This window comes from Nicotiana tabacum, chromosome 11, assembly GCF_000715075.1.
Source record: "Nicotiana tabacum cultivar K326 chromosome 11, ASM71507v2, whole genome shotgun sequence".
Lineage (NCBI taxonomy): Eukaryota > Viridiplantae > Streptophyta > Magnoliopsida > Solanales > Solanaceae > Nicotiana > Nicotiana tabacum.
In genome coordinates, this window is record NC_134090.1 from 78,089,269 (window position 1) to 78,161,357 (window position 72,089).

The window sequence follows — 72,089 nt, forward strand, 5'->3', positions numbered from 1 at the left end:
AGTGAATTGCTACATATCACTTATGTTGCATTTGCTTTTTTAGTTTTATTGGGTTTTAGTTCAAAAATAGTGTGGATGAAAATTGGAGGGAAACATAAAATTTTGAATTTCCTCTATTATAAAAGAACATTGTACTATATTGGAGGAGGAAAAGATATTTGGAGGATTTATACATAATTGTACTTCTTTTAGCTCTTAAAAAGTTGAGAAGAAGGCAAGTCTCGCGTCGTCGCTCAACTTCGGATATGATTGATTGATTAATTTTTTGGATCAAATTTATTTATTAATATTAATATTTTATTAACATTTAATGACCATTTTCATAACGGTAATTTAATGGTGCCTCTGATTTTATTTTCTTATTTATTTTTGCAAAAATAGTCGTTTACGTAATAGCCATTTTCGTGAAAGGTCAACTGAAAGGCTACAAATTTTGAGTTGTACCTCTTCAATCAACTCAAATATTTTGCTATAAATATTTGTCCATTCTCTCAGATTTTCCGTACAAAAAATTCTGAAGTTCTTTCTCTCTCTCTCTCTCTCTCTCCCTCCCTCCCTCTTTCTGTATTAATTTCTATATTAAATAGTAAGTTCTTTAAAGTTTGAAACTACTAAATTTGAGTTCGTTGGTCATTGAGGTTTGAAGTATTGCTACACTAGTGAGGTTATCTTATTTTATCCTAGGAGAAAATAATCTTAAACCTTGGGTACCAGGAAGGAATTGAGTTCCTTAAGGAAATATTGTGAATTCAGTGAGTTCGAATATAATTCTGTTTCCTCTCCATTTTTATTCTTTCATTGTTTAAGTTTTCAGAATTATGGTTTACAAATACAGAAAGATAACAAGCTTAACGAACTTAATTTTTATATTTTGTATTGTTTGACTCAAAAAATATTAAAACCTTCTGGAACAAATCAATCAAAGATGAAGGGGTAAATCTTAGCCAAATATAATTAATCCCGGATCGAAATGTTAAAGATAATGATTGCATATGAGACGAAAGAGGCATGATTGGTCTTATTAAGACGCACCTTTGTCTTTTTCATCAATTGATGAGAAAGTAAGTTTACATGTATTCTTCGAGGTCATTTTCCCGTTTTCTAGGATACAAAAAAGGAGTTTTTTGTCTTCTTTTTCTTGAAAGAATGGAGAAACCCCCCTATCGAGAGCTCTTTCTGGCTATATATAGTCGAGGCCCCTTTACCCTTTGCTTGACTCGACGCTTTCTTGTCACTAATGTGTCCTGGTCGTGTTTTTAGGCGTTACTCTTTCGATTCGTCGGATGTCACAGAGGAGAAATGGAGTGGACTCTATTGACTTTTACTGCCCAGTTACTGAGGCGGGGTGTTGGGAAACCTGGTCGTGGTGGTCAGATTTTGACCAATACAATTAGTCCCTCCGTCTGTCGAGGTCGTCCTATGTCGGACTCGACAGACGGATCATGCTCGTTACGCAGTCGAGAGAAATATGGCCTATAACTTTCCGTTCCTTAGTCGCATTCTATGGGTTTTTAGCGGAAAGGGGTGTTCTCTCAATCCTCGTGGACCGTTGCGGCTGTTTCGGAATCGAAATGTCGGTTGGCACTGAAGCGCTGGTTCGTGGTTAACACCATTATGACACACGTTTCTGGGAGACTGAAACGTTTCGTGCCCTATCAGATTCGAATGGTGACTCTTGGGTTTTGTGCTCGGGGAATTTATGTCTCTTATAAATAGAGGAGACTTGTCATTTTATTGATTCTCTTCATCTTTCGCGTGAGGGAGTTCTTCAGATATAGCTTTTTCTGATACCTCGAATTTGTGCTTATCTTCTTGTTCACTGAAATCTTTCATCTCTTCTTCTTATTGCTTCTTTGGCTTGTTTTCTGCTAAAAATGGCTGGTGATTCTTCTCGCGACAATCTTCCTGCCGCTAATTCGGTACCGGAGAGTTCTGTCCAGGTCATTGGATGGGCAGATGCGGCGGAGGATGAGGAGATTCCCTCAGTGGTTGAGATCTTGCCTCGTCCAGGGAGAGAGGCGACTGACTTCAGTTTTAGCGGCGGGGCGGAACTGGAACCCGTCGCCTCCGTCATGAGAGAAAGGGGGATTGTAGAGTTGAAGAAAAGGTGGGGAATCCCCAGTTATGTCGATATGTGGCAGGTGGAGGGGAACGACAGAGTTCACTTCGACCGTCCCGGGTACTGCGTCTATGCCTACCCCTTCATTGTAGGGTACACACGTCCTCTTCCCATGTTAGTGGTAGATTTTTGCCATTTCTATAACGTGTGCCCCGCCTAGATTTCGCCTTATCTGTACAAGTTATTCCTTATGCTTCTCAAGTATGCGGAACTTGCCGGTCGTGAGGTCACTTTGGACCATATGCTCAGCATCTTTGCTCCTCAACTGATCCGCGGTTCGATGATCCACATGCATCCTCGGGGGTCGAGGAGTCTGGTGGTGAAGATGGATGACAGGACCAACCATTGTTTCTACGAGAGCTACTTTTATATGCGGACCGAATACATTGTGGCGGACCCAATGGGATTCCCCGAGAGATGGAACTTTGCGCGCAAGTTTGCATCTTTAGTTAGTGAAATGTTCGACCGTTTTTCTGCGAGTACTAAACTGTTCCTCATCTTTGCAGTTGAGAGATTGCCTCTTCTACCTGTCTAAGGGATTTGTGAGTGGGTGGAGGCCATACTTCCCCATATAGTGGGAATTTGCACATGGTCGACCTTTCATGAGAGGTTCGGATGCAGGCCCCTTACAGGTGAGAAGACGCCTTTATCTACTATGTTCTTTTTTTTGTTTAGCCTCTTATGCATCGTTCATCGTTGCCAGGGAGGGTGCGAAGAGTAATGGACCCTCAGCTAAATTTTCGTCAGTCGGTCGTATCTGCTCGCCCTATCGTAGTATCCACTGCACGACCTTCGTCGAGGGCTGCTTCAGTTGAATTTGCGGCCTTGATTACTCCAGCGAGGGCTACTTCCCAGGATGAGGTTCCGACCAACGTCGTTCGCCCAACGGACGAGTCACCATCTACTAGAGAGGAAGAGGGGTCATCGAAGAGACGGAGAGTAGAATTTGAGACGGCGTTCCAAACAGTAATTCATCTGGACGACTCTCCCCCGACGGGCTCCGGGGGGATGTTACTGCAGCTCCCCCCACAAGGGCAGAGCAAACCATTGAAGTTGTTGGTGCCCGCGATCATCAATCAGAAACTCTTGCCGCTATCTCGGCTCAATCAGAAGTCCCTGCCGTTGTTGATGATCAACACCTTGTCGTGGTAGAGAACCAGACCTCCGGGGTCGTTGTTGTGACTTCAGACGTGCCCTCATCTTCTTCCGCGGGTCGTGCTTCCTCTTCAGCAGCAGAAAGGGGAAAAGGCATGGTGGTTGATGACTATGAGTCTGAGTCAGAACTGGACCCCCACGATGTTAGGATGTTTGAGGAAGGTCTCACTCATTCGGTGGTTAATGCGGGGGGGCTCGGCCCGTATCCTTTAGATCCTTTCCGGCGTTAATCTCTTGGTGGAGGGGGAAGATCTGGTACCGCAATTTAGCCTGTCATGCTCTAAAGCTGAGAAAGAGTCCTTTCGATATGTCCCCGATGCTGAGTTGAGGGACGAGGTGGCCGTCATGGGCTTGAGGGTACGTTACATTTTGTTTTCGTTTTATGCTTCGCCCTTTTCGAAAGTACTAGTTTAACCTCGTCTTTTTGTTTTCCAAACATACATGGTGGAAGTGGAAATCATTCGCAGGGCCAACATCCAGGCAAGGGTTTTCTTGAAGATGCTGGAGAAATACCACTGTTACCGTGATAGATGTCGCGAGATGCACGAGCGGCTGAGGACGGATCCCCGTAATCAGGCTCTTGGTGAGGAGTTGGAGAAAAGGGACCAGGAGTTGATGCAGACCATTCGCAGCAAGAGCGAACTCGAGGAGCAGCTTTGCATTAAGGACGATGAGCTCGAGTTGGGTAAGGGGGTCGTAACGGAGTGTGAGCATTTGCAGGGTAGGTTGAGGTCGATGTAGTCGGAGATGGACTAGAACTTGGTCAAGGTCGAGGCAATGAGCATGGAGTGGATGAGAAAACTGACTGTGATGGAGAGCAAAGTCGCTAGATTGGAGAACATTGAGAGAGCATGGTCTGAGGCTTTGGCAAGGGCGACGGCTCTGGAGAACACCATCCACGTACTCCAGTCTGAACATGAGTTGGAGAGAGAGACAACTACCCTGAGGGAGGCGAGGCTCGAGGAGCGCATTGGCGTGATTGATCAGGAGGCGTCAGTTCTGGGAGATCGGGTTGCGGCCCTGGAGGCAAAAAATAAGCTATTACAGCCTTAGGTTGAGCCATCTTCCGATGTCGTTCCTCGCCAAATGCATGAGCTCTGGGTTTATGCTGAAGCCTAGTGGGACATATATAAGAGTTTGTGGGAGGCAGGCACCGTGTCTGAGGCTGCTTATGAAGAAGCGCGGGCGAAAGCTCGTGAGGCTCGCATTAACTGTGGATACGACGCAGCGACGCCCGAAACTAATTGGGATGCGGATGATGGTAATGGAGAACCTCTCAGAGACGGTGATGATAGTGGTGATGATGACGGCAGTGATGACCTCGAATGAAGAATGTTATCCATTGTTTTTATTTTCGTTTTGTTTGTCAACTGTCGTTTGTTCGTTTTTTTTCTTTGGTTGGCTTAGGCCATATGTAAGCGGCAGTAGCCCGCACTGTGACCTTGTATAAATAAAAGTTCTTTCTTCGCTATTTGCCTTGTACTTCACTTTTTATTTCAACTGTTCACGGTTTTGGTGCAAGATAGAGGCTCGTCTGACGAGTCCCGATTTTTCTTTTCTTCCGGTGGTTGTTGACCTTTAGGGACATCGTTTCAAATTTGTTGAAATGTCGGCCTATCATTGTTCGATCGAGGTCAAACCCGTCTTTTTCTTTTTGGCGAAGGCCGTTGGCCTTGGAGGGTGTTGTTTCGAATCTTATCGAAATAACAGTCCATCGTCATTCGATCGAGGTCGAACTCTTCTTTTCATTTGGCGAAGGCCCTTAGCCTTAATGGGTGTTATTTTGAACTTATCGAAATAACAGCCCGTCATCGTTCGATCAAGGTCGAACTCTTCTTTTCGTTTGGCGAAGACCCTTAGCCTTAAAGGATGTTATTTTGAACTTATCGAAATAACAGCCCGTCGTCGTTCGATAGAGGTCGAACTCCTCTTTTTGTTTGGCGAAGGCCCTTAGCCTTATCGGTGTTATTTCGAACTCATCGAAATAACAGCCCATTGTCGTTCAATCGAGGTCAAACTCTTCTTTTCATTTGGTGAAGGCCCTTAGCCTTAAAGGGTGTTATTTTGAACTTATCGAAATAACAACCTGTCGTTCGATCAAGGTCGAACTCCTCTTTTCGTTTGGCGAAGGCCCTTAGCCTTAAAGGGTGTTATTTTGAACTTATCGAAATAACAGCCCATCATCGTTCGATCGAGGTCGAACTCCTCTTTTTGTTTGGTGAGGCCTTTAGCCTTAAAGGGTGTTATTTTGAACTTATCGAAATAAAAGCATGTCATTGTTCGATCGAGGTCGAACTCTTCTTTTCGTTTGGCGAAGGCCCTTAGCCTTAAAGGGTGTTATTTCGAACTTATCGAAATAACAGCCCGTCGTCGTTCGATCGAGGTCGAACTCTTCTTTTCGTTTGGCGAAGGCCCTTAGCTTTAAAGGGTGTTAAATTGAACTTATCGAAATAACAGCCCGTTGTCAGTCCTGGTTTCTCGAGAGTTGGACAACTTTCGTGGGAGTCCCAATTTGTTTGGTATTGCTTGCACTAGATGGTGTGACGTTGGTGAATACGAGGTATTGATGTTTCATTTAGGTTCGTGTTGTGTACGACTTATGGTTTTCTTGTCTGATTCCTGCCGTTCAGCTCGGAGATATTGCCGGCAGGAGATATTTCAGCTGTGTTGAAGCAACTTTTGTCCTTCAATCGAGATGTTCCTGTGTACGTTCATCCACGCGAGTCTTATGTGCTTGCCTGGATAAAGAGTGGGAGGTGAGGACAAGTTTTCTTCGCTCCCGCCCAGTGGTCCAATGTGGCAATGTAGGTCGGTAACATCGTTCGATTTGTTTAGTATATCGACGATTGATGGGGTGGGGATTTTCGAGCCCGGGGATCTTGCTTGGCTCTTCTTCCTCTTCTGTGCTGCTCTCATGTCTTGCATGGGTTGGGTTTTTCTTCTGCGCTCCTTTTGATGAGTGACTGTGCTTCTTGGTTTCGATCTGGGAGAAACTAGGAAATTCTCACTAAGAAATCCCCACAGACGGCGCCAAATTGTTTGACTCAAAAGATATGAAAACCTTCATGTACAAATCAACCAAAGATGAAGGAGTAAATCTTAGCCAAATATAATTAATTCCGGATCGAAACGTTAAAGATAATGATTGCATATGAGATGAAAGAGGCATGATTGGTCTTATTAAGACTCAGCTTTGTCTTTTTCATCATTGATGAGAAAGTAAATTTACATGTATTCTTCGAGGTTATTTCCCCGTTTTCTAGGATACAAGAAAGGAGCTTTTTGTCTTCTTTTTCTTGAAAGAATGAAGAATCCCCCCTATCGAGAGCTCTTTCTGGCTATATATAGTCGAAACCCCTTTACCCTTTGCTTGACTCGACGCTTTCTTGTCGCTAATGTGTCATGGTCGTGTTTTTAGGTGTTACTCTTTTCGATTCGTCGGATGTCACAAAAGAGAAATGGAGTGGGCTCTATTGACTTTCACTGCCCAGTTACTGAGGCGGGGTGTTGGGCAACCTGGTCGTGGTGGTCATATTTTGACCAATACATGTATTTCTATTTTATATATTGTTCTGGAGACTAAAACCTTTGTGGTTTTCTACTGTTTGGAGACTAAAACCTATATGATTTTCTACTCCGAGTTTTGGAAATTAAAACCTTCATAATTTTATACTTTGTCTTTTAAGTTTTAATGTTATTCTGTTTTGTCTATTATCTTTTCTTTGAAGATTAAAATTCTAATAATTTTTTACTCCGTGGGAGACTAAAATCTACGTAATTTTCTATTCCAATTTCATTCAACTTGAAAATATAAAAACTTCACCATATATTAAATTCGTTTACGTTAGTTTGTTTTACAGAAATGACAAATGAGAACAACAATCAATATATTCCTATGGTGACTGCCAATGCATCGACAAGCCGAACAACACCTATACTGGCGTTGGCACCAGTACAAAAGCCCAAAAAAATATTCGGCATTGATTTTAAGTGCTGGCAGCGAAAGATATTTTTCTATTTGACTACCCTAATCCTAAAGAGGTTTATTAAGAAAGACGTCATAATTTTGCTAGAAAGAAGACACAATAATAAACGTCTACTTGTAACTGATGCTTGGAAGCACTCTGATCTTTTATGCATGAATTATATTCTTAGGACATGGAAGATGATTTGTATAACATCTATAGTAATGTGGAGACGTCAAGAGAACTGTGAACTGCGCTTGAAAAGAAATATAAAACTGAAGATGTTGGGTTGAAGAAGTTTGTAGCCGCAAATTTTTGGACTATAAAATGGTATATAGCAAGTCTTTTATTATCCAAGTGCAAAAATTACAAGTGATTATCCGTGATCTCCTTGCTGAAGGTATAACCTAAACTAATACTTTTATTGAAAGTATTAATTATATTATTGCTAATATATTTTTTATTTAAGGTTTGGTCATAAAAGAAGAGTTTCAAGTTGAGGCATTGATTGAGAAGTTCCCTCGTTTATCGAAGGACTTCAAAAATTACTTAAAACACAAATGCAAGAAGATGTTGCTCGAAGATCTCATTGTTCGATAGTGGATTGAAGAGGACAACAAGGCTGTAGAGAAGAAGATTCGTGAAAACTCAACAATTATGGGAGCAAATATTGTTGAAGATGCTTCACAAGATAATAAAAAAAGGAAGAAGCCTTCTGGAGCAAAAAAACAACCCAAACAAGAAGAGGTTCAAAGAAAATTGCTACAACTGCGGGAAAGCTGGATACAAGTTTGTAGATTGTTGTGCTCCCAAGAAGAACAAAAAAAGGATCAAGCAAATATGGTTGAAAAGAACAAGGAGATTGATGACTTGTATGCTATGCTTTTTGAATATGGTAGGAAATCCCAAGGAATGGTGGATTGATGGAGCCACTCATATGTTTGTGCTATTATAGAAGTGTTTGCTTCCTATGGTATCGTTGCACCCGAAAAGACGCTTTTTGTGGAAAATTCTACAACGGCCAAGACTGAAGGAAGTGGAATTTTTTTTTAAAGATGATTTCTAGCAAGGTAGTGACTCTGATCACTGTTCTTTATGATCTTGAAATGAAGAAGAATTTGGTCTCTAACGCACTTCTTGTCAAAAACAGGTTTAAATATATTTTTGTATTTGACAAAGTTGTTATAAGTAAGAATGAGATGTTTATAGGAAAAGATTAGCTTACTGAGAGCATTTTCAAACTAAGTGTAATGGTCATTGACAATAATAATTTTTTTGCTTTTTCTTACTTACTTGAGTCAAATGATATGTGCCATATACATTTGGGACATGTTAGTTATAAAATTTTGTGCATAATGATTAATTTGAAAGTATTGCCTAAGTTTGAATGCAATAAAAAATATCAAATATATGTAGAATCTAAGTACGCTAAACATTCTTACAAGTCAATTGAAGGGAATTCTGAACTTCTACACTTAATAAATACATATATTTGTGATATGAAGTCAATACCATCTCACGGAGGAAAGACGTATTGCATTAATTTTATTGATGATAACACTTGATATAGCTATGATTACTTACTTAGTAGCAAAGATGAAGCATAGATGCATTCAAGCAATACAAAAATGAAATTGAAACGCAATTTAAAAAGAAAATTAAAATGATATGAAGCAATAGGGGCGGTGAATACGAATCTTCTTTTGAACAAACATATTTAGAATATGGCATTATTCTTCAACAAAAACTTCCCTTACACGCCCCGATCCAATGAAATTGCAGAAAGAAAGAATTGAGTATTCAAGAAAATGATGAATGTTTTGTTGAGAAGTTCGGTTTACCCCAGAAGCTGTGGGGGAAAGCTATCCTTACATCTAATCGAATATTATATCAAATCTCTCATAGTAAAACTCACTTTATTCTATATGAGAAATGGAAAGGAAGAAATCCCAAGTCGAGTTACTTCAAAGTGTGGGGCAAAAGAGCAGATTCCTAAACCCAAATAGGTGAAAATAAGACAAAAGATAATTGAATGTATGCTAAAAATCGCAAGGCACATCGACTTCTTATAAAGCATAAATTCCTCGCATTCATGTTAATAGGGTAATGGAATCAAATAGTATTGAATTTTTTAAAAATATATATCCGCATGAAAGAGAATGTGAGTCAAATGGTGTAAGATCTAAACGGCATCGGGAAAGAATGAAAGAAGGTTTGGACTTCTATAAATTGAGAATCTTTCCTTCTCATTTAGTAGTTTGAACTTGTATAAATTGAGGATTATTCTTTTGAACTTGTATAAATTGAGGATTATTCTTTCTCATTTAGTAGTATCTATAATGTAGCCGTAAAAGGTTTGAGAGCTTATTTAGGTGGAGAATTTGAACGCATGTGTTAGCCTACCACTTGTGTGTGCCTCTTTCTAAGGATATTCTCTATTATTTGCAGAAACTACACATCGTAAATTTAATTGATATTATGTATATTAAATGTATAAAAATATATCATAAATGTATAAATTATATATACTGTGTTAGAAAATTAATTTGATAGCCCAAAAGAAATATTCAAATTGATGTCTAGGTTCATTCTTTTGATATTATGTTAATGAGCCTTTATTATAGTAATTATTTTAAATATATTTGTAATTGAAAATTAGTTTAATTTTGTGATGACCTAAAACTAACCTTAAATGGCTATCATTATGGCTATCAAAAATACTTTGACTTTTGATGATAAGAAATTTGTTGTTTGATAACGTTTTTAGCTTAATGCATTTAAAGTCATGTAACGTATGTTTCTTAACTTTGAAAACGTTTTTGTCATTAACTTCAATATGCAATATTTTATTCTTGAAAATCAGATATCCATTAGTTTTTGGACTATATATAGTTTTGTGTTTTCATATTCTAAGGTAGTGAAAAAACAAAGTAAAACTTTTCTATTATCTTGTTGGGTTATCTTTGTTAAATTTTGTTGTTTCTGCTCCTAGTTTATATTAGAAGAGCTTGTTGAATCCTGGGGGATACGCCTAATTTTATTTATCACGGTATAGACGAAATATCCTTAAGGACAGTGTCCTTGACACGCCTCAAGCTAAACTTTTATTCTCCATAACCATCTAATATTTTCCAACAAAAGATATGCTTTATTAGTTTTCGCATGACACCTGATTATTTCGTTCCTAACAAGATTAATGTAATGCCCCGCACGAATCTAACTCTTGGGTCCAAGAGAGGGGTAGACGAAAAGGTTGTGGAGTCTAAATCAACTTGTTACTCATGCTAACATAAAGCTGAAATATCTTTCAAATATATATTTTCTTTTCTTTCTTCTCTTTTCTTATAAAGCATTTTTCTATTTCTTAATTTAATGTTTTACTTCTTCTTTTCTATTTTTCGAAATCATTTCTTTTTCTTTTTGTTTTTATTTTTTGAGTTGCGAAGAGGTAAGCTTGTGAACTTTATTTGACCGTTAGGCATCAGTAAGTCATTCATAACCAAGAGAAGAGGTTGGGTGAGCTAAGAATGCAGAAGTTGATACAAACCTCTTTACCTTCATTAATCAAGCTAATAGGTTCCTGATACTATATATATGACTAAACAAAAAATATATATACATAGATAACCATTCAGTCAGTACATGCAAATGAATAGGAAACAAGATGGATTTGGTATTGTGGTCAAATGTTGGGTAAAGATAGGACTCTGGGTAGGGGGCATTACTGTAAACATATCATTCATACATCATTGTCCAATCCATTGTTGTTATATCTGAAAGATGGATTTGAAACAAAAAACGTGGTGATCATATTTTCAAAGAATGGTTTGTTCCAACAGTCTAGACAAAAGCACAATGTTTAATAAGATGGTGTTGTCACACAATTTTATTCTCCTGAAGACCTTTTTCCTTCACCCTTCAATTTTCCTGCTTTGCTTATTGGACGATGAAGGTCAAGGGGAAGAGGTCCAGGTTTTCGTGTTTTTCGGTTAAATCCTCTCAGACATACATATCCTGCAACACTAAGAAAACTCAGTGAAATATATATATATATCTTTTTAGGTTGTATGAAGGAACATAACATTGATTTACATAGATTTTACACACGATCATGTTTAGATACATAGGTACCATTAGTTCTGACCTTGTTCGTGTACGAATGTTGAATAATGAAAAAGACATTGTTTATTTATGAAAGAAATCACTTCATACCTCTCCAAAAGCAATTTTGTACTTGTTCTGTTGACATCCCTGATTTCACATAAGACATTTTGTAAGACTAAGTTTCCAATGTATGGATGCCATTTTTTACGATTTAACAGCTCTTGTGTCTCTACCTCTAAATATTGCTCTAATGGAGGTGCCGCAATATAGGGTCCTTCTCCGCAAATTCCATATCCATGCCCTCGGAACATCAATTGGCTCTTTAGTGGATTCTTCATCTGCAAAAACCTGCGCCAATCACTTTATTATTTCACGATGAAATCAACTTAAATGTGACATGTATGGTAGTGGTTGCATGAATGAGCATATTATTTACCACAATATGACTCTATATTATCATGAGATTAAGAAGGAGAGGGGGAAAGTTCACCTCATTTACTTGGAAGTATGTCCCGTTGAGCGGAAATCTTCCTCTGTTTGCTGTTCGACACGGAATCTGAAGATGGTCTTATGAGTTACGTTTTAATAGATAAATAAATGCCAAACCGTGGGGATAGTAATAATTAAGTGCTAAGTTTATCTCACCAGAAGTGTCCCACGAACTGTCTCGATATTGTCTCCTGGTTCGTTATTTAACACAGCGACCTTGTTTTGAGTTTCAGTGGAATTGCAGGATCCACACTTCTCGACTTTGTTTAGAGTTTCATTGGAATTACAGGATTCACACTTCTCTTTTGGAGGTTCTGCAGAAGCGGCATTTCCTGTACCAAAGTAGATCACGTGCTATTAACTATAGGGTTCTTGAATTATAAGTGTGAGGTCAATGTGCTTTTCCTGCATAGACCTCATTTCTTACAATTTTATGGAAACTTAGTTCATTCACGTAATCCCCAATATCATAACTTTTCAGGAAGCAATGACCTGGTATCCTTATTGCTAGTAGATATGGGCAGGGGTCTTCTGGTTCTCGTTTCTCTAGCTGCATTTAAATGCTGAATTTAGTCAAAACTTAACCAAATCACAAGGCATGCTTACAATCGTTCTTTCGTGTCGGTAACTTAACTTACCCCTTCTAAAAGTGGATGTGAATCTGGAAGCTCATAGCTGCAGCACATAGAAAAAAAAGTTAACGAGAATCTTAGTTAAACACTTCAGCATTTGCGTAGAATTCTGGAAACCACATCCTCTTCATTACATATTTTGCTTACAGTGTCACATAGCTTTCCCAAGTAAGGTAAATCAAATGGCGAAAATTAATGAAAACTTATTACATACTTACACTTGGTGCTCCGTCCTTAACCGACTTGTATTCTTCCATTTAGGCAAAGGGATAGATGCAGCTTCTTGAGAGGCAATGACCAAAGCCTTAGACAAATCAGTGTCCCTTATCGAGAGATCAGTCTCATCTATGTAACGTGATATATTTTCCATGAATGCCTTGCCATCAAATGTAATTCTAGGTATGTCATCGGTGTATTGATCTTCAATTTCTGTTTCTCCAATACATTCAAGTGCTGGATAGGTAATAAGCTCATTCCCGTGATCTCCAATCAAATGTTCTGAACTTGAGGCTTCCCCTAACAAAGGAACAACTGCTGTTTGATTGAGAACAGAAGTACCGTCGGCCACACTTTCTACAGGTGCTAAAGCAGTATCTGTATTCTCAAAGCTCCTTTCCCCTGGTTCCGGCAGGCAGACTCTTGCACTGCAATTTTGTCTGAAAAATATTTAGAAGCATCAATGATAGGGAGATATAATGTATGGTTAATAATCAAGGCAATGCGGAAAGAGCAAACCTTGTAAAAGCACTTGCAAAGTGTTTACACTCTGCTTTCATCGGACATGCATTACAATTTGGGCTTGATTTTGTACAGAATACCTGTAAGGAGCCAGATTACAGTCCCAAAGTCCTATACGTTAAAGAAAATAGAAAACCATAATTTAAGATTAATGACAGTTAACCTTTCCGAAGGTAATCATCTGATGATGAAATTCATACCTGCAAGCAATCACAAAGGAATACAGAATGATTTTCACTAATATTTCTGCTGGAATAAATCAGCCATTTTATATTTTTATGTCTAAAGATGAGCTTTTTGCATGTCGATCCTTACAATGTTAAATAATCAAGTGTGCATAACCGTGGCCAGAGATACTTGTGAACATCTTTCACATTCGGGTACCTAAAGCATGACATATCAGGAACAAGGAGAAAAACTTACAATATGAAACTTTGACAGCTCCAATTGCTAAATCCAAATTCTTACATTTTTAAAAGATGCATCTCTTGTCCTCTTGGAAGTGGTTGAATAGGTACCCAACCCAGCCGCACGAGTACTCGTCCTACATTCGTATCAACCTTATCAAATAATAAAGGGGGTTAATGATAAAAAGCTTTCAGACCCACATTAACAGGTGTTTGCACACATTTATAATATAAACTTACAGGGAAGGCTTGGTGCTGGAGAGCGAGCAATCTTATGCATTCTACACTTTTCAGTCCCAAACCATAAATGCTCAGAAAGTATTCTCTGTAACAAACAGAGCTCTATCATCAACTTCTTGAAGTACACTTTCAAAGCTCAATAAACTTCTGCATTGCCCAGAGGCCGGGCTAGGATTTTGAGTTTATGGGTTCTAGATTTCAGAAACGGCAGTTTACTGGATTCTGGATAAATTATTTATAAATATTAAATGAATTTTTTAACCAAAAATACAGACTCTGAGCCAAAGCTAGTGGTTCTGCCGAACCCGTATACAGGCTTGTGGCTCCGCCCTGGCATTGCCTATCTAGGTTTTGTCGATTTCATATAAAAGAAGGTGCAGAAATTACTTTGCCTTTTCTGATTGAACTTCACGTAGCCATTCTAGGTCTACTTTCCCTTGTTCCAGCATCAGGCGGTTGATAAAATTCTGTATGAAGTGAGCATTTTAGTTTCATGCCTTAAAAGAAGTGCATGCTGACTGTTTACAACATTGTTTTACCTTAATTCTTAGTGCAAGTTTTTTGTCCATTCCCCTCAGCATGATAGCTCTCGATATCTCATCCACTGTTGCTGCACGAACTGCATGCCAATCTACCGTATCTAAGGTGTTATCACTTCTCTCTTTGGGATTAACAAAGGCAGATGACTTCAGTATGTTATCCCATTTAATGGCTACACTTTTCAAGTCTTCATTTTTCCTTCTTAAAACTGGTTCAGCTTGTTGATCTCCTATCTCCTCTTTTTTCCTCTTCCACCGATTCAATATTTTTATCCGGTTTAGCCACTGTCTCAAAGTATTAGCACTTCCTTTTGATGATTTCTCCAGCTTGATCTTTGCTTTTGCATTATGGGATTGACATGATAAAATATTTTCAGTAGCTTTTTCTGACATCAGTCCACTTTCTACTTTCGTTGTAACATTTTCAGCAGAGGTTGAATTATAAGGATATTCAGCAGCAAGGGACATGAAAGCAGAGCTGCAAATGCATCAGCACAGACAATTAAAGAGAATACTATTCAGATTTTCTCTCCTTTTTTTTTGTGGAAAAATGGACACAATAAGAATTCATTGTGGAAAGTTCATTGTGAACTACAAAATTAATTTACCTTGACAAGTTGTCGGCCACATTTTGAGCCAGAAATACCCCAGCCACAGAATCTACAATTGAACCTTTCCACTGTGAGAATTGTCTATCACCTGTAAAATATATAAGCTGCACCCAGTTATGTCTTCCTGTACCTAATTTTGACACCGACTACACATTCTCTTTATATGATGATGAGAGAGAAGTGGAAAACCTTCTTTAGGATAATATGAAATACTCCAGTTGTGAATACCATTTTTTAACATCTAAAAGTTTCCATTTCCCATGTTCTTATCATGTTTTCTTTATAGGTTAACACTAGAAGTCAGAAAAGATTACAATCAAAGCCATAGTGTGACTCTCGCCAACAGAAATTACCCTGTAACATGGGCGGAGCTAGGGGGCATAAGGAGGTTCATCCACACCCTTAAGGTTAAAGATAATTGTTATGTATAAATAGTATATTTTGAATCCCATTAGTGAAAATTCTGGTTCCGCCGCTGCCCTGAAACATCTGAATTTGTATCCATATCATGTGATGCATAAGCTCGCATTTTGATACTTCAAAAGGTGGAGCCGTTAATGAATAATGAGTATAGTGTTTTCATCTTAGGTGATAGTGTTTAGCTTTGGCGATGTTTTGAGACAAGCATTTCATCAAGTTGCACTTTACAAACAGTTAGCAGCAGTTTTTCTGCTTGAATTTGGCCTGCTAAAGTGAATTTTTAATAATGTTAGAGTTATCTGCTGGCAATGCTGCAGCTCCACTTTACAGACATGTGCAGTTCATAAAATTTCCGATGATGATTCTGAATTCTAGACTTGAAATTTCTGGGAAAAAATAAAGGCTATGGCTTCATTTATGCTGAACAAATTTTTATTGGATTGGATTATCACATCTTGATACCGTGATTAATAAAAAAAGAATCATAGAATTTTAAAATAGAAGCTTAATCTGATACCTTGGATAAGATGCATGCGAGAAACAAATGATGCCACCCGTCCGCGGAACAATTGCCTCTCTGTTTCCCACGTTTTATTACACTTATCAGATTCGGCTGATTCACAGCCTTCATCTTCCGGTTTTTCCATCAGCAATTTCCACTCTCGTATTGTCTCCTCATCAAGGACTACTTTTGTTCTTAAGATCATTTTGTCTGTGTAACTAGGTGTTTCATTGATTGGGACAAGTGCATCTTGCTGTGTGTGATGTATTTGAGAATTCTTACTATGTTTCACTATCGCTCTACTTTCACTGCGAGGTACTTGAAGCTTTGGTTTCTTGAGAATTGAAAGGCTGGTTTGGCTGTCCTCTATACCTATAAAAAATTACATCAAAAGGAAAATATCATTGCTTGTTAAATGGCATGCCACACATATTATGAATCCAAGGAAGTTGTATAACCACGGAAAACCACCGTCTTCATTACCCTTCATAGTACATATTGATGATTTCCGCTTCTTGTTCCAGCTTTCTTGAAAGAATGGGCGAACTTTTATGCACTTGTTATGTCTCTGATTCTTCTTCTTAAATCTTCTGTGGTACACCTGCAATGAATAGTAGTAGCATACCTGGGGTTAGAAACAAAGGAGGCGACAGTGAAACAACATTTGTAGTAATAACAGTTGAAGAAGTAGAAGGCAAGCTTTTGCCTGGAGAGGCTTGTTATGCCCCTGAAAGAATGGCTGAACTTTTATGCATTTATTGTGTCTCTGATTCTTCTCATATCTTCTATGGTAAACCTGCAACGGATAATTAGTAGAACTCTTAGGATCAGAAACAGAATAGATTATAGTGAAACAACATTTGCAGGATTGACAGTGAAGAAATAAGGGAAAAGTTTTGCCTGGAAATTCTTGGAAGGAACCGATGATGGACCAAGCTTCTTTGAGGAGCTTGGATCCCCCGAAAAAGTTTGACTGCATGGGAAACTATCAGCAGTTTGGATCGCATAAACAGGGCTATTAACAGCTTCAGCAACTAGATCATCTTTCTCAATATTCCCAGAATCAAAACCCAAAGCTCGCTTACAGGATCTTTCCAAAGTTTCTTCATCTCCCAATAACTCTTCTCTTACTCTTTCGGTAGCACATTTCGGTGTCTCAGGGCTAAAGGTCTTAACAAGATTATCTTCAAGCAATACTTTTGGCTTGTAATTCTTAGTTTCGGCTCTTTTCCCCAGTGTCTTGTTAAATTTCAAGCCTCCGTATTCGTCTTTTTCTTCATCGTCTGCTAAAACATAATTTGGTAATATTCTGGAAAGTGGCATCAATTCTAAATCTCCAATAGAAACAATTATAGATATCACATGGAACAAGCTCAATCTTGAGATAATTATCAAGCACAAAAATAGTTGACTTGGTTTATTAAGTAAATATGAATGGGACATGGTTATTGAGAAATCACAAAACCATGAATATATCTTTTGTGTGTTCTATACTAACAAAGGACTTCTTATGCTTCCCACGAATCCATTTTATGTGCATGACAGAAGATAAAGTACTGCATGCATGACCTTCACCTAAAGTATTTTGTCCCAAAATGTAAAATTGGATGTTGAAGTTAAAACAGATTTAAGTGTAGTATTGCGTGGACAAAGCATCCCGCAATAGGTAAAATAGGGTCGAGGGGAAGGGCCATACCCCAGGGGGTGCGATGTAGACAGTCTACCCCTAGGTAAAATAGGAGTTGTAAAATAACCACAACTATAACTATGTAACGTTTCTTGAATTCAATCAAATTTTTCCTGATCCCTATAGTCTGCCATAAAGCAGACCACACATATGCATAGTCCACTAGAATTCACCTTTGTAACAAGTATGTAAAAAGCATAAAACTTTTTGCAAATTTTCAAAAATATGGAGGCATTTTAACTTGAACTTTCCTTGTCTGAATCTTTCCTTTCTTTGATCAAAGCAAAATATAGTTTTAATAAAAAGGGAGCAATCGTATAAATCGAGTTGATTTATCCCCATAGTGCAAAACTTGTCCCACTCTTCAACTAACAATGTGCAATTGAATTCATTACCTGCTCCCATGCTAAACCTTTGGTTTATTTTCCTTGGACGAAGAGAATATTTATCTGTCCAAAAAAAATGCTTTCAGCTGAGTGATCCCAAAACTACAAAAATTTTATTAGATTAATCACCTGCTCCCGAGCTAAATATCTCCTTTTTTTTCCTTGGTCGAAGCGAATAATTATCTGTGGAAAAAAGACCCCTTAGTATATAGATGAAATCCCATAATACAACAATAAGCCCAAATGCATGAATTTAGAGACTACAACTCTACAACCAATCAAGAGTATGATATACATTATTTTTAGGCCTTAGATAATCCAGTCACTTAAGAATTGCTGAATTCATCAATTTACCGCTCATTTTGTGCTCAATACTCATCATTTTATGGTAAAGAATTTTCCAGGAAAGGATATTGCAACTCAACAGAAATTTATTCGATGCATATGATTTGTAACTTCATAAATGTGAACAGTAATAGTGGTATTGCATGTATACTATGATGATATGTCTAATCTTTGAATTGAATAATATAAGTCCATAGTTAAGTACTAGTAGCTACTAACAACAACAACAATATACTCGGTGAGGTTTGGGGAGGGTAGAATGTCCGCAGACCTTACTCCTACCTTTGCTTGTGTTAGGTAGAGAGATTGTTGCTAGGTAGAGAGATTGTTGCTGGTACACCCTTGGATACAACAACAACATACCCAATATTATCCCACACTGTGGGATCTGAGGAGGGTAGACACTTACCCCATAGAGAGGTTGATAGGTTGTTTTCAATAGACCCTCGACTCAGAAAAGCATAAGCATCACATTAAACCACATTAATGAAAATATAGACAAGAAGGGACAGTACCAAAAAGCCATATAAAAGAGGCTAGTATGAAAATACTTCTACTATAGTAGAAGTAATAAATATGCTTACTGTGGGAGTCAGCCTCCAGCCTTACTGGGGTGTTGGTTACCCAAGTGCTATCTCCCCTTGAACCCTTTACTATTTGCATCTTTCTGTGAGTTTTAAAGAGAAAAAAGGAAGAAGCAGAGGAATTAGAAATGATTGACAGGACCAAAAGAAAGCATATATTGTGCATGCAATATAAACATGAGAAACAATGTTTGTATCCACAATATTTGGCCATAAAAAACATGCATGCATGAGACAATTCAAGTGAAGTAGAAAAGAAAAATACCCCCAAACTGCAGAAGAATTTACTGTTTACTGAGTCTTGAATACAGAGTGTTCTTAACCAAAGTGGGAAAAGAGATGAATAGAACTTGAAGATAACAAAATCCAACGTATATATAGTCTTGAGTGTTTGGTTTTCAATCTATTGCCACGTGTAATTACTACCCACCCAACTAAACAAAGTGAATGAAACTATCAAATTTTCAATCAATGCCACATGTTCTAGTTGCTTATTTGAACAGAACATTCAACCAGAGGTAACTTTAGTTTTTCTTTTCATTTGTCACTTTTTTAAAGAAAAAAAGGTTCAAATTTGTCCATCTACTATTTAAAATTAGTTAATTTTATGTGTAGTTACACTTTTGATCCTTTCATATTCTTACCATTAATAAATCATTTCGTTTTACACTTGCATTAACGAAACTCCATCGTGAAATGTGTGACTTCACCTATCCAATTTTATCGGCAGAAAAAGTTCAATTTTACCTCTCCACTTCTAACTATGAAATTACCCTCAAGTCGAAGCTCCATTAAAGATCAAGGTCAATCAAGACTTTCTCCTAACAATGGAGAAATATTAAACTAAAAGTTTGACAAAGTTAAAATTGCTCAATTTTGAACAGAATAAAGGTAAATGCAATCACTTCTGTTTTCACGGTTTTCAACATTTTCCACTCGAACTTTTTTTCCATTTTTATAGGCTCCACCTACTCCGTATATTGCCTATATATTCTTGAACAGAGCTATATTTCTCAGTAGCAATATCATCATGAAGGTGACAATCATCTGCTCTGTCAATTAACAGCAATGCGCATCACAGGAAAAAAGAATCTATTGTCAAACACAGAAACGTACACATTAAGATCAAAGCTTGAATAGAAAATCTCCTTTGGCGTATTCTGCTACAGAAAATACTATCCCAAATTTCATGAATATATCAACTGTCCATAAACAAGAAACAATGCTCATCCCGTCCCTTATTTTCAATTGCCCAATGTTGTATGCTGATATAAAGAACATACAGATCGAATGCGACCTCATGAAACATATCATTACAACATCAAGCATACAAAGCATCAGCTAAATACACTGGTTGTTGAAGAGGGACCAGCAATCTGCAGAGGACCTTTGCTCCAATCAACAATCTCACTGCAGTGTCCACCTCAAACTCCATCAACCAGCTTGACCATTCACGGGAGTTGGGTTTTCAGTAATAATCATATTCTTTTACTGGCAACTGCTTTCAGCCTATGCCGTTCAGCCCTAGAGCCTATGACTTGTCCCAAGATAAATGCTGTTATGGTAAATTCCATGGCTGTTTTCGGCAGCAACACGGATTTCCTGAGCATTACAATGAATGGTACAGCTGCATGTACGGCTTCAAACAATGTTCGCGAAAATATTTCAGTGTGTCTCTATATGCATAAAGGAATATTTGCATCCATGCCTATAACATCAATCACTAAGATTTTTGCAGGTAGAGGAAATGAATCATATTGAAATAGAATGCTATTTCATATTGACTCTCCTTGCCCAACCAAATGATAATATTAACTTCCTATATTTTTCATCTAGCAGCAACAATCAACAGTTGCATAACACCATAGCTGTATACATCAGTAGGAAGACTCAAATGGCCATCTATTTGAGTGCTAACATATGATATTTCCAAGCACTTGATTCTATAGATCCGAATCATGAGACCTTGGCTACAAATCCTTCTCCTACCAACATGTTTCTTGGTTTTATGTCACGAAGTATTAACAGTTGCTTTGATTCTGTTATGCAGCTTCTGTGGGATAGCAAGGGGAACATGTATCAAAATTGTCTTGTCATCTTCAATTGATCAGCCATAGAGGCACTGAAACTTACCTTTAGCAGCTCCATTGGCTATCATCATTCTCTTCCTCCATGTTAAGCACTTTCCTTTCCCCCTACAAAACTTAGTACAGTACCATAAGCCTGAAGCATGGAACTCATCGATAATGTAGCGAAGCAAAGAAACATTTATAACATACTAATAAACCAGAATCTTTCTTAGAAGAATGCAAAGACATCTAAATATACACTTGTCGGCATAAACTTCATTCACAAAACATATATTTCCTTCCTTAGGAATCTGAATGTAAGAAGGAATGTTATATCTTTTTCTAACTGGAAAGATGCAACATTGGTCCAACAAATATCAATGCAAAGAAATAGCAAGGCATAATTGGAATAAGTCTATATCATCTTATGTTAGTCAAGTGAGCAAACCTTTATGATTCTTAACCACCAATTCAAGGAAATTGAAGTATAGTTACTTCAGACATTCTTTATACTACAGACCTCTCTATAACAGCATCCTTATATAACAACACTTCGCTATTAAAGCTAAAAAATTTCGGAACCAACTTTCATAACATATGTTATGTTATAATATATGTTCTGTGTAATAGCACTTCGCTATAACAACCAAAAATATCCGGAACAAACGAGACTTCCCTATATAATAAAACTTCGCTATAAAAGCCAAGATTTTTCGGAACCAACTTTCATGTTGTGTTATAATATATGTTCTCAGTAATAGCACTTTGCTATAACAACCAAAAATATCCAGAACAAACGAGGCTGTTATAGAGAGGTTTGACTGTACTATAAATGAGCCAGTTCATTTAACCATTTATGCTAAAGAAACAGACACCATAAATCTTCAAGCAACATATACTCTTGCAGTAAAGAGGCACCCAAACCACAGTTGCTATTTTTTTTGTTTTTGTAGTGTTATGCCAGCGGCGAAAGAAGCTTTCCAATCCCCCTTCCCGTCATTATTATTTCCAGAAGAGCATCAAGGAATCATCAAAGAACGACTCCTTAACACAAAGCATTTATATGACTGATAACACTGTAAGAGAAATCAAGCAATTCTAGAAAATAGAACGATTCCAAGGTTTAGACCACTACAAAATTTGCAAGATCCAACATTGAAACCAGAGGCACAAAATCTGCAAGTTTAGTATCAGTCAATCAAGCTTAAGGACCCCCACTCACACACAAAGTAGAAAAGACATTCTCCTTGCTTCATCATATATATCGGGCAGCCAAAGAATACCCTTACCTTACCAGCGCAAAACTGTTTGTTATCCTAGATTGCATAGCAGCACTTCAGGTACAACGGAATACAAATGAAAGATGAACACAAAGACTGACAAGAGCGGAGAGCATCCTGAAAGCCAGAAGACAGTTTTACAAGTTGGGGGTGGGGGTTTCCTCTGCACTACAGCAATTTCCCTAGAATAATCCAGGGGTGTCCAGTGTTTAGAATCAGCTTTAGCAAGGGGAATCTCAAGTTCTGTAGGCACAACTTCATTTAGTCAAAACAAAAAACCATTTTGACCGAAAAGGCACATCCAAATGAATGGGAAACAAGTGCCATTAGATGGAGTTGGAATCTATGCAGTAAAATGTTGGGTAAAGAGGACACTGAATGGGAAAAATTAGTTAAATCATGTAAATATTTCATCCATATATCCATTGTTCTTACCATGTATATATAAAAGATGGGATTGAATGAATGAATTGTTTATCTAATATTATCTTTCCTTTCTTTTCCAGCCATGTAATGAATCTATTAGCAATCAACTAATCCAAAAATAGGTTGATACTGATCAAAAGAAAAATCTAAAAACAGGTTGATAATCATCTGAAAGCAACTTTCATCATTAATGCTCATTCTGGAAACTCTTGCCATTATCAATTTCATACCAAACATGCTATAGGATGAGCACAAGTAGGGCACCCTCAATATGCAACAAGATACACAAATAATAGTAGAAAGTAGTGACAAGCTGCTTCACAGGGAATGGTACAGACCACAGATTAACATTTATTATGCAACATGTGGACAAATCGAACTTCGTGATGCAGATTACAGAATAGTTATGGAACAAAATGAAACTAGTGACTGTACAAAAGGTCGAACAGACACAATAACCTAACCTGTACAACATCTGGAAAAATATTTACAAATGGGAAAACTTAGTACATCCATGACAAATCTTGTTTGAAGGAGACTGACTTTGCAGCTCCTTGAACACCCCTTTCTGATATCTGTGGACAATCCTCCACAACCAACAACTCTAACTTGTAAGATCCGACAAGAGGCTTTAACCCATCATCAGTCGCTCCCAAACACTTCCTCAGCCGTAATATACACAATTGAGGAATTTGGCCAGCAAGCTGCAGGCCCTCATCTGTGATCTCTTGGCACCTCACAAGTTCCAAGATTTGGAGATATTGTGCCGAACAAAGAGCTTGCATTCCAACATCATTAAAAGAATACACATGGTCAAGAGCAAGTTCTCTTATTGGACACATTTGTATTAACATTAGTATTCCATTTAATGTAAAGGACGAAAATGAGGGGAACTCCCCGTCAGAGAAAGACAACCTAACTGTATCAAGCAGAGAGCAGTTCTGCGCCACTGCCTTTAGACTTTCATCTGTTAACCGCAACGGATTGTTTTGTAGAAGAGGAAGGGAGAAGTCTGATGGAACCCGGAGAGAGATTGATTGAAGGTTGCTTGATTTCTGGGCCAAACATACTATGTCACAGTCCCTCACCCCAACACACATGTCTAAGTGAATCTTTTCCAAATTCTTGCACTTGCCTATAACACATGCAAGCCCTCTCCCAGGGCTGATAACGCAGTTCACTAAGCTAAGTTCAAGCATGTTCTCACATGGGATCCATTGCTTTTGCCACCGATCAACTGCCAAACGGTCATAAAGCTTCATGTATCTATAGTTGGCATCAACCTCAAATTGCAGTCTCTTCAATTTTCTCCAAGTAGACCCTAGCTTAATCAAATCACCTTCTCCAATCACCCTACAATTTTTGATGCAAAGATCTTCAAGAATTTCATGGTTTCCAAGATATTCTAGCCACTCCATACTACTGACATTAAGACACCGAATCAGGTGAAGCACAGTGAGGCCTTTGCAGCCCACAACGAGAGACAGGATGCCACAACCAGTAATTCTGGGGGCAAAGTTCAACTTCAAGGAAGCAAGTTTCGAGCATGAAGCCAAGTAACTCAGACCAGCATCCGTAATGAAAGTACAATAACTCAACATGAGGTCTTTGAGTGAAGGGCAATGACTTGAAAGAATGAGAAGGCCGTGATCATCCAACTGCTTCCCTAACTTGGACATCCAACCAGAGTAGATAATTTCCACTTTCTCCAAGTTATAGAATCTGTTGCATAGAGCAGTTAACGCATCAGAGGCAGGATGTAAACCACATCCCACGCGGATAGATGTTCTCAGCCCATTAGCCAATTTGTGGAAGCGTTTGCAAGTTAGGGATACAGAACTCCTATCAGTGGTTCTCTTAATCCTTCCCAAAATATCCAAGAGTAATTCATCTGGTAAATTATTCATCTGGAGTCTGGACTAGACTTCTTTTTCATCAATCTAGTAACAACCTAAAATGCATAAAACATATTTTTACCAAAGATAGGAAGGAAACAAAAAACTCAACCTACAAAATTAAAGAAAGAGATCCAAAAGGGGACCCCCACCCCCCCCCCCATACATCTCTCTCTTGAATCATAGGACACTATTAGACACTAATTAACTTCATCAATAGGCAGATATGAATTGAACCAACAAAAAAGGAGCACAAAACAGTGATGAATATAGCATATAGTCAACGGGTTCAACTGGACCCGATATATGTATATACACTAAGTGTTAAACAACATTATTTCTAATGTGCAATGGTTTCAATGTTAAAAATCCAAAGGTTGAACTTGTTAAATCCTGGAGCAAAATGTTTTAAAGTCCCTGTTATCCAGAGTAAAAAAAAGGGAACCCCTCTTCATTGCGTAGTGGGAAAAAAATGCAGGGAATCAACCGGCTAGTTTCAGACCATAACATCAAACTTTTCCGAGCTAATTCAAGCAAAAAGGATGGAGAAGTACTAAATTCTGAAATCCAGATAAGATACCATATAATAAGACATCAAAATCCATTAAAAGACACGAACAAAATGGTTAAAACTAAGAATAAACAAAAAAAATTAAACCAATTAACATCATGAAGAGAGAGAGAGAGAGAGAATAAGATTAACTTAACTAATTAAAAGAAAGCAAAATTCTAAGTCCTTACTATTCCAAAAAAAGAAAAAGAAAAAACCCTTTCCATTACAACAGCAAAACAATCAAGCATCAATCAAATATTCAAATTACTACGTGGTAATTCACGCAAAAAAATAAGAAAATTACCAACTTATTTAAAATCAGATCAGATATATTATAACCTGAGCGATAATAATGAAGAGGTCAAATGGAGTGAATTTTCGATTGATTGGATGGAATTGAATTTAAAAAAAAAAACATAAATATTAATCGCATTTTCATGAGATAATGAATTCGGAAAACATATCTATATACATAATGAGGCAAAAAACATTAAATTGAATATATTCAGGCTTCATACCGCAGAGTTTTTGCCGAGTGATTCTGACGGTTCTTTTTTGGTCGCTATCTGAAATGGATATATGATACTATTACTTTGAGGATTCCAAAATATCTCCAGTTTACTGTCTTACTTCACCGAGTTCTCCACGAGTCTTTTTTTAAAAAAAAAATATAAATCTAGAGTTCTCACAAAAATTATAATGAAATCGATCTAAACTTCTAATGGATCTCTAGCATTTGTGATTTAGGGGGCGTAAGGACGTAATAGGCAAAATTTGATTTTTACTTTTATATATTATGTTTTCCTATCGATACATTCCAAAAGGTTTAGTGGTCAATGATTTCAAAAGGTCATTGGTTCAATTCCTACGAACTACAATCTCATTAATTTTTTTAACTTAATCCTTTTTTGACCCCCTACCAAAAGCCTTGCTTCCGCCATTGATCCGTTTGTAAATCACGTGTAATTATGAAGGTGTTTAATTATATATTCTAGTTAGTATAGTAATTACAACAATTTATTTATTTGCTATAAGTTAATTATAATATAATTCTTAGTGTCATGATTGAATGAAACATTATAGTAATTTATATCGTTTGATATTCTTTATTTTAAATAAAAAATTAATTATAAAAAATAAATAATTCTTTTAGACAAACTTATAAATATTTTTTAATATGCGACAAATATATGTGTATACAAGAAGGGGAAGAGGTCCAAAATTGTCCCTCTACTATGGTATATTGTTTGTTTTTGGCATCCGTTATACTTTTCGTCCATATGTATCCCTACCTTTAACAAAGTTTGTAAAATTGCCCCTAACCCTAACGTCCCTCCACTGTGGCAGCTAACCCCTCTAATATTTTGTCCATGTCAGCAGCCAAGTCAGTAGGTCCTCAAATATATTGTCATGTCAGCATTAGAAGTAATTTAATCCTCAAATAAATTATGTTTCTTTATGAAAATTAGAAAAAGATTAAAAAAACAAAATAAAAAGGAAAAGATCCCCTGCCCTACCTACCTCTAACCTCTCCCCACGATAAACCCAGTTCACCTACGCCTTTCATCAGTAATTTTGTTTTCTAACTATTAATTAATCCCCTCGCCAGCTTTATTCTTCACCTTATTTCGTGGAAAATTGAGACTAAGAGTGTTTAATCCGGTCAGATTTTAGAAAATCTCAGGTATTAATTGGTTGAAAAGTCTCATTCTGAAAAGATGAATTAATCTTCTTTTTGTTCTTTTTCTTGTTGGCTGGTTCGTATTTACTTTACCACCATTGAAGTCCTTCTGTTGATGAGAGTTTTTCGGCGAGGTGTAGCGGTCGGCGGAGTGAGTTTTCTTTTTCTTCCCCCGCCTTCATGATTTTATGCAACCAAGTTTCTCTTGAGTTCTGAATTTTTAGGAAAGAAAAGTGAAAGCAATAAAGATTATTTTCGACAAGCTCGCCGGAGAGGAAGGAAATTAATAACAGTGGCTATGGCATTAGAGAAGTAGAAGAAGTGATGTTGAGAAAAGAAGAAAGAGAAAAGCAAAAGAAAAAAGGAAAATTGCCTCTAACCCTACGGTAAATTTTCTAATTTAATAAATGCAATAACTACTTTGAGAGAACAAAGGGGCGGCGCGCTTCTTCCTCTTCTCTGTCAGTGATTGTCGTCGCCAGATTTGGTCATCGGCTGGCCGGCGGATCTTCATACCAGGTGCTCGTCCATCTTTCATACGCTCAACCGCTCTTCCACTTTATTTTCGTTCATCCGGCCATGCTGCCAGAATCTGGTGACTGTCACCACGCTTTCACTAGAGTTACCTTGCCGGAAATAAAAGAAAATGGTCGTCCTTTGCGATGTGGTTTGATTTTGTTCATTGGAAGTATATAAATCCGGCAGATCTATACTAAAAATTTCTCCGAATTTCAGATCTACACCACCACCGGCCAGGCCCGGTGGTGAACAATTCGTCAGCGACCATATTTTGTCATCATTTCATTCTTATGTTTCTTTTGCAAGCAAATCTGAAATCTGAAAATCTCCGGTGACTTACAAATTTTCAGCGATACTACTGTCTCTTGTTATTGTCAAAAAAAATGCTATAACCAAGATATTATTAAAAGTGATGATATGGACTCCACCTTGGCATTTTATTTGGTGGGACCTGCTGACTTGGCTGCTGATATGGACAAAATATTAGAGGGATCAACTGCCACAGTAGAGAGACGTTAGGGTTAGGGACAATTTTACAAACTTTGTTAACGGTAGGGATAGATTTGGACGAAAAGTATAATGGATGGCAGAAGTAAATAATATACCACAGTAGAGGGGCAATTTTGGACCTTTTCCCAACAAGAAATATCAAAAATAAGAAAAGAAATCATTTAAGAAGTCATTCCATAAGTATATCGTGTAACCACCACTAATTCTTTGCATCCTCCCCACCCCACCCCACCCCCAACGAATTGGAGAGTTAATTGCTTCCCTCAATGCAAATTATCTAATTACATCCGGTTACATTCAAAGGCAATTACAAAGTGGCCTTCCAAACATGCCCTTACATTTAACCCTTGGTATCTGTCGCTTTCACACTCAAAAAATAGAAGAGCAATCATTCTCCCGAAGTTAGGGGGTCATTTTGCTTAATTTCTTAGACATGCTTTTCTCAAGCGATACCTCCACCATTATCTTTCGTCTTAAATGTGACTCTACAACTACCAGTTTTCCTCCATGATTTTTTTTGTCGGATTTGGAAGTCACATAGAAGGGTGTAATCGAACCTTTTTTATTGCTCAAGGTATATATTTGGGTATTTTTATTGTTAAGAACAAATTCAAAATATTACAGATGATATATAACCAATTGGATAATATAGGGGGAATTCAAATTTTTTGCTTATATATGTGGCATCACTATGGAAAATGTCAGATTCAAGGTAAACATTCATTAAAAGTGTTTACCCTAAAATTATGTAACAATTAAATTTTTATGTGGTTTAAAGGATATGTGGTTTAATTAAACACAAATGATTAAGAACTACATATAAATAAATTAAAGACGAAATAAATTATCAAACCAATCGCGACGTTATGGCCAAGCCTGATCTTAGATTGAAAAACAACCTCGCCCTCGATTGGGCCCTCGATTTGAACCAGTTATGAATGAAGAACAATACAAGTGAGCAAAATTCTTAATAGTAGCTTAGAGAATAAAAATAAACTTTTATTGCCTTTGAATGCATGTTATATTATGTCAGAAGAAATGAAAAAACTCTCTTTTATATAGTAGGAGAGTTTCAATCCTAGTAGAAGTCTAAAAAAGGTAAAAATCTTCTTTTCCCGATAATTGTTGATCCACAATCGATACGAAGCGAGATTCGTGCCGTGATATCTGGTTGAGGGCGAACATTGCAGCCCTCTATCAGTCATGCATAACCGTCTAACGCATCTCCCGAGGTCTAGAAATCATACTCGGTCCGGGATGCGTCGCTTTACCACGTCCGATGTTGGACATATCGTTCATCCTTCCCGGATCGCGACGGGTCTCTGTCCCCGATAATAATGTCGAGGGTCCGTGTTCTCCTCTTCGTTCTCTCACAGGGGAATGGGGATAGACATTGCCCCCGATTTTACCCGTATATAGATAGTCCCCTCATTTTCCGGGGGGTAGATTTATCGAATCGACGGAAAACGAAAAGCAAATCCCTATTCCTTCTTTTGTATGTTATGACCGAGCTGTCGGGTCAACAGAACGTCCCATCAGTCACGTCATTATAACTTCGAGCACGTGTCAGCCGCTGGTTTACTGTTCTCGAATGTGAAACATCCTGTATTGATTGTTCTCTCCCTATAAAAACTCCGACTCTCCTTCACTTTCCCACTTTTCGATTCCAGAACTCTTTGATTTACCCTCGAATTCTCTATTTGCCTTCACCTCCTTCAAATATTCATACATTGCTTTTTAGACATTCATATCTTCATCCTTAGTCTTCATGCATTTTTTTTAATCTTTAACTCAGATATTCATATTTGCATCCCATCTTTAAATCTTTATATCTTTTCTTCATACCTTCATATTTTCCAGATCTCGATGGCAAAAACTTCCAAATCCGTGCCTCGGCAAACTGCTCCTTCATCTTCTAACCTGGCCGCGGACACCGAGGTAACCATCCCTGAGGTGACCCAAGAACAGTGGCAGATGTACATATCAAATTTGGGGGCTTAAGCACCCATTGAATTTGGCAAAGAATTTTTGTATTATATTAAAAATTTAACAAAATAAATATAATAAGTCAGTTAGCACCTAGGTAACAAAAAGTTTGATGGGTGCTTTGGTCTAGAGAAGGTGCTAGAAAGCTAAGAATTTTGGGTCGTGAGAGTTTGAACCTCACTTATAATAGGTCTTTTTTAGGAGGCATTTTCCTTATGTTATCAAGTTAATTTTTTTTGCCCCATTCAATTAGGTCTACTTTTTTGTTCTTTCACTAGCCATTGTCTTGATCCAATACTACTTATTTTTTCATTCTTTTACCTTTTTAAAAAAAAAAATTAACTTCATTTAATTCACTATAACAAATAAAGTAAATAAAAATATACTTAGAAAGGACTCCAAAAGTTCGTTTGAAGACGAAGTGGCCCTCTAGAATGGTAAAACCCGCCATTTTATTTCACGTTACTTGTCTTATCCATTACAATTTCGCAGCGTCTAATATTAAAATTATGAGTTTTTGCATTAATTTTTTTATCATCGTATTCAAATATTTGTGTACTTATGTAATGTGATTAGTAGTACTTTATGTCAAAAATGTTAAGCACCTACGAACCCAAAATCCTATATCTGCCATTGCCCAGGAGCCCCCTTGAAGAGCTTCGTACTCGGGGGTTGCTCTATCGGGAGCAACTTCAATATCGAGAAGGCCTCCTGTCAACAGGACTGAGGCAAGGGAGCATGGAGGTACATATGCTCCATCACTGAGGAAACACTACCTACAGTCCGGACAGATTGTAACCGGGAGGTTGAGGAGGTTCATCCTCCGACCCAACGATGATATCACTACTCACGTGGAAGGGTACTTAAGTGTTTACACTTAACCCTTCACGCTCGCCCCGGTGGACCCAATAGTCCTCGACTTCTGCAAAGGTATGAGGTCTACCTTGGGCAGATTCACCCATCCTTTTAGAGGATCGTAATCCTCCTCCGACACTTTGTAAATAACACCGAAGCTTCGTACTCGGGGGTTGCTCTATCGGGAGTGACTTCAACGTCGAGAAGGCCTCCAGTCAACAAGACCAAAGCATGGGAGCATGAAGGTACATATGCTTCGTCACTGAGGAAACACTACCTACAGTGCGACAGATTGTAAGTGGGAGGGTAATGAGGCGAGACGATATCACCACTCACGTGGAGGGGTAATTAAGTGTTTACACTTACCCATTCAAGCTCGCCCTAGTGGACCCCATAGTCCTGGACTTCTGCAAAAGGTACAAGGTCTTCCTTGGGCAGATTCACTCATCCTTTTGAAGGATCGTAATGCTCCTCCGACACTTTGTAAACAACATCGAAGCACCCCGATTCACCCTCGACCATCTGTTTTGTCTATACACTCCCTGAATCTTCCGAGGGGGGTTGATTAAGCTCATTCGCCAAGTGAGTCAGGCTCCATTCTCGAGCATCAATGAGGATCAGGATCAAGGTTGTGTTGATACCCAATTTTTTCCTATATATTTTTATATACAAAATACTTTCAAAATAGCATGTACATACATATATAAGCATGCCCAAAAGTTTTGGTATTTTTTCCTAAGTTTTAAGATTTTAAAATCAATTTATTGTCTATTTTTAGCAGTACAAAATCCAATAATTATTCCCAAGATTATCATTTTGGTGAATAACTTATTTTATTCTCATATTTACACCAAAATATAATTAAGGTGATTTTTGTATATTTTTTACAAATCTATTTGGGATTTTTAAGCTAAATTGCATGTAATTGCAATTATAGCCTATTTCACGATTAGTAGCATTTTAAAATTATAAAATTATTACCAGTATTGTTAAATTAATATTTATATAGTATTTGTTGGCTCAGTATTTTTAATTTACTTTTAAAATTATTATTACTATTTTTATAAAATAAAAAGGGAAATAGGCTATTTAACACTTAGCCCATTTCTATTTCAATTACAGCCCTTTCACCTTTCAATTTTGGCCCTCAATTTGACCCAATTCCGCCCCCAAATTAAACCAGCCCAATCCCCAAATTACCCGACCCCTGACCCGATTAAAAAAACCCACTCGGCTCCCCTTTGATCCAGGTCGTTGATCATTTTGATCAACGGCCGTAATTCACCCTTTCCTTTTTAATTTCCAAACCCCCTTTGACTTAATTCATTTCACCTGAGACGCCGCTAACCTGACTTGGTTCATTCGAACTAAGCCTGTAATGTTGATTTTACTGGCTATCTGATTGATTCCCTTTCCTTTTTCTTTACAAACCAAGTACAATGGACTTTTGCCTTAAATAAACTCTATGTATTTACCCTTTTTATGCTACTGTGAAAATTTTTTAATCAAATTTCTTTCCTCAATTGTATTCTACCCGTTTGAAATCAAATCCCTTTAACTGAAGGAAGATCATATGAGACTGATTTCAAAGTTATTTCCTTACCTTTCTTACTCGTTTTCTGCACTATAAAAGGGACTATCCTTCTACACTTTTGACACCACTTCGAGTTCAATACCTCAAACTTTTAGATCAATACTTTCAACTAACTTACACACTTTATTGCTTTGAGTTCAATACTCTTACAACATTCTGCTCTTTTCTGGGATCTTTTGGAACTTTTGCTTGCAACTTGGCTTTTTCAAGACTACTTTTACTTGTTTGTTTTCCTTGAAACTGGTATGTTGTAATTTAGCTTTCCTGCCTTACCCCTATGTGTTTATTTACAGTTTTCTACAATCCTTTTTACTTTGTTGTTCATGATTAATGTTAACTATGTGTGTTCTTTCCTTGCATCTGTTTTCTGTTATGAATCCCTACCCCTATTCCCTTCCATGTGTTTGAGTTAAGGTTCATGGCCTGGCAGTATCCAAATTACTGCCCAGGTTCAAACCTGATCCTTAATGGATCCTAACTCCCAATTTTGGATGACAAGCTGGTTAGGGGTGTGCCAGCATTCCCAATTGCTGGGCATGACCACCAGCTTGCCACGGCTTTCCCTGATCCCCCCCTATGCACTTACATTTACTCTTAGACTCTTAAGTTCTACCCCACTCCCCTCTTATGAGCCTTGCTTTGGGACCTTGAGTTCCCTCTAAACTTGGACATCTAAGGGTTGGCCCTTCCACACTACACTATGATCTTAATTCTGCAATGTGTTTGGGGTGTAAGCACTGTCCGGAGCCCCTTTGAGATTCTTAGGAACTTTGACACATCCCAAGTATGAGAAAGGATTTTGGAAATCCGATCCTGGAAGTTGGTTTATCTCATATTGTTGGACTTTGAGTCTGAATTAGGCTGTTCGGTTGTAGCTGGAACTTCTGATGTAATTTTTTACCTTTATTTTCTGAGTTTTTCGGGTCTGTAATAATTTGTAATAACTATTGGGGATAGCTAGTGGAAAGGGATAGGATGAATGTATGCAAAGGGGTAGATAACTTGCCTATAGGATTTTCTAATTCATGTATTCACATAAACATCATGCCTATAGGTTACTTATAAATTTTTGCATCTTAGAAATTATGCCTATAAGTTCTGCATTTCTGCATATAGAAATCCTGTATCTAAGTTTCTGCATTTCTGCATATAGAAATCCTGTATCTAGGTTTCTGCATTTTTGCATGTAGAAATCCTGTCTCTAAGTTTCTGCATTTCTGCATATAGAAATCATGATCATAGGTTTTCTGCACTTCTACATATACATGTCATTAGGAAAACAATCATATGTTTAATAATAATCAACTTCATTCTAGATATCATGCATATAGGACTCTTGCATTTTTGCAATCGTTTAAAAACCAATAACGCTTAGAAATCATGCCTATAGGAGTAATCAATTGAATCAGTTTCGCTATTCCATCTCTGAGTTTAAAATCAATAGTAATATCATTTACAATCTGTAGAACTCTTGTTTATAAAACCAGTAATCCTTTCTTTAAAATCAGTGTTGTTAGATGTAATGCCTATAGGTCTCACCTAGGCAAACCATTAGGTGATCAATTAACTGTGTCAGTTTTGATAAACTACAATCAGACAAGGCTAATTCGGACTCCTCATTTGAGAAATATATGATAAACCAGCCTGTCCTAACGCTTTAATTCAAACCATAACCAGTATTTGAAGTCATGTTATATATTTGCTCTTCTGGGTGAGGAGGCTTGTTTGAGCCTTAACTGCTATTTGTTTTCCCCCTAATTGCTTATGTGTTTTATTTATCGCCTAGACTTTTTATCCTTTTAAAACTCTGAAAAGCCCCAACTCCCTCCCCTTTAGGATTAGTAGTCTCAAATGCCTCCGGGACTGATAAAATTGGGACGGGTAATAGCATGCAATAAGAAACGATACTATTTCGCGCTTTAATACCTTAACGGGATGGGAAGAGTAGATATGGATATGATGACCGGTGTGCTAATACCACGTGTATCCCCTCTTTTGAGGAGTGATTACCGGGTATTGCATTGATGTGATCCATATTATTTGTAAACCTAGGACCCCCTTTCCTTTATTTGTTTATTTTATTCTCAAACTATTTCTTTAAAATTTCTGCTTTCTTTACTTTCGTCAAACTCTCAACTTGCTTGCAATATTATGTGAAAACCCCCCTCTACTTGAGACTTCTATTTGCTTACTTGTTATTCAAAGTCATAATTGTAACATGGCCGGGAACCACACTAGTGGATCTTGGGGGGTGCGTAACACCTTCCCCTCGAGATAATTTCTAGCCCTTACCCGAACTCTGGTTTTCCAACTCGAACTCTTCTTTAGTATCCTAATGCACTTTAATCATTAGGTGGTGACTCTTCAACCTAAAAAACCCAATTCCCAAGAGGGAACGAGTTGTCCTCCCAAATGTCATGAACCCGATTTTGCCTTAGAAAAAGGGGGCACGACAGCATGGCGACTCTGCTGGGGACTTCTTTAGGCTTTTACCATCTTATGTTACTTGTGACTTCACTGCTTCTTTATTACCTTTATTTAATGTCTTTACCTATTTTCTGCTATGAAACTGACTTGGCTCTTTGTTTCTTTTCTTTAATGCTTTCTTTTACCGTTTTCCTTCAATACCGTTGTAATTATGAGCAATTATTGTAATCATTATTTTATGAACGTGCAAATACGTGACAACTTGTTTCATTCTTGTAATTGCATATTCAACATCATATTCCACATATGCCAAACAAAATACCATAACAACGCTTATAATGCGTAGTTGCGCCCTTACAATATTATCACCCCTAAATTTGGCAAAGGAGTGTTTGCGGTAAAACCAGTCAATCAGCGGTGCAGTCGACGGTTATGTGCCTTTCCCTCTTGAGTTGTCCGCTCAAGGGTATCGGTCTAATACCCATAGAAACCTTACTATGTTCAATTGTGCATGCATCATTGTCAAACCTAGTCGAGTCAGTTATTCTGTCCGCATAATGACTCTTTAAGATAGTCTTGTCCAAAGTCCACTGGGTTTCCTTGAAACCCAAACGGACGCTACCATGTCTGTGAATTTATTTGGAGAACTAAATGTTGCTCATGCTAATTGTTGATATTTAATAACCAAATCTGTCAGAAGTATGACCTCACCCTTTTGTTTTGCAGAAATGAATGACAAAGTTCCCGACTTTGGTATGGTCATCATACCATCACTCTTGCTGACCTAGTGGAGGAACCTCTCATCAAGTAACCAAATCAACGAATGGAAAGAGAGAGTCACCAGGGCTAGTGAGAAGCTAGAATATCTGGAATACAGTCTGTTGGAGTTGGGAGGGAAAGTGAGGAAAAGAGTCACTGACTATCAAAACGCTGAGGAAGGCAAAGGAGAACGCCTGGTGAAGGCATTTTTACTAGAAAATCTGCGTGAGCTGGAGGATCTGATCAATGAAAACATTCAACCTGAAGAAGGTCCTTTTGGGACCAAGTAGCTATGAGTCTTTTCTTTTTCTTTAAGAATGTAATAAGGCCAATGGCCATTAGTGACATTTTATTTTCTGCTATTTTAGTGTCGTTTTGGGATTCGTCTTATTTTTATCAATAAAATGAGGCATTTAGCATTATAAGTTCTCCAAATCAACTTGTCGCTCGGCCTATCTCGGGCACAACGAGGCTCCCAAATTAGGACACGATTTATATTCTTGCACTATGTGTTTAAATATTGCAATGTTTTCTCCTCATAACCTGCACTAACTTGCTACCTTTGTTTTTATTTTTTTTGTTTTATTCCCCTCCCCAAAGGTTAGTTCGTGCACTCTGGCATCGTCATCATACTCCACAAGATCTAAGGGCCCTCCACCTCCTCCTCCTTTGAGTCCTATCAGAAACAAGAACAAGGGAAAAATGGAAGATTTGAGCAACATCAGAAAGGAGAACTCAGTTGAAAGGGTAGAGGTTTCTCAGGGTATTCAGGTTTCCAAGGAAAGTGCCTCCTAGCTCGAGCAAAAGTTGTTGAAATTTCAGGAAGAACTGGACCAAGTTATGAACTTGGCAAGCTTGTCGTTTTCCCTCACCACCCCAGATGTCAACTTTTCCAACACTCAAAACCCCACACCTCCACGAAACATCCCGAAACCACAAAACCAACCCGCTCCCCATCACCACTGCAACACATGCCACACTTTAAACAATACCCCACTGCCCATCCCTAACCACTAAACTCCACAAATGATCATCTCCACAACACCCCTATCTATGTGGAAATCATACCACACTATACTTAACCTATTTCAAACACACCTGAGTCTGATGACAAAGACTCTCTTATCAGGAATCTGGCTGCAGAACTCAAGAAGCTGACTAGCCGAGTTGAGGGTGTTGAAGGAAGCAAGGGGATCGAGGGATTGAATTACGAAGACCTTTGCATTCAGCCAGATGTCGAACTGCCCAAGGGGTACAAACCTCCCAAGTTCGAGATGTTTGATGGCATAGGGGATCCTAGAGTCCATTTGAGGACCTACTGCGACAAGCTGGTCAGAGTAGGGAAGGATGACAAGATTCGCATGAAGCTCTTTATGAGAAGCCTGAAAGGGGATGCTCTATCTTGGTACATTAGCCAAGACCCCAAGAAGTGGTCGAATTGGGTAAGTATGGCATCTGATTTCATGGACAGATTCAGATTCAACACGAAGAATGCTCCAGAAGTGTTCTATATCCAGAACTTAAAGAAGAAGCCTACAGAGACATTCCGCGAGTATGCTACTCGTTGGAGATTAGAAGCTGCCAAAGTAAGGCCGGCTTTGGAAGAAGAACAGATGAACATGTTTTTCATCGGGGCTCAAGACTCACAATATTATGAGAGGTTGATGTTGATTGAAGGCCAGAAATTTTCCGACATCATTAAGCTAGGGGAAAGGATGTAGGAAGGTATTAAAAGTGGTATGGTCACAAACTTTGAAGCATTACAGGCGACCAACAAGACTCTACAGTCCGGTGGCACGTCCAAGAAAAGGGATGTGAGTGTCGTGATGGTTGCACAGAGAACAAAGTCCCCAATCAAATACCAAACCTACCCATTACCTCAACTCACATATCAGCCTACCCCAAATTATCAAGCACCCTTGCCCTCTTACCAAGATCCACCGCCTACTTACCAATCATTTCCACCTCCCACATATCAGCCCACTTCGCCCAGATACTCTCAACCCACACCTATCTACCAAGCCTACAACACCCAACAAGCCCACTATCAATCACCTCCCCCTCACCAAAATTTCCCTAGACCCCGACCAAACTTCGACCGTAGACCCCCCAAATAGTATACCGTCATTGCCGAACCTATCGACCAGCTGTATGAGAGGCTCAAAGCTGCTGGTTACATCACCTCTATCCCTACCATAAACTCCGAAAACCCCTCCCAATGGGTCAACCTAAACAAAACCTGTGCATACCATTCCGGCATGAAGAGGCATACCATTGATGAGTGCCGCTCTCTGAAGGATAAGATCCAAGCTTTAATTGAGAACAAGATCATTGTGGCAAATGAGCCTACTCCAAATGTACGTAACAACCCTCTACCAGACCACAAGGGTGGAGGTGTTCACATGATTGAGATAGAAGACGATTGGGACCCCAAAGGGTCGATTGGATTGATCGTTAAAGGTGACGAGCCAAAGAAACCAACAATCACCCTTAACCCGATTGTGGTCCAGATGCAACTTTCTGGAGACGCCGAAGTGAACATGTCCATACCACTTGAGTTCGAAGCACCTTCTTCTGCAAAGACGCCAGGGCCTATTGAGGTCGAGTTTGGGTCCCCAAAGGCACCTGTACCATTTGAGGTTCATGTATTACCTCCCAAAGCAAGGGTGCCCATTCCGGTGGCCATGACAGCCGTAACACCGTTCCACCCAAAGGCCATACCGTGGGATTACATCGCCGAGGCGAGAGGGAAAGGTAAAACCAAATCTGGAGAAGCAATTGCAGCATAGGGTATGACAAGAACCGGCAGAGTTTATACTCTAGAACATCTAGCTGAGTCCAGTAAGTAGGCCTCTGGACGACCAACCGTCACTGAAACTGGGCCTAATGATCTCTGGAGGAAGATACAAGCCAAAGAGTATTCGGTCATTGATCAGTTGAACAAAACGCCAGCCCAGATCTCTATCTTGGCTCTGCTACAAAGCTTTGACGCACATAAGAATACCTTATTGAAGGTGCTGAGCGAGGCATATGTGCCCAGCAACATAACTGGAGGAGAAATGGCAAACATGGTAGGGAAAGTATTGGAGAGTCACAAAATCACTTTCCACAAAGATGAGCTGCCACCTGAAGGGCTAAGCCACAACAAGGCATTGTACATCACTGTGTAGTGTGAAGATTATTTCATCACCAGAATCCTGATTGACGGAGGGTCCGACCTCAATATTTGTCCATTGGTGACTCTCAGAACATTGGGAAAGAGCCCGCATGAGATCAAGGATGGAGCCATCACTGTCAAAGCTTTCAATGGATCCCAAAGGTCCACTATTGGGGATATTAGTTTGTGTCTGCAAATGGGATCGACTTGGTTCGACGTTGATTTTCAAGTGATAGACGTCCCAACATCTTACAACTTGCTATTGGGACAACCCTGGATCCATGTCGCTGGGGCTGTAGCATCAACCCTATATCAAGCAGTGAAATTCGAGTGGAATCACCAAGAGGTAATTATTCACGGCGACGGTAGCAATCCCATATATAGTCGCCAGACCATCCTAGCAATCGGAGGAAGAAGGAAGATAGGCGGAGAAACCTACCATTACATTGAGCGAATCAATGCCGTGGACAAGGATAAATGGTGGGATAACAAAATTGAAAGTATACTAAATTTGTGTGGATACGAACCTGGCAAGGGACTTGGCAAGAATCTCCAAGGAATCGCTAAGCCTATCAAGTTGAATAAACACGGTACCACTTTCGGTTTGGGTATGAATACACTTAGGAGGAGTTCAACCACTGGTCGCCACCATGGCGCAGTCCCTACTACCCGCTGGAGCATCCGATACCTCGCTTCAGAGTAGACCTTCCGGCCAGCCGATGTCATATATGGGTCGAAAGAAGAGGAAGCACTGGCGGCGATGAGGAATTTGTTTTTGGAAGATGATAATATGGACTGTTATGTCATTTTCGAGGAGGAGGGGGAGGAAGGACCTTCTATACAAGTTGTGAGCTAAGGAACACGCCTCAACAATTGGTCCATCAGAACCACCAGGGCCCGGAAAGCTTCGGGCATTACTATTACTTATCTTGATGAACCGACGATTGTGACATGCAACGAGACAACGCAACAAACGGATATAGACTCAGAAGAAGATGATATACCAGAAGAGGTTGTTAAAGAGGTTGAGGATTTTGAGAACAGACCTAAGTCTAACCTGGACAAAACTGAGATTGTTAACCTGGGAGATGCATAAAATGTCAAAGAAATGCGCATCAGTGTTCATCTGTCACCATCAAAAAAGAAAGAGTACACGGAATTTCTAAGGGAATATGAGAACATATTTGCCTGGTCTTATGATGACATGACTGGTCTCAGTACATCTATTATAGCTCATAAACTGCCAACCGATTCGACATGTCCACCAGTAAAACAGAAGCCAAGGAAGTTCAAACCTGACATGAGTTTGAAAATCAAGAAAGAAGTCACCAAGCAAGTCAAAGCCAAAGTTCTCAGGGTAGTAGAGTATCCAACATGGTTAGCCAATATTGTGCCAGTGCCTAAGAAGGACGGGGAGGTTAGAGTCTGTGTCGACTACCGGGATCTCAACTGGGCCAGTCTGAAAGACGACTTCCCCTTGCTGAACATACATATTCTAATTGACAACTGCGCCAAGCATGAGCTGCAGTCGTTCGTTGATTGTTTTGCTGGGTATCATCAGATATGGATGGATGAGGAAGACGCGGAGAAAATGGCTTTCATTATGTCGTGGGGGATGTATTGTTACAAGAGGATGCCGTTTGGGTTAAAGAATGTTGGGGCCACCTACATGAGGGCCATGACTACTATCTTCCATGATATGATACACAAAGAGATTGAGGTGTATGTAGATGATTTCATCATAAAGTCTAAGAAAGCCACTGACCACATGGAAGATTTGAGGAAGTTCTTCAACAGACTGAGAAGATACAACCTAAAACCGAATCCCGCAAAATGTGCATTTGGGGTTCCTATCGGAAAACTACTTGGGTTCATTGTGAGTCATTGAGGGATAGAACTGGATCCATCTAAGATCAAAGCTATTCAAGAACTGCCACCGCCAAAGAACAAGAAAGACGTAATGAGCTTCCTGGGAAGACTTAACTACATCAGTCGATTCATAGCACAATCTACGGTCATCTGTGAGCTGATCTTTAAGATGTTAAAGAAGGATGCCGCTACCACATGGACTGATGATTGCCAAAAAGCTTTCGACAGAATCAAGGAATACCTATCAACACCACCAGTCTTAGTTCCGCCTGAGCCGGGTAGACCTCTATTACTCTACCTTGCAGTATTGGATGGAGCGTTCGGTTGTGTTCTGGGGCAACATGATAAAATGGGGAGAAAGGAGCAGGCCATCTATTACCTCAGTAAGAAGTTCACCTTGTACGAGGCTCGATATTCTCTGTTGGAGTGCACATGTTGTGCTTTGACTTGGGTAACTCAGAAGTTGAGGCACTACTTCTGTGCTTATACTACATATCTCATATCAAGAATGGATCCCTTGAAGTACATCTTTCAGAAGCTCATGCCCACTGGCAAGCTAGCCAAGTGGCAAATCCTGTTGAGTGAATTCGATATTGTTTACAGAAGGCAATCAAAGGACCAGAACTGGCAAATCATCTTGTTGAAAATCCCGTGGATGGAGAATATGAGCCTCTAAAGAAGTATTTTTCTGATGAAAAGGTATCTTTCATAGGGGAAGATATTGCAAAATCCTATGATGGTTGGAGAATGTTTTTCGACGGAGCAACAAACTTCAAAGGAGTTGGCATAGGAGCAGTCCTAGTATCAGAAACCGGCCAGCATTATCCGGTGTCTGCCAAGCTCAGTTTCCCATGCACCAACAACATGGCCGAGTACGAAGCCTGCATCTTAGGGCTCAAGCTGGCCATTGACATGAACATTCAGGAATTGCTAGTGATCGGAGATTCAGACCTGCTTATACATCAGGTCCGAGAAGAATGGGCAACCAAGAACTCCAAGATACTCCCTTATCTGCATCATGTACAGGAGTTGAGGAAGAAGTTCACAAAGACAGAGTTCCAACATGTTCCCAGAGTTCAAAATGAGTTTGTCGATGCATTGGCTACCCTATCGTCCATGATACAACACCCAGATAAGAACTTCATTGATCCTATTCTGGTAAAGATCTATGATCAACCAGTTTACTATGCTCATGTAGAAGAAGAAGCAGACGGAATACCTTGGTTTCATGATTTCAAGGAATATTTGACGAAGGGAGAATATCCAGAACTCGCAAATCCTACTTAGAAGCGCACACTTTGGAGATTATCTAACAACTTCTTTCATAGAGGAGGAATCCTATATAGGAGGACTCCTGATTTTGGGATTACTAAGGTGTGTCGACGCAAAGGAAGCATCCAGGCTATTGGAGGAAATTCATGCAGGGACCTGCGGTCCACATATGAACGGCTTTGTCTTAGCCAAGAAAATACTCCGAGCTGGTTATTTTTGGATGACTATGGAAACAGACTGCATCCAGTATGTCCGAAAATGCCATCGCTGTCAGATACATGCAGACATGATAAAGGTGCCTCCAAACGAGCTTACTGCAACAAGCTCGCCATGGCCATTCACCGCTTGGGGAATGGATGTTATCGGACCTATCGAGCCTGACGCATCAAACGGGCACAGGTTCATTCTAGTGGCAATTGATTATTTCACCAAATGGGTTGAAGTAGCATCGTACAAAGCAGTGACTAAGAAAGTGGTAGCGTATTGTTTGTTGGTTCGGAATTCCGGAGTCAATCATCACTGATAATGGTTCCAATATCAACAGCGACCTGATGAAAGCCATGTGTGAAGCCTTCAAGATCAAACACAAGAATTCTACAGCTTACAGACCTCAGATGAATGGAGCTGTAGAAGTCGCCAATAAAAATATCAAGAAGATACTAAGGAAGATGATAGAGAAGCATAAGCAGTGGCATGAGAAGTTATCATTTGCTTTATTGGGATACCGCACCACAGTTCGCACATCAATTAGGGCAACTCCCTATATGTTGGTTTATGGTACAGAAGTAGTCATTCCCGCCGAGGCAGAAATTCCCTCCTTGCGAATCATACAGGAAGCAGAACTTGACGATGCAGAATGGGTAAGGAGTCGCTACGAGTAGTTAGCTCTTATAGATGGGAAAAGAATGAATGCAGTTTGCCATGGTCAACTTTATCAGAACAGAATGTCCATAGCCTTCAACAAAAGAGTTAAGCCGAGACAGTTTACACCGGGGCAGCTGGTGTTAAAGAAGATTTTCCCGCATCAAGATGAAGCCAAAGGGAAGTTCTCTCCCAATTGGCAGGGTCCATACATGGTTCACCGGGTTCTAACCGGAGGATCCCTCATACTTGTAGAAATGGACGGTGAAGTTTGACCGAAGCCGATCAATTCAGATGCAGTAAAGCGATACTATATGTAACTCTTACGATTTCCTGTATGATGTAATTTGAACTATGCCTGACCTGATTTCCATTTAAGAGGGGATACATAGGCACCCTATGGGTTCGGTCACAATTCAATAAAAATTTTATTTCCCCCCGCTATTAGAAACTGGGGCAGAATTTTGAGGAGGACCCTCAAAATTTCGAAGTTGATTTCAGTCATTTATCGCACGCAGCCGTCAGAAGCACCAACTCGGTAAACTAGGGAAGAATTTTAAGGAGGACCCTCAAAATTCCAGAGCGAGAGAGGTTGCAATGTCTTGAACCGCGTCGTATTCGTCGGTTCATCTAAAGAAAACTATTTTAAATTATGCACTCAAGTCGTAAAATCATCAGATATATCTATACACTCATACTTCTCGGGAATACAACTCTCGGAATCATCACCTATTTACAGTTGCTATCCGTACACGACATCCACAGTAGCCACAATATAGCAATCAGCTATCAGCTATCAACTATCATCTATCAGCTAAGAGATTTCATTACTATTCGCCTTTTATTTTCTGCATTGCATAAGGCTACCTTTCTACCTTTCGAGGTTAAGCTCTACCTCCATCTGCATTTCTCTGCATTGCATAAGGTTACCTTTCTTTCTTCCGAGACTAAGCTCTGTCTCCATCTGCATTTTCTGCATTGCATAAGGCTACCTTTCTGCCTTCCGAGGTTAAGCTCTACCTCCATCTGCATCTTCTGCATTGCATAAGGCTACATTTCTACCTTCCGAGGTTAAGCTATACCTCCATCTGCATCTTCTGCATTGCATAAGGCTACCTTTCTGCCTTCCGAGACTAAGCTCTGTCTCCATCTGTATTTTCTGCATTGCATAAGGCTACCTTTCTGCCTTCCAAGGTTAAGCTCTACCTCCATCTGCATCTCCTGCATTGCATAAGGCTACCTTTATGCCTTCCAAGGTTAAGCTCTACCTCCATCTACATGGCTGAAATACCACCACCTTATTTCTCTTGCATGGCTGAAATATCGCCACTCTATTTCTCTTGCATGACTGAAATGCCGTCATCTTATTTCTCTTGCATGGCTGTAATACCGCCACCCTTTATTTACGTCTTGCATCAGCTGAAAGATCGCCACCTTCTGCATTTTCATGGGCTGAAAGATCGTCAAATTGTCCAAAGGCGTCATTGTTCAAAGGCACCATTTTCATAGCTCGAGAACGTCATGCCATGGCCTGAGGACCCCATTTTATCTTTTGCATATCATTATTCAAAGGCATCATCCTCATATCCCGAGAACATCATTTTATAGCCTGCGAATCCTTTATCATACGCTTCATGGACCAGGACATCATGGTCCGAGGACGTCATCCTAACCATCCAAAGACAGCATTAACGGTCCTCCATCCTTTAATATTTTTATCTAACAATTCACAATATATATATATATATATATATATATATATATATATATATATATATATATATATGCTGGTATTGTTCATTCGCAGGTACACCGGCTAGCAACGGCCGTCTCAGCAGGAGCGATCCCGCTCCAGTTCCCGCAGCCTATCAGACTCTGACCATCCTTTCTCAACCTGAACATCGCGTCTGCTTTTCGAAAATCTCCATCGGCATACTCCGCCGATGGATCCCAAACTATATATGGCCTGATTCCTGTAATACCAGGGATATGTAGGCAGCTCAAAAACCAGAGCTCGGTCAAAACTCTTCAAAATCGTTTCATTCGGTCAAAATTGGCCATCATATCTTTACCCGACAACTCTTTCATCCTTCCCGGGTAAAGAAGGGCAGCTGTTGATACCCAATTTTTTCCTATGTATTTTTATATACAAAATACTTTCAAAATAGCATGTACATATATAAGCATGCCCAAGAGTTTTGGTATTTTTTCCTAATTTTTAAGACTTTAAAATCAATTTATTGTCTATTTTTAGCAGTACAAAATCCAATAATTATTCCCAAGATTATCATTTTGGTGAATAACTTATTTTATTCTCATAATTACACTAAAATATAATTAAGGTGATTTTTGTATATTTTTTACAAATCTATTTGGTATTTTTAAGCTAAATTGCATGTAATTGCAATTATAGCCTACTTCACGATTAATAGCATTTTATAATTATAAAATTATTTCCAGTATTTTTAAATTAATATTTATATAGTATTTGTTGGCTCAGTATTTTTAATTTACTTTTAAAATTATTATTACTATTTTTATAAAATAAAAAGGGAAAATAGGCTATTTAACACTTAGCTCATTTCTATTTCAATTACAGCCCTTTCACCTTTCAATTTTGGCCCTCAATTTGACCCAATTCCGCCCCCAAATTAAACCATCCCAATCCCCAAATTACCGACCCCTGACCCGATTAAAAAAAAACACCCGGCTCCCCTTTGATCCAGGCAGTTGATCATTTTGATCAACGGCCGTAATTCACCCTTTCCTTTTTAATTCCCAAACCCCCTTGACCTAATTCATTTCACCTGAGACACCGCCTTTTAACCCCTTCGTCTCTCAAATCCTCTCGAGCCTCTCTGAAACCCTAATCGTCTCCCACCTTATCTCACCATGTTTCCACCGAAATCCATGGCATCTCCGGCCATGGATGGTCTGTATCATCCTTTCTCACCATCAGACCTAAATTATTCAAGGTTTTGAAGCCCGAATTCAATGGCTCTCTTCAGATCCTTCTCAGATCTGTAGATCTATGGCTTCTCCGGCCATTACCCCGGCATGTTCAAGCAATATGAATCTTTTCGACTCAGGATCTGGCTTTCCTCAAGACCTTTCTCATTTCTAGGGTTTTCTCAGCAACTCTAAGTCATCTAAGGTTCTGTACTCGCCTATTTTTCTTAGATCTGTGATATGCCTGGGCTTTACTTGACATTTTAAAAGGTTTTTCCCCAAATTTCTTTTTCAAAATCGCTCAATTTCAATTTTGGGGTTTCTGAAAAAGTTTCTTCAAATATCTTTCCGATTCTTTCTGTTATTTCTTCATGTGTGTTTACCTATGTTATACTCGTATGCTTTCTTTTCTACTATGCTTGAGTTTGCTCTCTTGTTTCCTTTCTATTATGCAAGATTCTTCTACTTTTGTTGTTATTCATGTACTCACACGTTAATCCGTGTTGTTAATCCTTATTCTTTGCTATATGTGTTTATGATTGAGTTCACTTTATTTATCTCTGTTTGTGTTCTTGCTAAGCATATTTCACCTGCTTTTGTTTAAGCTCGTATCATCTCTTTCTTCTGAACTTGTTTAAACTCCGAGTTTTCTCAAACATGTTCTCATGACCTTGAATCAGTTCTTTCTATCATGTATGTTTGTTTCTCATAAAGTCTTTGGAAGAGACTTCTGAGCCTCTTTCAATGACCTGCTCTCTCACCTCTATGTCTGACTCAATTCGAAACCCTAGGATTTGGGGGTTTCTTTGGCAAGTGATATTAGGGTTCCACTTTGGGACCCTAGGCTTTCAGACTCACTATGAGTCTGTAACTGAACTCGATTCCCTTTTGTTTGTGACTCTAAGGCTTTCAATGTTAGACTCTTTTTCTGAGTAACCTGACGATTCCTTTCGTTTGATTGGTATGCTTTATATATGTGAAATTGCTCTTTCAAAAGTTTTTTACCAACTGATTGATTGATTCTGAATTCCTTTTAATAAGGCTGACGAATTGTCACTGATTTCCTTTAATTGAGCCCTCTTTACCTATTCCTGACTTGGTTCATTCGAACTAAGCCTGTAATGTTGATTTTACTGGCTATCTGATTGGTTCCTTTTCCTTTTTCTTTACAAACCAAGTACAATGGACTTTTGCCTTAAATAAACTCTATGTATTTACCCTTTTTATGCTACTGTGAAAAAATTTTAATCAAATTTCTTTCCTCAATTGTATTCTACCCGTTTGAAATCAAATCCCTTTAACTGAAGGAAGATCATATGAGACTGATTTCAAAGTTATTTCCTTACCTTTCTTACTCGTTTTCTGCACTATAAAAGGGACTATCCTTCTACACTTTTGACACCACTTCGAGTTCAATACCTCAAACTTTTAGATCAATACTTTCAACTTACTTACACACTTTATTGCTTTGAGTTCAATACTCTTACAACATTCTGCTCTTTTCTGGGATCTTTTGGAACTTTTGCTTGCAACTTGGCTTTTTCAAGACTACTTTTACTTGTTTGTTTTCCCTGAAACTGGTATGTTCTAATTTAGTTTTCATGCCTCACCCCTATGTGTTTATTTACAGTTTTCTATAATCCTGTTTACTTTGTTGTTCATGATTAATGTTAACTATGTGTTTTCTTTCCTTGCATCTGTTTTCTGTTATGAATCCCTACCCATATTCCCTTCTATGTGTTTGAGCTAAGGTTCATGGCCTGGCAGTATCCAAATTACTGCCTAGGTCCAAACCTTATCCTCAATGGATCCTAACTCCCAATTTTGGCTGACAGGCTGGTCAGGGGTGTGCCAACACTCCCAATTGTTGGGCATGACCACCAGCCTGCCATGGCTTTCCCTGATTCCCCCCTATGTACTTACACTTACTCTTAGACTCTTAAGTTCTGCTCCCCCCTCTTATGAGACTTGCTTTGGGACCTTGAGTTCCCTCTGAACTTGGACATCTGAGGGCTGGCCATTCCACACTGCACTATGATTTTAATTCTGCAATGTGTTTGGGGTGTAAGCACTGCTCGAAGCCCCTTTGAGACTCTTAGGACTTTGACACATCCCGAGTATGAGAAAGGCTTTTGGAAATCCGATCCTGGAAGTTGGTTTATCTCATATTGTTGGACTTTGAGTCTGAATTAGGCTGTTCGGTTGTAGCTGGAACTTCTGACGTAATTTTTTACCTTTATTTTCTAAGTCATTCGGGTCTGTAATAATTTGTAATAACTATTGGGGATGGCTAGTGGAAAGGGATGGGATGAATGTATGCAAAGGGGTAGATAACTTGCCTATAGGATTTTCTGATTCTTGTATTCACATAAACAGCATGCCTATAGGTTACTTATAAATTTCTGCATCTTAGAAATTATGCCTATAAGTTCTGCATTTCTGAATATAGAAATCCTGTATCTAAGTTTCTGCATTTCTGCATATAGAAATCCTGTATCTAGGTTTTTGCATTTCTGCATGTAGAAATCCTGTCTCTAAGTTTCTGCATTTCTGCATATAGAAATCATGATCATAGGTTTTCTGCACTTCTACATATACATGTCATTATGCAAACAATCATAGGTTTAATAATAATCAACTTCATTCTAGATATCATGCCTATAGGACTCTTGTATTTTTGCAATCGTTTAAAAACCAATAACGCTTAGAAATCATGCCTATAGGAGTAATCAATTGAATCAGTTTCGCTATTCCATCTCTGAGTTTAAAATTAGTAGTAATATCGTTTACAATCTGCAGAACTCTTGTTTATAAAACCAGTAATCCTTTCTTTAAAATCAGTGTTGTTATATGTCATGCCTATAGGTCTCACCTAGGCAAACCATTAGGTGATCAATTAACTGTGTTAGTTTTGATAAATTATAATCATACAAGGCTAATTCGGACTCCTCATCTGAGAAATATGTGATAAATCAGCCTGTCCTAACGCTTTAATTCAGACCATAACCAGTATTTTAAGTCATGCTATATATTTTCTCCTCTGGGTGAGGAGGCTTGTTTGAGCCTTAATTGCTATTAGTTTTTCCCCTAATTGCTTATGTGTTTTGTTTGTCGCCTAGACTTTTTATCCTTTTAAAACTCTGAAAAGCCCCAACTCCCACCCCTTTAGGATTAGTAGTCTCAAATGCCTCCGGGACTGATAGGATTGGCACGGGTAATAGCATGCAATAAGAAACGATACTATTCCGCATTTTAATACCTTAACGGGGTGGGAAGGTTAGATATGAATATGATGACCGGTGCGCTAATACCACGTGTAGCCCCTCTTTTGAGGAGTGATTACCGGATATTGCATTGATGTGATCCATATTATTTGTAAACCTAGAACCCCCTTTTCCTTTATTTGTTTATTTTATTCTCAAACTATTTCTTTAAAATTTCTGCTTTCTTTACTTTCGTCAAACTCTCAACTTGCTTGCAATATTATGTGAAAACCCCCTCTACTTGAGACTTCTATTTGCTTACTTGTTATTCAAAGTCACAATTGTAACACGGCCGGGAACCACACTAGTGGATCTTGGGGGGTGTTTCTTACCTTTCCCTCGAGATAATTTCTAGCCCTTACCCGAACTCTGGTTTTCCAACTCGAACTCTTCTTTAGTGTCCTAATGCACTTTAATCATTAGGTGGCGACTCTTCAACCCAAAAAACCCAATTCCCAAGAGGGAACGAGTTGTCCTCCCAAATGTTATGAACCCGCTTTTGCCTTAGAAAAAGGGGACGCGACAGGTTGTCAAGGGAGGTTCGTTCGAGTAAAGACCGAAGACCTCATCCCTCCGAGTTTCTACCATTCCCCAAAAAGTGGAACGCATCCCGTAAGTGTTTTCCTTCTTGGGCATTTGGCTTTCCATTTTATTCTCTTTCTAATCGCATTTGCTTGTCGTTGTGCAGCGGTTGCCCAATTTTTTAATGCAGTCCCCCGCTTCAAGGAGTAGATCAAGGGGATATGCAAACATATGCCATACTCCGAGCGCGCATGGTGCAATCTCTTGAGAGCAAGTGGAAGGCCAATTCTCATGGTGATGTTCCCTCCCAAATGATTACCTTCGTACTCTGGGTTTACACAATGTTAAGTCTTCTTTCATCTTACAGGTTTGCCCAAGACCACCAAGATCACGTTGTTGGATGAGGATGAGGATCCATCCATGCTTGCCACAGAGGAGAAGAAGAAGAAGAAGAGAAAGTCCTCGGGCTCCCTGGATGCCTAGGCGAAGAAGAAGAAAAGGTGACCATTTAGGTTTGGAAAATCAAAAAGAGCACCAAGTCCAGGGTACTGGACTCTGATTACCTTTATTGGCTCAGGTACTATTCTAAGGATGAAGACCTTGAGTTTATAGCTCATAGGTCGACCCTTAACAAGGGGGAACAAGCGGCTATCGAGAAAGATGACCATGAGGTCGATCCCTCTTTTTCTCGGGAACCAATGGGAGAAATAGAGGTCGTAGACTCTCGAGAAGCCGCTCATGTCCCGAAGGAGGTAGCTGGTGTTATCGACATCGTGGAGACGTCGTCCTATATTGAACCCATGCTCTAAGAGGCTCAAGCGGGTAAGGAGAAATCAAACAAGACAGTGTAGGCCCCAGATGATGCCCTCAACACGTTCTTCGACGGCATGTACATGGTTGTGTTGGAGGACTTTTCTGGGCTTGGTCACCTGGAGGTCCCAAAAAATGATGTGCTAACGGGGGCGGGCAAGCTGAGCTCGAGCCTGAAACTAGTAAAGCAGTTCTCTGCCCCGAGTGTGGACCGCGACCATAAGAGAATGGTCATTATTACTATCCCTACAGATGCTCAAGTCCTGACTGTTTTGGTGGGCGTAGCCAACTACCTTCATTGCCTGGTGACTGAGGAGGACCAGGCAAAGATGAATGAAGTAGGCATGCCAAGCCTCTTCAATGAGGCGCAACAGGCACTAAACCGGGTAAGTCGTCTATCCCTCGTACCCATTTGCAAACCTTGCTTAATTTTAGGTGTGTTCTAATGACTTCTTTGTTTTTCAGGCTTCAGTTCTTCATCATGAAAGCTTCCTTTGGTCCCGCTTGGAGATCAACCAGCTCGAGTTCGAGCTTAAAGAGCAAGTTCAAAAGAAGTACATGTACATAGCTCTTAGTGAAAAACAAGACTAGGCCCTCAAGGACCCCCCGATTCTCTGAGCCGAGCTAGAAAAGGCCCAAAAGGAGGCATTGACCTTAAAGCGGGAGTACGCCGACCTAGTCGAGAAGGTAAGGATCTTTGAGGCTAAAAACAAGAAGCTACTCGTGGTGGAAAACGATGCTACTTCACAGGTCTAAGAGAAGATAGACTTGATTGACCAGCTTCGAGCTGAGATGGATAAGGTCAAGGCCACAACCGAGGCGTGGACGGATAGGATAGATATGTTGGCTTCGGGAAAAGAGGCTGCAAAAGTAGAGCTGGAATCGGCCAAGGATCAACTCTGAGTCGCAAAGGACAAGGTCGACAAGTGGTCTCAGCTAAATGATGAACTCCAGGCATAACTGAACATGGCCATCACGGAACGGGATGCCCTCGGCGAGGAATATAATTTGCTGAGGTCCAAGTTGGAGGCAACTTCTGTCTATTCCTATGACGTCGAGAAAATATTGGCCAGTATAAGGCCGATGTGGAGGTAGTCGAGGCACGCTTAAAGACAAAGACCGAGTATGTAAAGTGGTTATCTTGGAAAGAGACCCTCGAGGAGATCCATGCCTGAGGTTTTAACTTGTTGGCCGAGATCGAAAAGACAAGATACTCGAGGCCAAGGCAAAGGAACTCCACGAGCCGGAGGGTCCCAAATGCTCCGAGCATTCCAATGGTTTCGACGGTTCCAGTGACAAGTTGAGTCCCAGTGAAGACCCGGGGTAAATGCCTTAGTTTGTTTATATTTTTTCCTTGTGTATTTTCTTTTTTGTTTATTTTGAGGCCGTTTTGCCGTGTCTTTGTATATAATTTTTGTAATATATGAAATTTCCCCCTTTGTCAATATTACATCTTTACTTTCCAACATCTATTTGCATATCATTTTTAATGCCTTAGCATAAAACCAAACGTAGTCTAGAGCGTTCGTTCTTCGAATGGTGACTCCGGATTACTTGTCGCTTCTTTGATAAAATCGAAGGCCTTTAAGATGCTTAAGTGTCTTAGATGATATTTTTGCTTAAGATGCTTAGCCTTACTTTTTGAGTACGAGCTTCGGACTTCTATGAGCCGTTTTTAGGGTGGTCATAGCCTTTTATGTTCAGGCACCGCCTAATAGGCTTGGTGCCTCCGGATTCGATAGCCCGAGTCGTCCATATTTTTATCAATTGATAGTCCCCGAGTAGGGGTAGCCTGTGGGCTTTATCAACAGTCCCCGAGTAGGGATAGCCCATGGGTTTTGGGATCCTGGATCGAAAAAGCAAAATGCGCAGTAATAACGTGTAAGGGAAGTAGAAAATTTCTTTCATTTCTTAATATGCAAGGAACATAATTGGAGGTGCATAAACCTTGTGCCGTAGCTAGAGTGGACTATGTGAGCACAGTTCGCATAACTGTTTGACCCTTACAGTGAATCCTAACCACCAAGCCTCATCTTTAGACATATAAAATCTACTATTCCCTTGCTAAAAATCTTATTCGATGGGTAATGGCCCCCAGTATTCGAAGCCGAACTTATGAGAGTTTTCATATTGTCGATCTGATGCAAATGATCATCGATTCCGATTTAAAGCTTGTCTTCAAGTCTAAGGTAGCACATTTTACTATTGCCTCATTAAAAACCTTGTCGAAAAACCCATTTTGGGACAAAATTGGTTCAAGAGAAATAGAACTGAATAGCCATATCCGCCCCTAGTTGAGTACTAGCATATGTTAGTCCGTAGTATAACAAAATTAAAAAGGAATTAAGTTCGTACCTTAGAAATAGTACCGCTTTAAGTGTGCCACGTTCCAGTAGTTTGGTAGTTCTACACCATTTCTTACTTCGAGTTTATACGAGCCTTTGTCGGTTATACCGACAACTCGATACGGTCCTCCCCAATTCGGGCTCAGTTTCCCTTCGTTTAGGTTCATAGTGTGTAGTGTTACCTTTCTCAGTACCAAGTCCCTGACTTGATAGTGTTGGAGGTTGGCTCTTCGGTTATAGTACCTTCCTACTCACTACTTCTAGGTGGACAACCGGACCGTGGCATCCTCTCGCCTTTCATCCAACAGTTCCAGGCTCGTGATCGTAACCTCGCCGTTCGACTCTTCGGTAGCATATTGGAACCTGAGTCTCGGTTCCCCCACCTCGAATAGTATTAAGGCTTCGGCTTTGTAGACCAGAGAAAACGGGGTAGCCCCGGTGCTCGATTTTGAAGTCGTACGATATGCCCATAAGACTTCGGGCAAGATTTACTTCCATTTTCCTTTTGAACCGGTTAACCTCTTTTTAAGGTTTTGGAGTATAGTTTTGTTTGTTGATTCTGCCAGTCCGTTCTCATTAGGGTGATAAGGCGTTGATAGTATCTTCTTGATCTTGTGATCTTCGAAAAGCTGACTTACCTTGCTGCCGATAAATTATTTTTCCGTTGTCACAAACAATCTCGGCTAGTATCACAAATTGACATATTATGTTATCCCAGATGTCAATGACTTATTTTTCCCAGACCTTCTCGAACGCCTGAGCCTCAACCCATTTGGAAAAATAATCGGTCACGAATAGTATGAATTGAACCTCCTTACCGGGTGCCCATGGCAGGGGAGCAACGATGTCCATTGCCCACTTTATAAACGGCCATGGAGACAAGATCGAGTGGAGCATCTCTCCCGATTGATGGATCATCGGGACGTGTCTTTGGCACTCGTCACATTTTTGTACGAAGTCTTTTACATCCTTCTCCATTTCATTCTAGTAGTAGTCGGCTATGATTAGCTTTCGAACTAAGGATTCTTCTCCCAAATGATTCCTACAAGTGCTCTCGTGAACTTCCCTCATGGCATATTCGGTCTCCCCCAGCCCTAAGCATCTGGCCAGCGGACCGAAGATGGGTCTCCTGAACAATGCCCCATCGTCCAAGCAAAATCTGGCAACCTTAGTGTGTAGGGCTCTCAATTCCATGGGATCCGAAGGGAATTTTCCTATCATCAGGTAGTCTATGTATTTGTTTCTCCAATCCCATGTCAAATTATCGAGTTTACCTCGGCGTGACCTTCTTCTACTATTGAGTTCATCAATTGTACCACTGCCCCGGAGCTGAATTCATTTGAGTCAACAGGCGACCCTAAGTTGCCAGTGCATCAGCCTCATTATTTTGATCTTGGGATACGTGTTGCAATGTCTATTCCTTGAATCGGTGCAGGGTCACCTGCAGTTTGTCCAAGTACCTCCGCATCTGTTCTTCTTTTACTTCGAATGTTCCGTTGACTTGATTTATGACGATGAAGGTGTCACATTTGGCTTCGATCACTTCAGCCCCGAGGCTCTTAGCTAGTTCCAACCATGCAATCATGGCCTTATACTCGGCTTCATTGTTAGTCAATTTTATAGTTCTAATAGACTTCCAGATCACGCTTCTCGCATGTGGTTTCAAAATAATACCAAGCTCGGACCCTTTCGCATTGGAGGCACTATCCGTGAATAGGGTCCATATTCCCTAACTAGCCCCCGAGGTGAGAAGTAATTACTTTTCGACTTTGGGCATTAAGGTCGGCGAAAATTCGGCAATGAAGTTTGCCAAAATTTGAGATTTTATGGCAGTTCGGGGTCGGTACTCGATGTCGTACCTGCTAATCGCTATGGCCCATTTGCCCAACAAGACCGAGATCTCGGGCTTATGTATGATACTCCACAGTGGGTAAGAGATTACAACACATATAGGGTAGCATTGAAAGTATGACTTTAGCTTCCTGAAAGCACTTAGCAAAACGAGTGCTAATTTTTCCAGGTGAGGATACCTCGATTCAGCATCGCCTAGAGTTCTATTGATATAGTAAATAGGAAATTGCATACCTTCTTCCTCTCGAACTAAGACACCACTTACTGCCACCTCGGAAACTACTAAGTAGAGGTACAACTATTCATCTGCCTTCGGTGTGTGCACTAGAGGGGATCGACCGATACCTTTTGAGTTCTTCCAAAGCTTGTTGGCATTTCGGAGTCCAGGAAAAGTTATTCTTCTTCTTCAATAGTGAGAAGAATCGATGGCTTTTATCCGAGGACCTTGAGATGAACCGACCTAATGCGGCTATACACCCAGTCAATCTTTGAACTGCTTTGATGTTGTCCATTACAGTGATGTCCTTTATGACCCTTATTTTATCGAGGTTGATCTCTATACCCATATTTGATACCATGAACCCGAGGAATTTGCCCGAACTGACCCTGAACAAGCACTTCTCTGGGTTGAGCTTCATTCTGTATTTCCGTAGTATGTCAAAGGTTTCATGCAAATGTTTCAAACGGACCTCTGTGCGCAGGAACTTGACCAACATATCGTCAATATAAACTTCAATTAATTTCCCTATTTGTTCTTCGAACATCCGGTTTACTAGGCGTTGGTAGGTGGCACCAGCGTTCTTTAATCCAAACGGCTTTACGTTATAATAGTAGGTGCCGAATTTGGTTATAAAGAGGTATTTTCTTGATCGTCCGGGTCCATCCGAATTTGGTTGTACCCCGAGTAGGCATAAAAAAAGCTGAGTATCTCGTGCCCGACCATCGCAACGATCATTCGATCGATGTTAGGCAAAGGGAAAGGATCATTAGGGCATGCTTTATTTAGGTCTTTATAACCCACACACATCCTAAGTTTATTTCTTTTTTGGGTACGACCATTATGTTAGCTAGCCAATCCAGGTATTTAATTTCCCGGTTGGATCCTAATTTTAGAAGTTTGGATACCTCATCCTTGATGAATGTGTGTTTAATATCGAAGTGGTCTCCTCTTTTGCTTGACCGGATGGAACTTCGGGTCCAAACTTAGCTTGTGAGTGGTTACCTCCGGTGGGATCCTTGTCATATCAAGATAGGACTAGGCAAAACAATCAACGTTAACTTTAAGAAAATTAATAAGTTTTTTCATAAACTCGGGGGTTAATCTTGTGCCCAGGTATACCTTTTAATCCAGCATACGCTCAATTAATATGACTTGTTCCAACTCTTCAACCATTGATTTGGTATCATTAATGTCATCATGAGCTATGAATGATCTCGGGACACCATAATTGTCCTCCTCGTATGCTCCCCATTTTTCCTGTTTCTCCTATTCGGTGAGGCCAGTATCAGTGATTGCTATTTAATATCATCCTTTTTGGTTGGTTTCATGTTCCTTGATGTCGAAACTACGGGCATCGGGATTACCTCGTTGACAACAAACAAATCCCTTGTGGCCGGTTGTTCTTCGTAGACTGTTTTGACTCCCCCTGGTATGGAAAATTTCAATGTCTGGTACAAGGTCGAGAGTATTGCCCTCATATTGTGGACCCATGGCCTTCCGAATAGAGCATTGTACCTCAATTCCCCTTCGATCATGTATAACTTCATTTCTTGGATTGTCCCTGTGGTGTTTACTGGCAAGGTTATCTCTCCTTTCATGGTCTCGCATGCCTTTTTATTTCTATTCAATACTCGCGCTACCGGTACGATTTGGTCTTGTAACCCCAGTTGCTCTAAAACCCTTGATCTAATAATGTTGGATGATCTACCTGGATCAATCAACATACATATAACTCGAGATTTATTGATAAGTACGAATATTACAAGTGCATCGTGGTGAGGTTGTATGATGCCCTCAGCATCTTTGTCACTGAACAAAATGGTTCACTCCAAAATGTAATCCCGGATGCATTTTTCCCTTGTGATAGATACTTTAGTGTGTTTCATCATTGGTCCTTGGGGATATCGACCCCTCCGATGATCATATTGATCACGTGTTGAGGCTCATCTTATTCGACCTGTTTGTTGGAGTCCATATTCCTGAAGTAGCTTTTGGCTCACTCAATTAGGAATTCTCGAAGGTGCCCGTTGTTGAATAACCGGTCTACCTCTTCTCTCAACTTTCGGCAATCTTTGGTCATGTGACCATGAGTGTCGTGCTACTTACACATCAAATTAGAATCTCTCTAGGTAGGGTCGTACTGCAATGGTCAAGGCCACTTAGTCTCTTTGATGCGCCTTATGGCTAAACGATGCTGGCAGCATCCACGTTGAAGTTGTACTCCAATAACCTTGGTGCTTACCTAATCCCGAGCAGCCTGTCGAACCCATTTTTGCTCATCAGTCTTCGACCACCGGGTCCTCGATAGCTCCTCTTCTCGTTCCTCGCGGGGTGACTCCCGGATCCACTTCCCCTTCGATCCGCGTTGTATGGTTGATACCGATCTAAGACCCGTCTTGGCTCTTGATTAATGGCTCTCTTAGATCTATCATCGGGCCTGATAGGGTAAATAAATCCAAAAAGGGCCACGAGCTGATCGTCTTCGACCCTGATCTCCGAGCGGTACCTGTTGTGAACGTCGGCCCAGGTTATAGCTGGGTACTCCACCATATTTTATTTTAATTATTGACATCCTAAGGAATTTTGGGGGTTGATCCCTTGAGTAAATGCTTGAACGACCCAATCGTCCACAACTAGTGGTAGGTCCATCTGTTCCATTTGGGATCTTGATGCGAACTCCTTGAGCATCTCGTTATCCCTAGGTTTGACCTTGAAGAGATCTGACTTTCTGATCTCGACCTTGATGGCCGCGGCATAGTTCTTTACAAAAGCATCCGCAAACATAACAAACGAGTCAATGAAATTTTGGGGTAAGTTGCGATACCATATCATTGCTCCCTTGGACAAAGTCTCCCCAAACTTCTTCAGTAACACCGACTCGATCTTATCATCTTCCAAATCGTTCCCCTTGATTGCGCATGTGTAGGAGGCCACATGTTCATTTGGATATGTGGTCCCATTGTATTTGGGGATGACGAGCATAAGAATCCTCTTTGGGATCGGCTTTGGTACCGCACTCAAAGGAAAAGGGTTTTGGATAAATTTCTTGGAATACGGCCCCTTCAATATCGGAGGTTCCCCTGGGATCTTATCGACCCTGGAATTGTATCTTGTCATTAGCCTCAATTCTTTTCTTACCTGACTCCACCTGTTTCACCAACGCTTCGAGCATTTTCATTACCTCAGGACTTACCCCGGGCTCGCCTTTACCCGATCTTTTAATAATTTGTTCGTCCCTTCGAGTACTTTTCCGGGATTGTTCGGGCTCCACCCTATTGGGGCGTGGTTTTGGCTCTGAAGTTGTGCGATTGCTGCTTGTTAAGCTTGTAGCATCTCAAAAATCAGTCGTAGGCTCACCCCATCACCTTTGCCTTCAAGCACTTCTCGAGCCATCGGCCAGGGTCCCCCGTGAATACTATTTTCGGGATCAGTTGGCAGGTTGACGTTGATGGGCACCTATGAGTTAGCATTGACTGGGTCAGAAAATAGGATACTGTTGGAATTGGCAGGAAGCACATTATTGCTAGGCACTAAATTATCATTTTTACCATGATGACCTGACTCAGCATCAACGTTTAAGTGAGCAGACTGAGAGTTAAACATTTTTGGGCTGACCTGAAATCAAGATTTCAAAGGACAAGCGTAAAAATAGGGTGTGTTATGGAGATTCATATCAAATCACCAATATTGTCCTTAGCCCCGTGGTAGGAGCCAAACCGTTTATCCCAAAATTAGGTAACAATTAAATTTGTATGTTATTTAAAGGATACGTGGTTTAATTCAACATAAATAATTAAGAACAATGGATAAATAAATTAAAGACGAAATAAACGATCAAACCAATCACGATGTTATGGCCAAGCCTGATCTTAGATTGAACAACAACCTTGTCCTCGATTAGGCCCTCGTTTCGAACCCAATTATGAATGAAGAACAATATAAGTGAGCAAAATTCTTAACAATAGCTTAGAGAATAAAAATAAACTTTTATTGCCTTGGAGTGTGAGTTATATTGTGTAAGAAGAAATGAAACCCCTCCCTCCTTTATATAGTAGGAGAGTTTCAGTCCTAGTAGAAATCTAAGAAAGGCAAAAATCTTCTTTTCTCGATAATTGTTGATCCACAATCGACACTGAGCGAGATTCGTGCCGTGATATCCTGTTGAGGCGTACATTGAGGCCCCTTATCAGTCGTGCATAACCGTCCACCGCGTCTTCCGAGGTCTAGAAATCATATTCGGTCCGGGGTGCGTCACTTTACTGCATCTGATGTCGGACATATCGTTCATCCTTCCCAGGTCTCGACGCATCTCTGGCCCTGATAACAATAACAGTGTTCCCCCCTTCGTTCTCTCATCGGGGTGAACAGATTTTACCCGTACACAAAAGGAAAAGGGAATATTCAAGACGAAACATAAGGGCGAAGACTTTCATGAATCAATAGTTGAACAAAAGACAGATATAAGTCGAATCGAATACTTTATCGATAACTTTGAATTTTTTTTTATATACATATATATATATATATATATATATATGTGTGTGTGTGTGTGTGTGTTGATTTAGCTTCATGTGAGCTTGAATTTTTGTGTATTTTATGTGTATAGTAAATTATTATATTTAAAAAGAATTTACAATTTTAATAATTTTTCTTTAAAAATGTAGTTTATACATTAACACAATCCTTGCTTGGAATATGCTATTTGACATGACTATTAATGGAGGAGTTATTTTTGTCCATTTAAATGCTTGATCTGATAGTATACGACCATTTTTTTTAATTGAGTGTTGCCTATATTTATTCAGTCTATTTGTTCTTTTCTTTTCACAGGCCAAAAATTATTAAGTTAATTTATTTATTTAGATGTGAAAATATTATTTATTGACCATTCTTAAATATATATGAACCATATCATAGTTAAACTCTATATTGAATTAGCATTTGTTAATGAAGGAAAATATTTTGTTATAATTCTCCTATCAGTTTCTCCACAATTCTCACAAATCTCCATGCTTCTTCACACAAAATAAGCTCCCAATATCCGTATTTATAATAGTACGAAACCTAATTCAACTAAAAATATGAAAATCTATTCTTATATAATTATGACTGCAAATCATATTTAGATATGAATTAAATAAACTTGTAAATACCAAATCTTAAACAATTTTGATTTCCTACTACAACTTTGAATTTATTTTTCAACAGTCTCCCGTAATTCAAAGTTGTATACGTCTGACTTGCTCGTTGCGTTGGAGCACTTCTCTCTAACTTTCACTTTTGTTGAAGCACATGTCTCCATCCCTCGTTGATGCACTTTGTCACCAACATCTAATTTTGTTGAAGTACTTGTCTTCAACTCCCGTTGATGCACTTTGCCACCAATACCCGATTTTGTTGAAGTACTTGTCTTCAACTCCCGTTGATGTAGTTTGTCACCAACACCCAATTTTGTTGAAGCACATGCCTTCAACTCTCATTCATACACTTTGTCACCAATACTCAAATTTGGTTAATTCACGTGAAATCAAACTTTCAACTTATTAAACCTCTCTCCAACTTTTAGAAAAGAGTTTCTTTCTCTTATGCCATATTTTCTTTCACCTTTTTAAACTTGTTTTTTCCTTGAATTTGCTTGAAACTTTTCACCGAATAATGTAATTTTGTTGATAACTATCTAAGGTTTTTCCAACATACTTCATGGTCAGACGAGCTGCATATATTAGTTAGCATTGTCTGCCGACAACGGAAGCTACTTGATTTTGTCTCATGATCGTAGAAGCTCTAATACCATATGAAGAAAACTATTTTATTCTAAATCTCTAAAGAGTTTCGCCACAGTTCTCACAAATCTTCACGCTTGTTCATATAAAATAAGCTCAAAATACACCTATTTATAATAGTATGAAACCTATTTCAACTAGAAATATAAAAATCTATTCCTATATAATTCTAACTACAAATCTGATTTAGACATATATTAAATAAACTTGTAAATACCAAATTCTAAGCAGTTTCTATTTTTCACTATAATTTTGAATTAGTTTTCAAACCGTTAATAAAAAATTTAGAATTTATTTATTTATTCTTTTTAATTATTAAAACTTCAGTAAAATTGAAACTACATATGATTGTATGTTTGCTGCTAGATTGGGTAATAAAATAATTGTCATGATTACAGAGAAATTTTTATATATGATGATATTACTATTGTTCTTAAGTTCTTCATGGATTGAATTTGTAATTCATGCGTCAAGAAAAATAATTAAAAAGGGAGTAACAAAACTGAAAAGGAAAATGTTTACCTTGAAAATGGTAATTACAATTAGATTTGATTTTGTGGTTCTAAAAATATGAGATCTATTTTTATGCTAGTTGTTAGGCAATTGATGCTAAGTGAAAGACTTGGAAATACGATAGGAGCTTGAAAACAATGTGATAACCAAACCGAATGGTTGATAATCGGGGCCTCGAGCTTGCTTATTCGGGGTCTCGAGGTCGAGTTGGATGTCCTGCCGAGGGTAGTCGATGGATGACTAACAGTTATGATAAAATAAATGACGGCTCTTTATGGCCAATAATAAGCAATAGATGAAGAACAAGAAATAGAACACAATGGATATAATCAATAAATGAAAGCAATGAGATCAAGAGAATATGTTAGAGAGCAGAGAGAATGTTCTTGTATATTTAATATTGAGCATAAGGTGTTTTCAAAATGACAAGGATCCTCTTTATATATAAGGGGGAATCACAACATAGTACAAATGCATTTATTGAAAAGATATGGGGCTGGTAGACCCATTTAATGCCCTGATTCAGGTCTGAACTAGCTTACTAGACTTTGTCAGCTCTAGTCGCGTGCCTTGGGGACTGCCCACTTTCTTACTATGACTATCAATCTATACTGCCCCGAGGTCGTTGTCGATAACCCCTCGGGCATGGATCTTGACCTCAGTCTCGCAGCTTTGGAAGCGTGCTCATGAAGCATTGTAATGACCGAAAATTGATCCCTCCGATATTACCGTATACAGAAAAATTTTAAAAAGTGTTACATCCGGCTGGCCTAGGTTTCCATTTTATCTTTAAGTTGCCACCTCTAGCATCTGCTCCCAGCCTCCCACTACTACCTCTTTTGTCATCATTTTTCTATTCACACTCACTTATAATATAAGTTAACCCAAAAATCATTCTTATTAAAACAACCCACATAATCAGATCTATAAAGGAACGGGACTAGCCAAGAAAAACTTCATCATCATCAAGGCACCATCAAAAGACAAGGACGAAAAAAAAAATATAAAGAAAGACGAGCCGACAACAACAATTAGGATGGACAATAGAAATTGTATAATATATGTATACTCATTAACTACATTTATTAATATATAATCACTGAGTATACATTATAAAACTCTGTATACTCTTATTATATAATGATTTTATATTATACTCTTTGTCGCCCCTCCAACACCACTTGCATATAAGATGTATATTTATTGATTTATCTGTTTGACACATAATTCGAAAATTGCAACCATGCGTGAGGTCTGCTAAACCGTGTGTTCATAAAGGAACTTGTGTCAGGTGAAGGTATTTAATTAGTCACTAGTAACATCCTTAGGATGTTAATGTGTCTAACTGGACTTTGGTGCCAATTTGTAAGTGCCTAACTCTTTCTTTCCCTAAGCGTTTGTATGGAAAGCCATTTAAAGAATTAAATTTAGGTATAATTGAGTGTAATTACACAATTTGGCATATTTATTTGACTAAGTAATTACTTAATAAACATAAAATTACGTATAATTGAAGGGGTGTAATTATACTCTTCAATTCTCAAGGAAAGATAAGAATTAATGATAATTATATTGTGTAATTACATGCTAATGTAACTTTTCTATTTTTTTCAAATATATTAAGTACTAGTCTTTTTAACTATTTCTCTTCCACTTCTCTTATTATCCTTTTTCAACCTTCGCTGCGTATATGCACTTTCATATAGTTTTATGGTCTCATTTTGTACTTCCACATTTTTATTTTTCTGTCACGACCCAAAATTCTAACCTGTTGTGATAGCACCTAACGTGGTACTAGGCAAGTCGATATTTCCAAAATATTCCCAACATTTAACAAAAATGAGTCAAAGTAGTTATAAATGACAAAAATTATCATAAAATGGGGTAGAAACCCAAAACACAACGCGGAAAAACTCCCAAATTGGGGTGTCACAGAGTACATGAGCATCTAAATATTACAAGTCCGGAGTACCTTGTCTAAGATAATCCGAAACCAAATACAATAAAGGAAAGTTAGGGAAGGAGAAACAAGGCCTGCGAACGCCGGGAAGCTACCTCGAAGTCTCCCAAAGGATCAAATGCGCAGAGTATCAACACCCACCGTGTCCGAAACACCTGGAAGTGCACACGAAGTGCAGGGTATAGCGTGATTACAACCAACTCAGTAAGTAACAAGACTAAATAAAGAACTGAAGATAGTGACGAGCAACATAGTTATAGTTCAATTTCAGTAGTCTCAACAAAAGGAAAATAGGCATGCTTTCAAGTCTAGCAATTTAAGTCAAATCAGTTTATATATGTTAAGTTCAAATAAAATCGGATGTAATATCTCTTAGAAATTTTCAAAACAGTGATATATGGTAGCTAAGAGCAACAATAATGAAATCAAATGCATCATCTCAGAGCAACAGTCACTCAGTCCTTACATTCACTCCAACCTCACAATCACTCATTTCTCACGGTCACTCATTCCTCTCAGTCGCTTGGCACTCGCACTCAGTGGGTACTTGCGCTCACTAAGGGTGTGTACAAACTTCGGATGGGCTCCTTCAGCCCCAAGTGCTATATCAAGTTAATCATGGCGTAAATCAATGAAACATGCTGCGGCGTGCAGCCCGATCCCATAAATATCCTCACAATCAAGCCCTCGGCCTCACTCAGTCATCAACCTCTCCAGTTTCTCGGGCTCTTAGAAATCATAAAAATCAGTCCAAATAGCAATGATATGGTGTATCAACAAGGAATAATAGAGATTGAGATATGATATGCAAGTAAAACTGAGAGTGAGTACAAATAACAATTAGCAGGTAATTCAGCATGTAACACGGTCTTTGTGGGTCCCAACAGTACCAACACATAGCCTAAACATGATTTTTAACATGATTTGCAATCAAATTTTTATAACACATGGAGAGCATATAGATAACAACAAGTTATTCAACTTCAAAATTCCATAGAATAGACCAAGTCACAATTCCTATAGTGCACGCCCACACGCTTGTCACCTAGCATGTGTGTCACCTCCACACCAATCACATAACACAAAATTCGGGGTTTCATACCCTCAGAACCAAATTTAGAACTTTTACTTACCTCAATTTGTGCCAATCTCTACTCCAACACACCTTTGCATCACGAATCGGCCTCCAAATGCCTCGAATCTAACCACAAAAATATGATACAATCAACACGGGCTAAAAAATCAATTCCATAAGAAAATACGAGATTATAAATCAAAAATCCAAAATCGACTTCAAGCGGCCCCAGGCCCACGTCTCGAAATCCAACACATGTCACAAAACCTGAAATCTCATTCAACCACGAGTCTAACCATACCAAATTCATCAAAATACGATACCAAATCATCCCTCAAATCCCCAAAATTAACTCTCCAAATCCCTAGCCTCAAACCCTCCAAATTATACCTTAAAACACACACAAACTAGGTGTAAAAATTAATGGGAAACAAGATTATTTATCAAAAGACACACCATAGAGATGGTGCCTCTAAATCTTCAATACATGAACAATGATAGTCAACTCTAAATCATGAACAAGGTAGTTCTTCTCATGAGGCTTCAACTGGTGAGAAGTATAAGCAATCACTCTACCCTCCTATATCAAAACACACCCAATACCAATCCAAGAAGCATCACAATATACTGTTAAGAGCCTGAAGCTAAAGGCAAAACTAGCACTGGAGTTGTGGTCAAGGCAGCCTTGAGCTTCTAAAAGCTCTCCTCACACCTGAAAGGAGCACCCTTTTGGGTCAATTTGGTCAAGTGCGATGCAATAGACGAGAAACCCTGCACGAAGAGACGGTAATAACCAGCCAACCCAAGAAAGCTCTGAATCTCCATAGTTGAGGATGGTTTGGACCAACTCCAAACCACTTCTATCTCCTTCGGATCCACCTAAATCCCCTCACTGGACACCATGTGCCCAAAGAATGCCACTAAACTGAGCCAAAACACACACTTGGAAAACATGGCATAAAGTTTCTCCTCCCTCAGCTGCTTCAACACAATCCTCAAATGTTGGGCATGCTCCTCCTGGCTACGAGAGTACACCAGGATATTATCAATGAATACTATGACAAATGAGTTGAGATAAGGTTGAAATATACTGTTCATCAAATGCATGAATGTCTCTGGGGCATTGGTCAGCCCAAAAGACATCACAAGGAACTCACAATGACCATAACAAGTCCTGAATATTGTCTTAAGAATATCTAAGTCCTGAATCTTCAATTGGTGATACTCCAACCTCAAATCAATATTGGAGAACACCCTCGCTCCTTGAAGCTGGTCAAACAGATCATCAATACGCAGCAAAGGATACTTTTTCTTGATTATAACTTTTTTCAACTGCATTAATCAATGCACATACGCATTGTACCATCCTTCTTCACAAACAGAACCGGTGCACTCCAAGGCGACACACTAGGCCTAATAAACCCCTTATTAAGAAGTTCCTGAAGTTGCTCTTTCAACTCCTTCAAATTGGTCGGTGCCATACAGTACGGAGGAATAGAAATAGGCTGAGTGCCCGACACCAATTCAATACCAAAGTCATTTTTCTTGTCGGGCGGCATGCTCGGTCTGCAGGAAACACATTCGGGAAATCTTTTACCAGCGGAACAGAATCAATAGTAGGGGTCTCAGCACAACATCCCTCACAAAGGCCAAACAAGATAAACAACCCTTCCCAACCATCCGCTGGGCCTTCAAGTATGAAATCACCCTACTAGGAACATAGTCTGGAGAGCCTCTTCACTCAATCCTTGGCATCCCCGGCATCGCTAATGTCATAGTCTTAGCATGATAATCCAACACATCATGAGATGGAGACAACCAATCCATACCCAAGATCACGTTGAAATCAACCATACTAAGCAACAAGAGATCAACTCTAGTCTCCAAACCCCCAATAGTCACTACACACGATCGATAAACACGGTCCATAACAATGGTATCGCCCACTAGCGTAGACACGTGAACAGATGAAACTAGGGGCTCATAGGGCATATCCAGATAATGAGCAAAATATTATTATACATACGAATAAGTGGAACTAGGGTCAAACAATACAGAGGAAATCTTGTGGAAAAATGAGACGATACCCGTGATCACTGCATTTGAAGCAGCAGCATCTGGTCTAGCAGGAATAACATAGAATCATGCCTGACCGCCTCCTGATCTACCTCCCCCTATAGGGAGACCTCTAGCTAACTGGGCCCTACCTCGAGCTAGCTGAGCAGGTAGTGTAGTAACTAGTGTGGAAGACATAGCTTGACTCCTCTGTTGCACTAACCTCCTGGACGACGAGGACACTGCCTCCACAAATGCCCAAACTCCTTGCACTCAAAGCAACTCCCCGACGCTGGTGGTGGGGATTGAAAGGAGCCTCGAGCACCAGGATAACTTGTAGAAGGACCTGGCATAGATGAGCCCTGGACCAATAGAGCATGGGACGAACTTTGAGTTGGAAGGGCACTGAGAGATGACTGACCCTGATGAGCACTATACGAACCATGACTAGATGATGCACCACAGTGAATCGGGTGAGCTATCTGAGTGTGCCTATAAGGGTGACCTCTGGCGTGGTAGAACTGACCCCCAAAAAGCACACCACTGAAACCACCTGATCCACGAGGCTTCTTGGCCTCCCTCTCACCGCGCTCCTAACTGTGGACCATCTCTATCTGCCGAGCAATGTCTACTACCTCATCAAAAGTAGCACCAATTACCCTCTCCCTAGTCATAAGCAACCACAACTGATATGTGAGGCCATAAATGAACCTCCTGATCCTCTCCCTATCAGTGGGAACCAACCAAACTGCATGACGGGCCAACTTAGAAAACCTCATCTCGTACTGCGTCACAAACATACCATCCTGACGAAGCTACTCAAACTATATGTGGAGTTCCTCTCTGTGAAACTACATCATGAACTTCTCCAAGAAGAGAACGGAGAACTCCTGCCATGAAAGTGGTGCTGCACCGACCGGCCTGCGCCTCTCATAAGCCTCCCACCATCTAAAGGCAGCCCGAGTGAACTAAAAAGTAGTGAACGAAACCCCATTGGTCTCTAGAATACCTGCGGTACGTAGAATCCTCTGATACTTGTCCAAGAAACCATAGGCATCCTCCGACTTTGCCCCACTAAAAGATAGAGGTTGGAGCCTCCCAAACCTCTCTAATCTCCTCTGCTCATCATCAGTCATAACAGGGACCATATGGGCCTCAACAACTGCAACCGGTTAGGCTGGTAGTGTCCCTAGTGTCTGGAGTCTCTACATAACCTGCTCTGGTGTGTGGGCGGCAGGAGTCTGAGTACCTCCCACGGCCTGAGAAGTGGCTGCTGCGGCCGAAACAGAGACTGCCTGAGCAAGCCTGGTGCTCATGGTCATAATCTGAGCTAAGGCCTCTTGAAGGCTTGGAATCACGATGGGCACAACTGGTGCCTTAGCTGGCCCCACTATCTCAACTATAGCTGGTACCTCCTCCTGAGCTGGAGCAACCGGTGGGTCTGCAGGTGCGGCCCTAGCTGCTGTATGAGTTGCTCCTCTACCTCTACCGCAATATCGGCCTTTCCCGGCCTTAACTGGTGGTTGTCCATCCCGTCTGGTAGCACATGTCTTCACCATCTGTGAGAGAATAGAATAACAGAAGTTTAGTTACCGGGATTAACAAATTCGCACGAAAAGAATACAAGAATGTGAAGTTTCTTAAGGGTTCGGAAACCTCTCGAAGATAAGTACATACGTCTCCGTACCAATCTGCAAGACTCTTTTAAACCTGCTCATGACTCGTGAGACCTATGTAACCTAGGCTCTGATACTAACTTGTCACGGACAAAAATCCTAACATGTCTTGATGGCACCTAACGTGGTACTAGGCAATTTGAAATTTCCAAAATATTCCCAACATTTAACAAAAATGAGTCAAAGTAGTTTTAAATGACAAAAAATCTCATAAAACAGGGTAGAAATCCAAAACACAATGCAAAAAAACTCCAAAATCAGGGTGTCACAAAGTATAGGAGCATCGAAATATCACAAGTCTAAAGTACCATGTCTAAGATAGTCTGAAACCGAATACAATAAAGGAAAGATAGGGAAGGAGAAACAAGGTCTGTGAATGTCGGGAAGCTACCTCGAAGTCTCCCAAAGGATCAACTGCGCAAAGTATCAACACCCACCATGTCCAGAAACACCTGGATCTGCACACGAAGTGCAGGGTGTAGCGTGAGTACAACCAACTCAGTAAATAACAAGACTAAGTAAAGAATTGAATATGGTGACGAGCTACACAGATATGGTTCAATTTCAATAGTCTCAACGAAGGAAAGTATGCATGCTTTCAAGTCCGACAATTTAAGTCAAATCAGTTTATACATGTCAAGTTCAAGTAAACCGGATGTAATATCTCTCAGAAATTTCAAAGTAGTGATATATGGCAGCTAAGTGCAACAATAATGAAATAAAATGCATCCTCTCAGAGCAACAGTCACTCAGTCCTCCCATTCGCTCTAACCTTACAATCACTCATTCCTCTCAGTCGCTCAGCACTTGGCACTCAACTCGACACTCACGCTCAATAGGTACCTGCGCTCACTAAGGGTGTGTATAGACCCAGGAGGGGCTTCTTCAGCCTAAGTGCTATATCAAGCCAATCATGGCGTAAATCAATGAAACATGTTGTGGCGCGTGATAATAGACTAGATTCATGTAATTTGGCGACTGTTTATTGTGAGCACGTGATTTTTGCTTCACGAAAACTACTCCAAAAGAAATCAAAAAGAAATAAAACAAGTTACCTTCGGGTACAATGTTGAGAATTTGCGTGACAGTTTGATAATTGTCTATCCGTAAATGCTCGCCTTGCTATAGTTAAAAATACAAAAATACATGTTGCATGCATTTAGGAGTTAGTGGTGCATTACGAATTAATAAACCATAATTTGGTTAAAAGAAAATCACAAAAAATATGCATGTGTGTTTCTTGTCATTGTGTGATTTTATTTTTTAATATTGTGTGTTAATTATTATAGGTGTTAAATAATATGTGTGTAATTTTATTTTTGATTTTATAATTATTTAGGATTTTTTGTTTAAATTTTGATAATTAAAAGAAAAGAAGGAAAATGGGTGAAAAATGAAGGAAATCGGGATTGGGCCACCCTAGGTGGACCCAAATTCAGGCCCAAAGCAACCCCATATCCGGTCCAATTTGGTCAAGCTTCCAGACGCCTCAAACGGCATCGTTTTGGTTCCTTTTAATCGGAGCCGTTGGATTAAATCAATCCAACGGCCAGGGTCGCATATCCCTTACCCGTTTCCTGAACCCGACCCGTTGCCTGGTTCGAACCGACCCCCATACTTAACCAAACGACGCCGTGTTGTTAAGACTCCCCTAATCCTGGCCATCGATCTTGATTGATCCAGCGGCCAGGATTAAACCACCCACCCCGTATATAAGACCCAATCCATCACCCCACGCCCCAAACCAAACCCCCCCTCACACACTGTTCACCTTCGTCCCCAGAAACCCCCCTTCAAACCCTAGCCGCCTTAGGATTCCCCCACCGTAAACCCGGCAACCACGGCTCCGATGACTACCAAAATAACACCCCTGATGCACCCAACCACCCTGAACATGAATCCATTAACCATTTACCTCGAATCACCCTGCAGCTTCTCGAATCTTCAATCGAAGATTCGAGCAAAAACCAGATCTACACCCACCGACCCCAAACTCATACCACAACACCTCCTGACCTCCCTCACACCCTAAACGCTGTTGGTTCCGTTCGAATCTGAACAGAACTGAACGAATCCCAAATCAAACCACCAACTCTAAAAAGACCAAAAGTGGAGGTCTGTCCGAATTGAAAGACGATATGGGGTCTAATAGACCTTAGTCGAAGTGTTCTCAGTTGAGAACACTCGATTAAGGTCCATTCGACCCCAAAAATGGTCGATTCCAAGTTCGAGCCTGGGTCAGTTTTGATTTCAAATCCCTGAGGTAATTTTTGTCCTTTATTTTGTTCTCCTATAAATTCTATCTGTTTTTCATGTTTAGTTTGGTTTGTTTATGATTTTTTGTCAATTCTGTGAACCCTGAGATAGTGTTTAGTTTGTTTTGGTGTTTTATTGATTGTCTGCTGTATATTATAGCTTGTATAGTCGTTTAAATAAGTGTTGTCAATTAATTTGTTTGAAATTAGAGGAAAACAGGACAGTAGCTCATTAATACCCTCCATGTATGTTTGCCAGGGCAATAATTCATCAAAATCTGTATACTAACTTATAATGAACCTTTGGGATATGTTCAGTTTTGTCTGTGAATTAGACTACTCATTCATTCAGTAACATCATGATTTTCATAGAAGCTTGTTCATTATTCATCACTGCTTCGAGCTTAGCCTGTTGGCTGTTGTCTTTAGCATTTGTTGGCTCTGAGTTTGGGGTGGATAGTTTTAAGGTTGAGAGAGAAAAGAAAAGCAAAAACAAGGTTGGTCTTCCAACCTTTAGAGGATAGTCTGTTTCAGAGTAATAGAGAGTTAAGAGTGTGCTGGATTTTTGACCATAACAATCAGAAACTACTGCTTTTTTGCATCTGTTTCCTTCTCTGCTTAGCCTGTATTTGTTTTGATGCTACTGGGCTGCAAACTGGGTCCTTTACTTGATTGAGCACTGTTTCAGTTGAGTTGTTTTGGGTTTTCTGTTGGTCTGATAGTTCACTGGTCTTCTGCTTGGTTTAATCTGTTGTTGTTTCCTCCTACTAGTTATTATTGGATTTTCTTGCTGGGTTTGTGTTGGTTTTAAAAATCTGCCTGCTGGGTTGTTTGTTGCTGAGTGTTGTTTCTCTTGTTGCTGTTGTTGCTGTGTATGCTACTGTTTCCACTGATCATTCCTCTTCTTCTCTTGCTTTCCCAAATACCAGGTATACCACTGATACACTGATCAAAGTAGGCTGAAATTTGAAGTTATGAATATAAAGAAATGAAGAGTTGAAGTTATTTTGGATTCCCTTTAGAAATATACTGAACATTAGTTGTATGTATGATAGTTCGCTTTCTCTAATAGAACTATGTAGTTAGTTGTGATGTAATTGAACCTTTATACATATCATTTAGTTGGAAAACTCTATGTGTTGCTTATAATTAAAAGGGACTAATGTTGTAGTAGCCATGTTCTATTAGTTCGTTATTGTTTGTCAAGAAGCATGTTAGGTACCCAATAGTTACTTCCTTAAACAAATGGCCTGTTTTTTTTTTAAAAAGTTGGTAGGAATATGGCTTGATTAGACAAGCAGTACATTACATTTCAGCCCTCCCCCCCCCCCTATAAATGTCAAACATATACCAAATAAGTTAAGTAGGCCTAATTGGAATAAGGATGGCCCAGACCGAGTTTCACGTTATGCACATTGGGCCTGGGCCCGTAATATCTAAACGACTGCCCATATACGCGTTCATGTTCGGATTTTGCAAATCATATTCGGAACCCGACTATAACTAACTTGTAAGCATGTAAATAAAGTTGGACCGTTCTTCTTCTTTCATTATTAGAGACAAACTCAATAGAAAACATAGCCACTATAGGACGACCTTTTAAATAAAAATGAGACGAGCCTCGCCAGATAAAATGCACAGATTGCAGGGCCCTCACAAAAAATGTATGTGTTAAGTACTTAGAACTCGGGATAGGCCGCTTAGCGAACTCCACGGCCTTACCCAAAATAACAACACGCTAGTTTCTTTAGGACGCGTCTTAATTAATCTTACTTTCTTAAACTCGGGTGCACATTTATGTGACCCAAATCCAAATCTCAGCGGAGTCGAAATGTGTCTCTAATCACGGGTACATTGATTGTGACGTGGTTCGAGATGCGTGTCCATGACGTTGCAAATTCCTTTTTAAAAAATAAGAATGAGATGAGCCTCGCCGAATAAAAATACAAAATTGCGGGCCCCTCAGTAAATATTTGCTTTAAAATTGCTTAGACTTCGGGATGGACCGTTTAGCAAAATTTCACGGCCCTACCCAAAGTAAATGATACGCTAGTCGCTTTAGGCGCGCCTTTAATAATTTAATTTTCTTAAACTCGGGTGCACATTTATGTGACCCAAATCCAAATCTCAACGGAGTCAAAGTGTGTCGATGACCACGGGTACATTGATTGTGACG

At 39.6% G+C, this 72,089-nt stretch overlaps 2 protein-coding genes across 5 annotated transcripts; both read right to left on the minus strand.

Moving 5' to 3' along the window:
* Positions 1-10,894: 10,894 nt before the first annotated feature.
* LOC107811978 (DNA glycosylase/AP lyase ROS1-like) lies at positions 10,895-16,717 on the minus strand. The gene is made up of 18 exons (XM_075225915.1): positions 16,405-16,717; positions 15,937-16,293; positions 14,997-15,087; positions 14,389-14,866; positions 14,237-14,316; positions 13,850-13,934; positions 13,671-13,762; positions 13,518-13,586; positions 13,366-13,402; positions 13,200-13,282; positions 12,683-13,108; positions 12,471-12,507; positions 12,325-12,382; positions 11,989-12,164; positions 11,834-11,899; positions 11,577-11,691; positions 11,452-11,490; positions 10,895-11,253 (listed from the first exon to the last, which is right to left on the minus strand). Exons 1-18 carry the CDS (start codon positions 16,409-16,411, stop codon positions 11,126-11,128), a joined length of 2,424 nt encoding a protein of 807 aa, XP_075082016.1. The 5' UTR covers positions 16,412-16,717; the 3' UTR covers positions 10,895-11,125.
* A 3,322-nt stretch (positions 16,718-20,039) lies between these two features.
* Positions 20,040-25,906, minus strand: LOC107811979 (F-box/LRR-repeat protein 14-like). 4 transcript variants are annotated; one of them, XR_001654038.2, is made up of 4 exons: positions 25,665-25,906; positions 23,163-24,649; positions 21,057-21,118; positions 20,040-20,976 (listed from the first exon to the last, which is right to left on the minus strand). XR_001654038.2 is itself a non-coding variant. In XM_016636982.2 (3 exons), the coding sequence occupies exon 2, from the start codon at positions 24,603-24,605 to the stop codon at positions 23,202-23,204; it is 1,404 nt and encodes a 467-aa protein (XP_016492468.1). In that variant the 5' UTR covers positions 24,606-24,649; positions 25,665-25,906; the 3' UTR covers positions 20,040-21,118; positions 23,163-23,201. The 4 variants fall into 4 exon arrangements, 2 of the variants coding, with proteins under 2 accessions (XP_016492468.1, XP_016492467.1); XR_012696612.1 differs by having other exon boundaries at positions 21,057-24,649; XM_016636982.2 differs by having other exon boundaries at positions 20,040-21,118.
* Between the last annotated feature and the right edge of the window lie 46,183 nt (positions 25,907-72,089).

Coding starts and splice junctions, on each gene's coding strand:
- LOC107811978 (XM_075225915.1), bottom strand. Junction 12,508..12,682: donor TTAAGGACGGAGCACCAAGT/GTAAGTATGTAA, acceptor TATGTGCTGCAG/CTATGAGCTTCCAGATTCAC. Junction 11,692..11,833: donor CATACTTCCAAGTAAATGAG/GTGAACTTTCCC, acceptor TGATTGGCGCAG/GTTTTTGCAGATGAAGAATC.
- LOC107811979 (XM_016636982.2), bottom strand. CDS start 24,605: ATGAATAATTTACCAGATGAATTACTCTTGGATATTTTGGGAAGGATT.